This window comes from Pristiophorus japonicus, chromosome 27 (assembly GCF_044704955.1).
Source record: "Pristiophorus japonicus isolate sPriJap1 chromosome 27, sPriJap1.hap1, whole genome shotgun sequence".
Lineage (NCBI taxonomy): Eukaryota > Metazoa > Chordata > Chondrichthyes > Pristiophoridae > Pristiophorus > Pristiophorus japonicus.
This window is the reverse complement of record NC_092003.1, coordinates 4,077,815-4,149,384: the sequence shown is the minus strand read 5'-3', so window position 1 is coordinate 4,149,384 and position 71,570 is coordinate 4,077,815. Positions and strand designations below refer to the sequence as shown.

At 48.6% G+C, this 71,570-nt stretch overlaps 2 protein-coding genes across 2 annotated transcripts in view; one reads left to right on the top strand and one right to left on the bottom strand.

The window, feature by feature from the left end:
- LOC139239429 (ADP-ribose glycohydrolase MACROD1-like) overlaps positions 1–11,529 on the bottom strand; it is a 1,029,639-nt gene extending 1,018,110 nt beyond the window's left edge. Inside the window, exons 1-2 of the mRNA XM_070868158.1 lie at positions 11,146–11,529; positions 5,315–5,416 (exon numbers count right to left, since the gene is read on the bottom strand). Coding sequence (XP_070724259.1) covers positions 5,315–5,416; positions 11,146–11,443 — 400 coding nt within the window. The 5' untranslated portion in view covers positions 11,444–11,529. The remainder of the gene's footprint in view (positions 1–5,314; positions 5,417–11,145) is intronic.
- A 33,476-nt stretch (positions 11,530–45,005) lies between these two features.
- LOC139239427 (stress-induced-phosphoprotein 1-like) lies at positions 45,006–66,612 on the top strand. The gene is made up of 14 exons (XM_070868156.1): positions 45,006–45,083; positions 50,686–50,895; positions 52,045–52,186; positions 55,195–55,336; positions 56,634–56,796; positions 56,896–57,022; positions 57,683–57,785; positions 59,102–59,222; positions 59,574–59,670; positions 60,793–60,917; positions 62,830–62,866; positions 64,317–64,420; positions 65,722–65,894; positions 66,151–66,612. The coding sequence occupies exons 1-14, from the start codon at positions 45,069–45,071 to the stop codon at positions 66,221–66,223; spliced, it is 1,632 nt and encodes a 543-aa protein (XP_070724257.1). The 5' UTR covers positions 45,006–45,068; the 3' UTR covers positions 66,224–66,612.
- Positions 66,613–71,570: the final 4,958 nt, after the last annotated feature.

The following is a 71,570-nucleotide window of genomic DNA, read 5'->3' as shown; positions in this document are numbered from 1 at the left end:
CTCCCCAACATCACTACTACTGTTTGGAGGTCTGTACACAACTCCCACTAACGTTTTTTGCCCTTTGGTGTTCTGCAGCTCTACCCATATAGATTCCACATCATCCAAGCTAATGTCCTTCCTAACTATTGCCTTAATCTCCTCCTTAACCAGCAATGCTACCCCACCTCCTTTTCCTTTTATTCTTTCCTTCCTGAATGTTGAATACCCCTGGATGTTGAGTTCCCAGCCCTGCTCATCCTGGAGCCACGTCTCCGTAATCCCAATCACATCATATTTGTTAACATCTATTTGCACAGTTAATTCATCCACCTTATTGCGGATACTCCTTGCATTAAGACACAAAGCCTTTAGGCTTGTTTTTTTAACACCCTCTGTCCTTTTAGAATTTTGCTGTACAATGGCCCTTTTTGTTCTTTGCCTTGGGTTTCTCTGCCCTCCACTTTTCCTCATCTCCTTTCTGTCTTTTGTTTTTGCCTCCTTTTTGTTTCCCTCTTTTGAAATGCTGACGAGAGATGGCTTTGCTTGCTCCTCATCCTTCTGAACTCCAACATTAATTTTCAACCTTTACTTTTTTTACACAAACCGAAAGATTAATTTTTCTACGTGTAAAATAACGAGATGTGTTTCTTTTTTCTAATTGGAGCAGAAATAAATGGAGTGGCAAACAGAAATTAAAGTAGATTAGCATATAAAGAAATTAAAGTGGATTTAATTTCTAACAGGCCACTTTTAGTTAAGTAAAAGCTCTGAACCACCATTATAATTCCAGAAAATGTGGCTATATATTACGTAGAAATTGTAACAGAAAAGGGCCGTTCGGTTCAACCAGTCCGTTTTGGCGTTTATCCTCCGCACGATTCCATAATGCTGCCAACTTATAAAGTGGACTTAAAATTAACAGATCTCCCAGAGTGAGGTGACCGCATTTGGTAATGGAGCAATGACTGTGGTGACATGGTTTTATTGCTTGTACCAGTTTGAGACAGGATCCTCCCTGCACTGATGAGGAGCAAGCAAAGCCATCTCTCGTCAGCATTTCAAAAGTTTGAAAAGTCAAACCACCTGGAAAGTTTTTTAAACTTTACTTAATTTACATAATAGTGTCAGCCACGGCTCAGTGAGCAGCACTCTCGCCTCTGAGTCAGAAGGTTGTGGGTTCAAGTTCCACTCCAGGGACTTGGGCACAAAAATCTAGGCGGGCACAAAAATCTAGGCTGACACTCCAGTGCGGTGGAGAGGGGCGGTACTGAGGGAGCGCCGCACTGTCGGAGGGGCAGTACTGAGGGAGCGCCGCACTGTCGGAGGGGCAGTACTGAGGGAGCGCCGCACTGTCGGAGGGGCGGTATTGAGGGAGCGCCGCACTGTCGGTGGGGCGGTATTGAGGGAGCAATGCACTGTCGGAGGGGCGGTATTGAGGGAGCAATGCACTGTCGGAGGGGCAGTCTTTCAGATGAGACGTTAAACCGAAGCTCCGTCTGTTCTCTCAGGTGGGCATCCTGGCCAATATTTATCCCTCAAGCATCATAACAAAAATAAATTATCTGGGTCATTATCACATTCCTGCTTGTTGGAGCTTGCTGTTCGCAAATTGGCTGCCGCGTTTCCTACATTACAACAGTGACTACACTCCAAAAGTACTTCATTGGCTGTAAAGCACTTTGCGACGTCCGGTGGTCGTGAAAGGCGCTCCCTTCGCATTGCACTGGAGTGTCAGCCTAGATTTTTGTATTTCTTTCTTAATGCCAATTGCAGTTATACTGTGGCTGGTGTGAAGCCAACGCAATGTGCAACTACCTCCTGGACCACTTTCCCAAATCAGCTTCGGGTGAGTGACTTCACATCTCAATTGCACGACATTTTGAGTCAATGAAAAGCTGAAACAACTTGAAATCAATGCAAGCTGTGTAATATTAGCTCAAGGCAGTCAACGTGTGCCAGGGATTGGTAATTTCCTATGGTCCTATAGGACCTATGGTCTTTATGTATCATTCCCACATGCTGAAAAATACAATCTTTACAAAGTGCCTCGAGCTACTGCACAGTTAACATGAAGTAAGTACAGTGTTTTGGATATTGACGGGCTAGGTTGTTGAGAAAGAATATATAAAGCACTGAATTTTGTCAGTTACTGGCTCGGCAGTTTTCAAGCCCTGGTAGAGTCTTGTCTGATACATTTTGGTGTCAAATATTGCTACCACCTTTGGTATTGATTATTAAATACATTTATTATTCAACGGTTTCTCGTGTCTATAATATGTATGAGAGAGAATTGGCACTCATTTCTGAATCAGCTGCCAGAACTGATATCGTTGATGTTTTTAAATAATTTAATCATATTTCTTCCCTGATACCAAACGCATCGGGCTGGATTTTCGGTTGTCTGATGCCTCAGTTAGCGGCCAGAGGGGGCGTTAATGGGAGTGTTGGAGATTACCGACTGGGAGCTCAGCTTTTAGCGCCCCAACTGAAAATTCATTAGAGGCTCACCGGGGGCACAAACCAATAGTGCCTGGCTGCTGATATTCGCTCCGATCCGGACGTGTTCCTGATGCAACGCCCACACTTGCACACCAGTCGGAAAATTAGGTGCGTGTGTTAGGTACAGTGGGTACAGAGTCGGTAACTGGTGGCTACTTAGAGATGAGGAAGCGCTTCCCTCGGAGGTCACAATCAGTGCAACGTTTACACACAGCACGGTGCGTGAGCCTCTGAGTTTACAGCAGCAGACAGACATAACAGTGCAGGTTGAAAACAAGTGATTTTGACAACTTTATTGGGGGCATTACTATGCCATGCTTTTAAGACTCAGCATTTCCCAGGATCTGATTTGGAGTTCCGTGCATGCACAATGGGCCCACAAAATGTACCGACCAAACTTTCATTATCACGGTCCCCACCAGCTCCAGTGTGTATCGGCTGAGTTATCGCCCCCGTTAGCTCTTGAACCAATTCTGATGAATTTTTGGGCGGGAGGCACAAACTTTTTCAAGGCACTAAAAGTACCACTCCGCCTGGGTTAACGCCGCAACAGAGACTCAACCGAATTTCTCCCCTATTTACTTTTTAGCACTTTCAATGGACTCTGAAATGTTAAGTTCACTGATAAAATTGAGTTTTATTTCACCCACCCTTGCTAACTTTCTTGCATCCTCTCTTGAGGAAGGCATCGGGAAAAGGTTTCAGCACGGCAACGAAATGGCCACTCTATCTGCACACCGAGCAGATGCAAATCATCAGGCTATTTGGAGAACACCACAGCCAAGTCCAATCCTATGGTCACGCAACTTCCACACATTCACATTTCCAGCAAGGGCCACCGGATTATAACCAAGACCGGGAACCTGTGCTGATCGTCTCCTCCACGACCATACCCCCTGCCACCCCCCCCCCCCACTTCTTTCCACAGCTCTGTACTTGCTTATAAACTGTTAACGCTCTAACTTCGTCCAGTGCTGATGAAAAGTCATCGACCTGAAATGTTAACTCTGTTTCTCTCATACAAACATAGAAAATAGGTGAAGGTGTAGGCCATTCGGCCCTTCAAGCCTGCACCACCCTTCAATAAGATCATGAGAGATCATTCCCTCAGTACCCCTTTCCTGCTTTCTCTCTCTCTAACTTCGTCCAGTGCTGATGAAAAGTCATCGACCTGAAATGTTAACTCTGTTTCTCTCATACAAACATAGAAAATAGGTGCAGGAGTAGGCCATTCGGCCCTTCGAGCCTGCACCACCATTCAATAAGATCATGAGTGATCATTCCCTCAGAACCCCTTTCCTGCTTTCTCTCCACAGCCCTTGATCCCTTTCGCCGTAAGGGCCATATCTAACTCCCTCTTGAATATATCCAATGAACTGGCATCAACAACTCTCTGCGGTAGAGAATAACAACTCTGAGTGAAGAAGTTTCTCCTCATCTCAGTCCTAAATGGCTTACCCCTTATCCTTAGACTGTGTCCCCTGGTTCTGGACTTCCCCAACATCGGGAACATTCTTCCTTCATCTAACCTGTCCAGTCCCGTCAGAATCTTTAAGTTTCTATGAGATCCCCTCTCATCCTTCTAAACTCCAGCGAATGAAGGCCCAGTTGATCCAGTCTTTCCTCATACGTCAGTCCCGCCATCCCGGGAATCAGTCTGGTGAACCTTCGCTGCACTCCCTCAATAGCAAGAACGTCCTTCCTCAGATTAGGAGACCAAAACTGAACACAATATTCCAGGTGAGGCCACACAAAGGCCCTGTACAACTGCAGTAAGACCTCCCTGCTCCTATACACAAATCCCCTAGCTATGAAGGCCAACATACCATTTGCCTTCTTCACCACTTGCTGTACCTGCATGCCAACTTTCAATGACTGATGAACCATGACACCCAGGTCTCATTGCACCTCCCCCTTTCCTAATCTGCCGCCATTCAGATAATATTTTACCTTCGTGTTTTTGCCCCCAAAGTGGATAACCTCACATTTATCCACATTATACTGCATCTGCCATGTATTTGCCCACTCGCCTAACCTGTCCAAGTCACCCTGCAGCCTTTTAGCGTTCTCCTCGCAGCTCACACCGCCACCCAGTTTAGTGTCATCTGCAAACTTGGAGATATGACACTCAATTCCTTCATCTAAATCATTAATGTATCACCACCCTGACCTGCTTGTTCCAGTATTTTTGTTTTTATTTCTTACTGTTTCCTTTCCTGATTCAGGGACACGGAGACGAATTGAAGTTGAAACATAGAAGATACTGAGGAGGGGTTGACAGGGTCGATCCTGAGAGGATGTTTCCACGGGCTAGAGAGTCTAGAACTAGGGACCCCTCAGGATAAGGGGTCAGCCATTTTAGACTGAGATGAGGAATTTCTTCACTCATGAGGGTGGTGAATCTTTGGAATTCTCTACCCCAGAGGACTGTGGATGCTCAGTCGTTGGGTATATTCAAGGCTGAGATCGATAGATTTTTGGACTCTAAGGGAATCAATGGTTATGGAGATCGGCGGGAAAGTGGAGTTGAAGTCAAAGATCAGCCATGATCTTATTGAATGGCAGAGCAGGCTCGAGAGGCTGCATGGCCTACTCCTGCTCTTCATTCTTATGTTCATAATTGTAGAGCCCCTCCTCCCACTTCTCTCCAGGCTGATCTCTTAACTCTACAGACTTAATGACCACTAAAAACTAACGAGCTGTAAAATGTGATTTTTTTTAAAAAGAAAGATTTTCAGGATAAAAGGGAACACATTTGAGTACGAACCATTTACAGTGCTAACTTCTTGAGGTATTTTCTCTTTAAAGTTTATTTTCAAAATATATTACTCACCTTCAGCCAAGTCTTTCCATGTTTGAATCTCATCCAGCATAACAAACCTTTCGGCTTTGTAGTACATTCGCCTTTCTGTTCTATCAATTTCCTCCAGATGCTCTTTATGAGAAAAAAGACAAACAAAAAGGGTCTGTATCTCTGGTCCTGTTTTTCCTCAGGAATTTTTCATTCTACTTTAGATCCTCTTGCCACGCCACACCTCCTCCTCCCTCCCTAAATAGCCAGTCCACCTATTCCAAGGCTAGGATAGACTGGCAAATTATATTTAAAGGATTGACGGTAGATAGACAATGGCAGACATTTAAAGATCACATGGATGAACTTCAACAATTGTACATCCCTGTCTGACGTAAAAATAAAACAGAGAAGGTGGCTCAACCGTGGCTAACAAGAGAAATTAAGGACAGTGTCAAATCCAAGGAAGAGGCATATAAATTGGCCAGAAAAAGCAGCAAACCTGAGGAGTGGGAAAAATTTAAAATTCTGCAGAAGACGACAAAGGGTTTAATTAAGGGGGAAAATAGAGTACGAGGAACTTGCAAGGAACATAAAAACTGATTGCAAAAGCTTCTATAGATATGTGAAGAGTAAAAGATTAGTGAAGACAAATGTCAGAATCAGGTGAATTTATAATGGGGAACAAAGAAATGGCAGACCAACTGAACAAATCCTTTGGTTCTGTCTTCAATAAGGAAGACGCAAATAACCTTCCGGAAATACTAGGGGACCGAGGGTCTAGCGAGAAGGAGGAACTGAAGTTATTCGTCAGGAAATTGTGTTAAGGAAATTGATGGGATTGAAGGCCGATAAATCCCCGGGGCCTGATAGCTGCATCCCAGAGTACTGAAGGAAGGTGGCCCTCGAAATAGTGGATGCATTGGTGGTCATTTTCCAACATTCTATAGACTCTGGATCAGTTCCTATGGATTGGAGGGTAGCTAATGTAACCCCACTTTTTAAAAAAGGAGGGAGAGAGAAAACAGGGAATTATAGACCGGTTAGCCTGACATCGGAAGTGGGGAATCAATTATTAAAGATGGAATAGCAGCGCATTTGGAAAGCAGTGATAGTATCGGTCCAAGTCAGCATGGATTTATGACAAATCTTCGAGAATTTTTTTGAGGATATAACGAGTAGAGTGGACAAGGGAGAACCAATGGATGTGGTGTATTTGGACTTTTAAAATGCTTTTGACAAGGTCCCACACAAGAGATTGATGTGCCAAATTAAAGCATAGTATTGGGGGTAATGTATTGACATGGATAGAGAACTGGTTGGTAGACAGGAAGGAAAGACTGGGAATAAACAGGTCCTTTTCAGAATGGCATTTAGTGACTAGTGGGGTACCGCAAAGTTCAGTGCTTGGACCCCAGCTAGTTACAATATACATTAATGATTTAGACGAAGGAATTGAATATAATATCTCCAAGTTTGCAGCTGGGTGGCAGTATGAGCTGTGAGGAAGATGCTAAGAGGCTGCAGGGTGACTTGGAAATGTTAGGTGAGTGGGCAAATGCATGGCAGATGCAGTATAATGTAGATAAATGTGAGGTTATCCACATTGGTGGCAAAAACAGGAAGGCAGAATATTATCTGAATGGTGACAGATTAGGAAAAGGGGAGGTGCAATGAGATCTGGGTGTCATGATATATCAGTCACTGAAAGTTGGCATGCAGGTACAGCAGACTGTGAAGAAGGCAAATGGCATGTTGGCCTTCATAGCTAGGGGATTTGAGTATAGGAGTAGGGAGGTCTTACTGCAGTTGTACAGGGCCTTAGTGAGGCCTCACCTGGAATATTGTGTACAGTTTTGGTCTCCTAATCTGAGGAAGGCCATTCTTGCTACTGAAGGAGTGCAGCGAAGGTTCACCAGACTGATTCCCGGGATGGCAGGATTGACATATGAAGAAATATTGGAGCGACTAGGCTTATATTCACTGGAATTTAGAAGAATGAGAGGGGATCTCATGGAAACATATAAAATTCCGATGGGATTGGACAGGTTAGATGCAGGAAGAATGTTCCCGATGTTGGGGAAGTCCAGAACCAGGGGTCACAGTCTAAGGATAAGGGGTAAGCCATTTAGGATCGAGATGAGGGGAAACTTCTTCACTCAGAGAATTGTGAACCTGTGGAATTCCCTCCCACAAAAAGTTGAGTTCAGTTCGTTAGATATATTCAAAAGGGAGTTAGATGTGGTCCTTACGGCTAAAGGGATCAAGGGGTATGCAGAGAAAGCAGGAATGGGGTACTGAAGTTGCATGATCAGCCATGACCATATTGAATGGTGGTGCAGGCTCGAAGGGCCGAATGGCCTATTCCTGCACCTATTTTCTATCTTTATGTTTCTATGTTCTATGTTAACCACTCACTGCGTTAAAAAAGCTTTTCTTCATGTTGTAAGAACAAAACAGGAGCAGGAGTAGGCCATTTGGCCTTTTGAGCCTGCTCTGCCATTTAATACAATCATGGCCAATTTGATCATGGACTCAGCTCCACTTCCCCACCTGCTCTCCTAACCCTTTACTCCCTTTTCGTTCAAAAATCTGTCTATCGCCACCTTAAATATATTCAATGACTCAGCCTCCACAGCTCTATGGGGCGGAGAATTCCACAGATTCACGATCCTCGGAGAGAAAAAAATCCTCATCTCCATCTTAAATAGGCGACCCCTTATTCTGAGAATGTGCCCCCTCGTTCTTGATTCCCCCACGAGGAGAAACATTCTCTCAGCATCCACCTTGTCGAGCCCCCTCATAATCTTACATGTTTCAATAACATCACCTCTCATTCTTCTAAACTCCAATGAATATAGACCCAACCTTTCATCAAAAGACAATCCTTTCATCGCAGGAATCAACCTAGTGAACCTTCTCTGAACTGCCTCCAATGCAAGTATATCCTTCCTTAAATGAGACCAAAACTGTACGCAGTACTCCAGGTGTGGTCTCACCAACACCCTGTACAGTTGTAGCAGGACTTGTCTGCTTTTATACTCTATCCCCCTTGCAATCCAAAACTTCATACGATTCACCCAGTGCTGTGGATCTTGTAATGATTTGGATATTTTCGTCTGAGCAGGTGCAGTGTGCCTAACTTCCTAGAACGCAGCAGTACCCGACAATTGCACTCGTGGAATATTTTCCTTTGGCTTCAAGCACTATCTATTCAGTAACTTTTCTTCCAATAATTTTAGAGAACAAGATAACCAATTCATCAAGCTTTATTGAGATGAAATGTATAATTTATTTTTCAACGCAGATACCTTGTGTATGGCGATGTGAGGGGGCAGGGGGTGGGAGTGTTCTGTTGTAGATTGTATTGTGACCCATAAGCTTAAAAAAGTCTCTGAGGGAAACAAATAGGAAGGAAGGAGGTTAACAGGTTGAAGGTGAAGGGTTCGGTGTGCACATTTATTTCAAGCCTATTGTTGAATTTAGGGTATATGAGTTCAAGTCAGGTTTTGATATTTTGCAGTAAACTAGCAAATAGTCCATGATGTTGCCCACAGTTAATTGCTGAATACAAGTTTTTTTTTAAATATGCAAGAAAACAATGGGAGACTTCAGAGATTTGTTCTCCAGAACTATCGATTGGCTTCAGCCTGTAACCAGATGGCGATAATTTAAACAGCAAAACTTAAATGTTGATCGAGAATGGTGTCCAATAATCATGACCTCTTGCCCCTTGTGCATCCCTGATTTCCATTACTTAACCACTGCCTTCAGCCGTCTAAGCCCGAAACTCTGAAATTCCTTCCCTAAACCTCTCTTTCCTCCTTTAAGACGCTCCTTAAAACCTACCTCTGGTCAACTGTCCAGGTATTTCTTTTATGTGACTTGGCATCAAATTTTGATGTCCAAAAGATAATTAGACATGTACCTGTACTTGAAGTGGGCTAATTGGCAGGGCTATGGGAGAAAAAGCTGGGGTGCACGACTCAATTAGACAGACCTTTCTAAGAGCCGGCACAGGCACGATGGGCCGAATGGCCTCCTTCTGTGCTGTAAGATTTCTGTGATTTGAATGCTCCTGTCAATCGCCTTGGGACATTTTACTAGATTAAAGGTGCTAGATAAATGCAAGTTAGTGTGACATGGGCAAGTAATATTTGTTGTGAGGAATACTTAATATATTGGAATGCTAGATGCATTTTTTTTATTCTTAATCCCTACATATTAAAAAAGACTGACTACGTATTCAAAAAGGTTATTTTATAATAACTGAAAAATAAATTTGAAAGTTGGGAGGCACTCATTACTTTTCGTAAGGTACTCAGTGATTTTCTTAAGGCAGACCGTGTGTATTATTGGTCCTTTTGCATAATGCATTTGAAATATTCTTGGATTCCCCCCAGTGCAAATATATGTTTATAAACATTAAAAGGAAGATTTATTTCCCCCGCTTTGCGTTGGGGAAGGATGGTGCTTGTGTGAAAGTGTCAGCGCAGCACTGTCGGAGGGGCGGTACTGAGGGAGCGCCGCACTGTCGGAGGGGCAGTACTGAGGGAGCGCCGCACCGTCGGAGGGGCGGAACTGAGGGAGCGCCGCACTGTCGGAGGGGCAGTACTGAGGGAGCGCCGCACCGTCGGAGGGGCGGAACTGAGGGAGCGCCGCACTGTCGGAGGGGCAGTACTGAGGGAGCGCCGCACTGTCGGAGGGGCGGTACTGAGGGAGCCCAATTTTTGTCCCTCAACCAACATCACTACAGACGATGTTGCTGTTTGTGGGAGCTTGCTGTGCGCAAATTGACGACTCTTATGTTCACGGAAAAAAAAACGTACTTCATTGGCCGTGAAGCGCTTTGGGACATCCTGAGGTGGTTGTACAATTGCAAATCTTTCTTGTGTGTGGGGAAGGAGAAAGAAATACTTTTGACTTTTTTTTGTGTTTGGCCACTTTGTGTGTGTGTGTGTGTGTGTGTGTGGGGGGGGGGGGCGGGGGGGGGAGAAATAAATACTTTGGGCTATTTTTGTGTGTGGGTTAATAAAAAAAAACATATTTTTGGCCACTTTTTGCGTGTGGGGGTGAAATAAATACTTACTTGTGGCCATTTTTTTGTGCGGGTTAAAAAATAACTTATTTTGGCCACTTAGTCTGCATGTGGGGGGGGGGGGGGGGAATAAATACTTTTGACCATTTTTTTGTGTGGGGTTAGTAAAAATATATATTTTTGGCCACTTTTTGTGTGAATGGGGAAAGAAATACTTACTTTTGACCATTTTCTGTGTGTGTTTGGCCACTTTGTATGTGTGTGGGGGAAAAATAAATACTTTTGCCCATTTTTGTGTGTGTGGGTTAATAAAAATAACGTATTTTTGGCCACTCTTTGCACGTGGGGTGAAATAAATACTTACTTGTGGTCATTTTTTTGTGAGGGGTTAATAAAAATATGTAATTTTGGCCACTTTTTGTGTGTATGGGGAAATAAATACATACTTTTGTCATTTTTTTTGTGTGGGGTTAATAAAAATATATATTTTTGGCCACTTTTTGTGTGAATGGGGAATTAAATATTTACTTTTGACCAAGTGTGTGTGTGTGTGTGCTTGGTCACTTTTTGTGTGTGGGGGAGGGAAATAAAGAGTTACTTTTGACCATTTTTGTGTGTTTGGCCACTTTTTGTGTGTATGGGAAAATAAATATCTACTTTTGGCCACTTTTTGTGTGTGTGGGGAAAATAAATACTTACTTTTGGCCACTTTTTGTGTGTGGGTGAATTAAAAACGTATTTTTGGCTACATGTGAAAAAACAATAGCTTGCTTTTTTTTTTGTATGTGTGTGGTGGGCTATTTCTGGACACCCATGGGGAGGCAGCAATACTTACTTTTAGCCACTCTCCAGTCGGCGGCGGAGCCCAGCTGGCAGCCGCTCATGGCGGCGGCGGACATGGAGAGGAGGCGACCGACCGCTGCGCTGGCCGGCAGCGAGTGACGAGCGGCGACAGGTGCAGGAGGCGGGAAGCCGGCGGACAGCCGCGGTCGCGCGGCGGGAGGGGCACGTGATGGGCGCGCGTGCAGCGGCGGCGGCGGTTGGGATGCGCCGGCGTTCGAAACGGCCAACTGCCGCCCGCCGCGACACACCAGCTTCGCCTTCGCCGCCGCCCGCTCGATTCGGAACCACATTTTGGTCGATGGTTTCCGTCGTCGAGTCTTGCAATGGTGATATATTTTATATTTCAGCTGCGAGGGCGGCGGAGAGGAGACGAGGGGTGAGGGGGAACCAATTAGAGCAGGGGACATAGGGCGGCCCAATCAATTTAGGGACGGGGAATAGAGGACGAATCAGATTAAAGGAGGCGAGAGGGGCGGCCCAATCAATTTAGAGAAGGTGGGGGGGGGTTTGCTGCAAAACCAATCAAAGGGAGACTCAAATCAGAAATTATAGGCGGCCCAATCAGAGATCAGACGAGTTGACAGCAAGACCAATCAGATTAGAAGAAGCCATTGGGCGGCCCAATCAAATTAGAAAAGGGGGGGGTTTGCAGGACCAATCAAGACAATAAAGGGAGGTTCAATCAGAAATTCGAGGAGGTGACAGGGAAGGGACCAATCAGATTAGAGGAGGCGATAGGCAGACCAATCAGATTAGAGGGTCAATCAGAGCTGAGAGATGGGGATAGGGAGACCAATCAGCTTAGACGAGGAAATGGGGCCAATCAGATTAGACGAGGGGGTAGGGGGACCAATCAAAATTAGACGAGGAAATGGGGGCCAATCAAAATTAGACGAGGAAATGGGGGCCAATCAGCTTAGACGAGGACAATACCCAGCGCACGGGCCCCTGGGACTTGTAGTTCCCCTCCCTCCCGTTGGTTCTCTGCTGTATTTCACTGGGTTCCTTCCCACAGGCACCAAATATCACCAAACAGTAACTGCGTGTTTAAGAGAGCTTGTAGAATCTCAGCGCACAGAAGGTGGCCATCCGACCCATCGTGCCTGTGCCAGCTCTTTGGTACAGTTATCCAATTCGTCCCACTCCCCCGCTCGCTCACAAATTTTCTCCCTTTAAGTTTTTATCCATAAGAACATAAGGAGCGACCTATCAAAAGCCCAGCGGGAGATCGAGAGCCAGCGGCAGTTGGTGAGACGCGGGAGCGACCTATCAAAGGCCCAGCGGGAAATCGAGAGCCAGCGGCAGTGGGTGAGAGGCGGGAGCGACCTATCAAAGGCCCAGCGGGAGATCGAGAGCCAGCGGCAGTGGGTGAGAGGCGGGAGCGACCTATCAAAAGCCCAGCGGGAGATCGAGAGCCAGCGGCAGTGGGTGAGAGGCGGGAGCAGTGTCGGAGCAGCCTATAAAAGGCCCAGCGGGAGATCGAGAGCCAGCGGCAGTGGGTGAGAGGCGGGAGCGACCTATCAAAGGCCCAGCGGGAGATCGAGAGCCAGCGGCAGTTGGTGAGACGCGGGAGCGACCTATCAAAGGCCCAGCGGGAGATCGAGAGCCAGCGGCAGTGGGTGAGAGGCGGGAGCAGTGTCGGAGCAGCCTATAAAAGGCGACCGGTGCAGCTACAGCGGGAGAGAAAGCAAAATAGAAGTAGAAAGTAATCAAAAAGTGACGTCACAGCCAATGGGGTAAGTGATTGGCTGGTGATTGGTGAGTAGCTTTTCTTTTCTTTTTTATATCAGTAAGTGAACTGTAACATTGTTATTACCAATTTAAGGGTATCTAAGGTTAAGACATGGCAGGAGAGCTCGGCCACGTGATATGCTCCTCCTGTACCATGTGGGAACTCGGGGACACTTCCGGTGTCCCTGAGGACTACGTGTGTGAGAAGTGTATCCGCCTCGAGCTCTTGACGGTCCGCGTTGCGGAATTGGAGCTGAGGGTGGATTCACTCTGGAGCATCCACGATGCTGAGAATGACGTGAGTATCACGTGTAGTGAGTTGGTCTTACCGCAGGAGAAGGGTCCACAGCCAGATAGGGAATGGAAGACCAGCAGCAAGAAAGATAGTGCAGGGGTCCCCTGTGGTCATCCCCCTGCAAAACAGATACACTGCTTTGAGTACTGTTGGGGAGGATGACTCATCAGGGGAGGGCAGCAGCAGCCAAGTTCATGGCACCGTAGGTGGCTCTGCTGCAAAGGAGGGCAGGAAAAAGATTGGGAGCGCAATAGTGATAGGGGATTCGATGGTGAGGGGAATAGATAGGCGTTTCTGCGGACGCAACCGAGACTCCAGGATGGTATGTTGCCTCCCTGGTGCAAGGGTCAAGGATGTCTCGGAGCGGGTGCAGGACATTCTGAAATGGGAGGGAGAACAGCCAGTTGTCGTGGTGCACATTGGTACCAACGACATAGGTAAAAAAAGGGATGAGGTCCTACGAAAAGAATTTAAGGAGCTAGGAGCTAAATTAAAAAGTATGACCTCAAAAGTAGTAATCTCGGGATTACTACCAGTGCCACGTGCTAGTCAGAGTAGGAATCGCAGGATAGCGCAGATGAATACATGGCTTGAGCAGTGGTGCAGCAGGGAGGGATTCAAATTCTTGGGGCATTGGAACCGGTTCTGGGGGAGGTGGGACCAGTACAAACCGGACGGTCTGCACCTGGGCAGGACCGGAACCAATGTCCTAGGGGGAGTGTTTGCTAGTGCTGTTGGGGAGGAGTTAAACTAATATTGCAGGGGGATGGGAACCTATGCAGGGAGACAGAGGGAGACAAAAATGAGGCAAAAGCAAAAGACAGAAAGGAGATGAGGAAAAGTGGAGGGCAGAGAAACCCAAGGCAAAGAACAAAAAGGGCCACTGTACAGCAAAATTCTAGAAGGACAAAGGGTGTTAAAAAAGCAAGCCTGAAGGCTTTGTGTCTTAATGCAAGGAGTATCCGCAATAAGGTGGATGAATTAACTGTGCAAATAGATGTTAACAAATATGATGTGATTGGGATTACGGAGACGTGGCTCCAGGATGATCAGGGCTGGGAATTCAACATCCAGGGGTATTCAACATTCAGGAAGGATAGAATAAAAGGAAAAGGAGGTGGGGTAGCATTGCTGGTTAAAGAGGAGATTAATGCAATAGTTAGGAAAGACATTAGCTTGGATGATGTGGAATCTATATGGGTAGAGCTGCAGAACACTAAAGGGCAAAAATCGTTAGTGGGAGTTGTGTACAGACCTCCAAACAGTAGTAGTGATGTTGGGGAGGGCATCAAACAGGAAATTAGGAGTGCATGCAATAAAGGTGCAGCAGTTATAATGGGTGACTTTAATATGCACAAAGATTGGGCTAGCCAAACTGGAAACAATACGGTGGAGGAGGATTTCCTGGAGTGCATAAGGGATAGTTTTCTAGACCAATATGTCGAGGAACCAACTAGGGGGGAGGCCATCTTAGACTGGGTGTTGTGTAATGAGAGAGGATTAATTAGCAATCTCATTGTGCGAGGCCCCTTGGGGAAGAGTGACCATAATATGGTGGAATTCTGCATTAGGATGGAGAATGAAACAGTTAATTCAGAGACCATGGTCCAGAACTTGAAGAAGGGTAACTTTGAAGGTATGAGGCATGAATTGGCTAAGATAGATTGGCTAATGATACTTAAGGGGTTGACTGTGGATGGGCAATGGCAGACATTTAGAGACCGCATGGATGAATTACAACAATTGTACATTCCTGTCTGGCGTAAAAATAAAAAAGGGAAGGTGGCTCAACCGTGGCTATCTAGGGAAATCAGGGATAGTATTAAAGCCAAGGAAATGGCATACAAATTGGCCAGAAATAGCAGCGAACCTGGGGACTGGGAGAAATTTAGAACTCAGCAGAAGAGGACAAAGGGTTTGATTAGGGCAGGGAAAATGGAGTACGAGAAGAAGCTTGCAGGGAACATTAAGGTGGATTGCAAAAATTTCAATAGGTATGTAAAGAGAAAAAGGTTAGTAAAGACAAACGTAGGTCCCCTGCAGTCAGAATCAGGGGAAGTCATAACGGGGAACAAAGAAATGGCAGATCAATTGAACAAGTACTTTGGTTCAGTATTCACTAAGGAGGACACAAACAACCTTCCGGATATAAAAGTGGTCAGAGGGTCTAGTAAGGAGGAGGAACTGAGGGAAATCTTTATTAGTCGGGAAATTGTGTTGGGGAAATTGATGGGATTGAAGGCCGATAAATCCCCAGGGCCTGATGGACTGCATCTCAGAGTACTGAAGGAGGTGGCCTTGGAAATAGCGGATGCATTGACAGTCATTTTCCAACATTTTCCATTGACTCTGGATCAGTTCCTATCGAGTGGAGGGTAGCCAATGTAACCCCACTTTTTAAAAAAGGAGGAAGAGAGAAAGCAGGGAATTATAGACCAGTCAGCCTGACCTCAGTAGTGGGTAAAATGATGGAATCAATTATTAAGGATGTCATAGCAGCGCATTTGGAAAATGGTGACATGATAGGTCCAAGTCAGCATGGATTTGTGAAAGGGAGATCATGCTTGACAAATCTTCTGGAATTTTTTGAGGATGTTTCCAATAAAGTGGACAAAGGAGTACCAGTTGATGTGGTATATTTGGACTTTCAGAAGGCTTTCGACAAGGTCCCACACAGGAGATTAATGTGCAAAGTTAAAGCACATGGGATTGGGGGTAGTGTGCTGACGTGGATTGAGAACTGGTTGTCAGACAGGAAGCAAAGAGTAGGAGTAAATGGGTACTTTTCGGAATGGCAGGCAGTGACTAGTGGGGTACCGTTCTGTGATGGGGCCCCAGTTGTTTACATTGTACATTAATGATTTAGACGAGGGGATTAAATGTAGTATCTCCAAATTTGCGGATGACACTAAGTTGGGTGGCAGTGTGAGCTGCGAGGAGGATGCTATGAGGCTGCAGAGTGACTTGGATAGGTTAGGTGAGTGGGCAAATGCATGGCAGATGAAGTATAATGTGGATAAATGTGAGGTTATCCACTTTGGTGGTAAAAACAGAGAGACAGACTATTATCTGAATGGTGACAGATTAGGAAAAGGGGAGGTACAACGAGACCTGGGTGTCATGGTACATCAGTCATTGAAGGTTGGCATGCAGGTACAGCAGGCGGTTAAGAAAGCAAATGGCATGTTTTCCTTCATCGCGAGGGGATTTGAGTACAGGGGCAGGGAGGTGTTGCTACAGTTGTACAGGGCCTTGGTGAGGCCACACCTGGAGTATTGTGTACAGTTTTGGTCTCCTAACTTGAGGAAGGACATTCTTGCTATTGAGGGAGTGCAGCGAAGATTCACCAGACTGATTCCCGGGATGGTGGGACTGACCTATCAAGAAAGACTGGATCAACTGGGCTTGTATTCACTGGAGTTCAGAAGAGTGAGAGGGGACCTCATAGAAACATTTAAAATTCTGACGGGTTTGGACAGGTTGGATGCAGGAAGAATGTTCCCAATGTTGGGGAAGTCCAGAACCAGGGGTCACAGTCTAAGGATAAGGGGTAAGCCATTTAGGACCGAGATAAGGAGAAACTTCTTCAACCAGAGAGTGGTGAACCTGTGGAATTCTCTACCACAGAAAGTAGTTGAGGCCAATTCACTAAATATATTCAAAAGGGAGTTAGATGAAGTCCTTACTACTCGGGGGATCAAGGGGTATGGCGTGAAAGCAGGAACGGGGTACTGAAGTTTCATGTTCAGCCATGCACTCATTGAATGGCGGTGCAGGCTAGAAGGGCTGAATGGCCTGCTCCTGCACCTATTTTCCATGTTTCTATGTTTCTAATTAGGAGCAGGAGTCGGCCATTGACCTCTCGTGCCTGCTCCGCCATTCAATAAGATCATGGCTGATCATCGACAAAGGCAATGGGGATGGAGTATAAAAGCAGGGAAGTCTTGCTCCAGTTATACAGGGTATTGGTGAGGCCACACCTGGAATACTGCGTGCAGTTTTGGTTTCCATATTTACAAAAGGATATACTTGCTTTGGAGGCAGTTCAGAGAAGGTTCACTCGGTTGATTCCGGGGATGAGGGGGTTGACTTATGAGGAAAGGTTGAGTAGGTTCGGCCTCTACTCATTGGAATTCAGAAAAATGAGAGGTGATTTTATCGAAACGTATAAGATTATAAGGGGGCTTGACAAGGTGGATGCAGAGAGGATGTTTCCACTGATGGGGGATGCTAGAACTCGGGGGCATAATCTTAGAATAAGGGGCCGCCCATTTAAAACTGAGATGAGGAGAAATTTCTTCTCTCAGAGGGTTGTAAATCTGTGGAATTCGCTGTCTCAGAGAGCTGTGGAAGCTGGGTCATTGAATAAATTTAAGACAGAAATAGACAGTTTCTTAAACGATAAGGGGATAAGGTTATAAGAGAGAGTGGAGAACATAAGAACATAAGAATTAGGAACAGGAGTAGGCCATCTAGCCCCTCGTGCCTGCTCCGCCATTCAACAAGATCATGGCTGATTTGGCCGTGGACTCAGCTCCACTTACCCGCCCGCTCCCCATAACCCTTAATTCCCTTATTGGTTAAAAATCTATCCATCTGTAATTTGAATACATTCAATGAGCCAGCCTCAACTGATTCCTTGGGCAGAGAATTCCACAGATTCACAACCCTCTGGGAGAAGAAATTCCTTCTCAACTTGGTTTTAAATTGGCTCCCCCGTATTTTGAGGCTGTGCCCCCGAGTTCTAGTCTACCCAACCAGTGGAAACAACCTCTCTGCCTCTATCTTGTCTGTCCCTTTCATTATTTTAAATGTTTCTATAAGATCCCCCCTCATCCTTCTGAACTCCAACGAGTAAAGACCCAGTCTACTCAATCTATCATCATAAGGTAACCCCCTCATCTCCGGAATCAGCCTGGTGAATCGTCTCTGTACCCCGTCCAAAGCCAGTATATCCTTCCTTAAGTAAGGTGACCAAAACTGCACGCAGTGCTCCAGGTGCGGCCTCACCACTGCCTTATACAGTTGCAGCAGGACCTCCCTGCTTTTGTACTCCATTCCATTCGCCTTCCTGATTACCTGCTGCACCTGCAAACTAACTTATTTGATTTTATGTTTTTAAGTTAATTTGTTTTAATTGCCGGTGCTTTTAGTGTCCCCCTCCCCTTTTATAGGGGGCACTTGGAGAAAAATTTGATTCTGTGCCCCAAAAAAACCCACAAAAAAAATATAAAAAAGGGCCTTCTAAATGTTGGTGTTTCCCCCAGATTGGGGGTAACGGTTTAATGTTTTTTGTTTACTCCTAACAGAGTTTCATGCACAAGGACCCCCAGGTCCCTCTGCAACGCAGCATGTTGTAATTTCTCCCCATTCAAATAATATTCCCTTTTACTGTTTTTTTTCCAAGGTGGATGACCTCACATTTTCCAACATTGTATTCCATCTGCCAAACCTTAGCCCATTCGTTTAACCTATCTAAATCTCTTTGCAGCCTCTCTGTGTCCTCTACACAACCCGCTTTCCCACTAATCTTTGTGTCATCTGCAAATTTTGTTACACTACACTCTGTCCCCTCTTCCAGTTCATCTATGTATATTGTAAACAGTTGTGGTCCCAGCACCGATCCCTGTGGCACACCACTAACCACCGATTTCCAACCCAAAAAAGACCCATTTATCCCGACTCTCTGCTTTCTGTTCGCCAGCTAATTCTCTATCCATGCTAATACATTTCCTCTCACTCCGCGTACCTCTATCTTCTGCAGTAATCTTTTGTGTGGCACCTTATCGAATGCCTTTTGGAAATCTAAATACATCACATCCATCGGTACACCTCTATCCACCATGCTCGTTATATCCTCAAAGAATTCTAGTAAATTAGTTAAACATGATTTCCCTTTCATGAATCCATGTTGAGTCTGCTTGATTGCACTATTCCTATCTAGATGTCCCAATATTTCTTCCTTAATGATAGCTTCAAGCATTTTCCCCACTACAGATGTTAAACTAACCGGACTATAGTTACCTGCCTTTTGTCTGCCCCCTTTTTTAAACAGAGGCGTTACATGAGCAGCTTCCAATCCGTTGGTACCTCCCCAGAGTCCAGAGAATTTTGGTAGATTATAACGAATGCATCTGCTATAACTTCCGCCATCTCTTTTAATACCCTGGGATGCATTTCATCAGGACCAGGGGACTTGTCTACCTTCAGTCCCATTAGTCTGTCCAGCACTACCCCACGAGAGATAGTGATTGTCTCAAGGTCCTCCCTTCCCACATTCCTGTGACCAGCAATTTTTGGCATGGTTTTTGTGTCTTCCACTGTGAAGACCGAAGCAAAATAATTGTTTAAGGTCGCAGCCATTTCCACATTTCCCATTATTAAATCCCCCTTCTCATCTTCTAAGGGACCAACATTTACTTTAGTCACTCTTTTCCGTTTTATATATCGGTAAAAGCTTTTAATATCCGAGAGAACCAGTTCAAACTGCCACAGGAGAGAGAGTGGAGAGCACCAGTTCCCACTGTCACAGGACGGGAGAGCAGAGAGCACCAGTTCCCACTGTCACAGGACGGTAGAGTGGAGAGCACCAGTTCAAACTGCCACAGGAGAGAGAGTGGAGAGCACCAGTTCCCACTGTCACAGGACGGGAGAGTAGAGAGCACCAGTTCCCACTGTCACAGGACAGAGAGTGGAGAGCACCAGTTCAAATTGTCACAGGACAGAGAGTGGAGAGCACCAGTTCCCACTGTCACAGGACAGAGAGTGGAGAGCACCAGTTCAAACTGTCACAGGAGAGAGAGTGGAGAGCACCAGTTCCCACTGTCACAGGACAGAGAGTGGAGAGCACCAGTTCCCACTGTCACAGGATGGGAGAGTGGAGAGCACCAGTTCCCACTGTCACAGGACAGAGAGTGGAGAGCACCAGTTCCCACTGTCGCAGGACGGGAGAGTGGAGAGCACCAGTTCCCACTGTCACAGGACGGGAGAGTGGAGAGCACCAGTTCCAACTGTCACAGGACAGAGAGTGGAGACCACCAGTTCCCACTGTCACAGGATGGGAGAGTGGAGAGCACCAGTTCCCACTGTCACAGGACAGAGAGTGGAGAGCACCAGTTCAAACTGTCACAGGAGAGAGAGTGGAGAGCACCAGTTCCCACTGTCACAGGACAGAGAGTGGAGAGCACCAGTTCCCACTGTCACAGGACGGGAGAGTGGAGAGCACCAGTTCCCACTGTCACAGGACAGAGAGTGGAGAGCACCAGTTCCCACTGTCACAGGATGGGAGAGTGGAGAGCACCAGTTCCCACTGTCACAGGACGGGAGATTGGAGAGCACCAGTTCCAACTGTCACAGGACAGAGAGTGGAGAGCACCAGTTCCCACTGTCACAGGATGGGAGAGTGGAGAGCACCAGTTCCCACTGTCACAGGACAGAGAGTGGAGAGCACCAGTTCCCACTGTCGCAGGATGGGAGAGTGGAGAGCACCAGTTCCCACTGTCACAGGATGGGAGAGTGGAGAGCACCAGTTCAAACTGTCACAGGACAGAGAGTGGAGAGCATCAGTTTACACTGTCACAGGACGGGAGAGTGGAGAGCACCAGTTCCCACTGTCACAGGACGGGAGAGTGGAGAGCACCAGTTCCCACTGTCACAGGACGGGAGAGTGGAGAGCACCAGTTCCAACTGTCACAGGACAGAGAGTGGAGAGCACCAGTTCCCACTGTCACAGGATGGGAGAGTGGAGAGCACCAGTTCCCACTGTCACAGGACAGAGAGTGGAGAGCACCAGTTCCCACTGTCGCAGGATGGGAGAGTGGAGAGCACCAGTTCCCACTGTCACAGGATGGGAGAGTGGAGAGCACCAGTTCAAACTGTCACAGGACAGAGAGTGGAGAGCACCAGTTCCCACTGTCGCAGGACGGGAGAGTGGAGAGCACCAGTTCCCACTGTCACAGGAGAGAGAGTGGAGAGCACCAGTTCCCACTGTCACAGGACGGGAGAGTGGAGAGCACCAATTCCCACTGTCGCAGGACAGAGAGTGGACAGCACCAGTTCCCATTGTCACAGGATGGGAGAGTGGAGAGCACCAGTTCCCACTGTCACAGATAAGAGAGTGGACAGCACCAGTTCCCACTGTCGCAGGATGGGAGAGTGGAGAGCACCAGTTCCCACTGTCACAGGACAGAGAGTGGAGAGCACCAGTTCCAACTGTCACAGGACGGAAGAATGGAGAGCACCAGTTCCCACTGTCACAGGACAGACAGTGGAGAGCACCAGTTCCCACTGTCACAGGACGGGAGAATGGAGAGCACATGTTCCCACTGTCACAGGAGAGAGAGTGGAGAGCACCAGTTCCCACTGTCACAGGAGAGAGAGTGGAGAGCACCAGTTCCAACTGTCACAGGAAAGAGAGTGGAGAGCACGAGTTCCCACTGTCACAGGACAGAGAGTGGAGAGCACCAGTTCCCACTGTCACAGGACAGAGAGTGGAGAGCACCAGTTCCCACTGTCACAGGACGGGAGACTGGAGAGCACCAGTTCAAACTGTCACAGCACGGGAGAGTGGAGAGCACCAGTTCAAACTGTCACAGGACGGGAGAGTGGAGAGCACCAGTTCAAACTGTCACAGGACGGGAGAATGGAGAGCACCAGTTCCCACTGTCACAGGAGAGAGAGTGGAGAGCATAAGTTCAGACTGTCGCAGGACAGAGAGTGGAGAGCACCAGTTCAAACTGTCACAGGACGGGAGAGTGGAGAGCACCAGTTCTAACTGTCACAGGACAGAGAGTGGAGAGCACCAGTTCCCACTGTCACAGGACAGAGAGTGGAGAGCACCAGTTCCCACTGTCACAGGACAGAGAGTGGAGAGCACAAGTACAGCTGGCACAGGAGAGAGACTGGAGAGCACCAGTTCCCACTGTCACAGGACGGGAGAGTGGAGAGCACCAGTTCAAACTGTCACAGGACGGGAGAGTGGAGAGCACCAGTTCAAACTGTCACAGGACAGGTGAATGGAGAGCACCAGTTCCCACTGTCACAGGAGAGAGAGTGGAGAGCATCAGTTCAGACTGTCGCAGGACAGAGAGTGGAGAGCACCAGTTCCCACTGTCACAGGACAGAGAGTGGAGAGCATCAGTTCAAACTGTCACAGGACAGGAGAGTGGAGAGCATCAGTTCCCACTGTCAGAGGACAGCGAGTGGAGAGCACCAGTTCCCACTGTCACAGGACAGAGAGTGGAGAGCACCAGTTCCCACTGTCACAGGACAGAGAGTGGAGAGCACCAGTTACAATTGTCACAGGACAGAGAGTGGAGAGCACCAGTTCCAACTGTCACAGGACAGAGAGTGGAGAGCACCAGTTCAAACTGTCACAGGACAGAGAGTGGAGAGCACCAGTTCCCACTGTCACAGGACGGGAGAGTGGAGAGCACCAGTTCAAACTGTCACAGCACGGGAGAGTGGAGCGCACCAGTTCAAACTGTCACAGGAGAGAGAGTAGAGAGCACCAGTTCAAACTGTCACAGGACAGAGAGTGGAGAGCACCAGTTTCAACTGTCACAGGACGGGAGAGTGGAGAGCACCAGTTCAAACTGTCACAGGAGAGAAAGTGGAGAGCACCAGTTCCCACTGTCACAGGAGAGAGAGTGGAGAGCACCAGTTCCCACTGTCACAGGACGGGAGAGTAGAGAGCACCAGTTCCCACTGTCACAGGACGGGAAAGTGGAGAGCACCAGTTCAAACTGCCACAGGAGAGAGAGTGGAGAGCACCAGTTCCCACTGTCACAGGACGGGAGAGTAGAGAGCACCAGTTCCCACTGTCACAGGACAGAGAGTGGAGAGCACCAGTTCAAACTGTCACAGGACAGAGAGTGGAGAGCACCAGTTCCCACTGTCACAGGACAGAGAGTGGAGAGCACCAGTTCCCACTGTCGCAGGACGGGAGAGTGGAGAGCACCAGTTTCAACTGTCACAGGACGGGAGAGTGGAGAGCACCAGTTCCCACTGTCACAGGATGGGAGAGTGGAGAGCACCAGTTTCAACTGTCACAGGACGGGAGAATGGAGAGCACCAATTCCCACTGTCACAAGAGAGAGAGTGGAGAGCACCAGTTCCCACTGTCACAGGAGAGAGAGTGGAGAGCACCAGTTCCCACTGTCACAGGACGGGAGAGTAGAGAGCACCAGTTCCCACTGTCACAGGACGGGAAAGTGGAGAGCACCAGTTCAAACTGCCACAGGAGAGAGAGTGGAGAGCACCAGTTCCCACTGTCACAGGACGGGAGAGTAGAGAGCACCAGTTCCCACTGTCACAGGACAGAGAGTGGAGAGCACCAGTTCAAACTGTCACAGGACAGAGAGTGGAGAGCACCAGTTCCCACTGTCACAGGACAGAGAGTGGAGAGCACCAGTTCCCACTGTCACAGGACGGGAGAGTGGAGAGCACGAGTTCCTACTGTCACAGGAGACAGAGTGGAGAGCACCAGTTCCCACTGTCACAGGACAGAGAGTGGAGAGCACCAGTTCCCACTGTCGCAGGACGGGAGGGTGGAGAGCACCAGTTCCCACTGTCACAGGAGAGAGAGTGGAGAGTACCAGTTCAAACTGTCACAGGAGAGAGAGTGGAGAGCACCAGTTCCCACTGTCACAGGACAGAGAGTGGAGAGCACCAGTTCCCACTGTCACAGGACGGGAGAGTGGAGAGCACCAGTTCAAACTGTCACAGCACGGGAGAGTGGAGAGCACCAGTTCAAACTGTCACAGGACGGGAGAGTGGAGAGCACCAGTTCAAACTGTCACAGGACGGGAGAATGGAGAGCACCAGTTCCCACTGTCACAGGAGAGAGAGTGGAGAGCACCAGTTCAAACTGTCACAGGACGGGAGAGTGGAGAGCACCAGTTCTAACTGTCACAGGACAGAGAGTGGAGAGCACCAGTTCCCACTGTCACAGGACAGAGAGTGGAGAGCACCAGTTCCCACTGTCACAGGACAGAGAGTGGAGAGCACAAGTACAGCTGTCACAGGAGAGAGACTGGAGAGCACCAGTTCCCACTGTCACAGGACGGGAGAGTGGAGAGCACCAGTTCAAACTGTCACAGGACGGGAGAGTGGAGAGCACCAGTTCAAACTGTCACAGGACAGGTGAATGGAGAGCACCAGTTCCCACTGTCACAGGAGAGAGAGTGGAGAGCATCAGTTCAGACTGTCGCAGGACAGAGAGTGGAGAGCACCAGTTCCCACTGTCACAGGACAGAGAGTGGAGAGCATCAGTTCAAACTGTCACAGGACAGGAGAGTGGAGAGCATCAGTTCCCACTGTCAGAGGACAGCGAGTGGAGAGCACCAGTTCCCACTGTCACAGGACAGAGAGTGGAGAGCACCAGTTCCCACTGTCACAGGACAGAGAGTGGAGAGCACCAGTTACAATTGTCACAGGACAGAGAGTGGAGAGCACCAGTTCCAACTGTCACAGGACAGAGAGTGGAGAGCACCAGTTCAAACTGTCACAGGACAGAGAGTGGAGAGCACCAGTTCCCACTGTCACAGGACGGGAGAGTGGAGAGCACCAGTTCAAACTGTCACAGCACGGGAGAGTGGAGCGCACCAGTTCAAACTGTCACAGGAGAGAGAGTAGAGAGCACCAGTTCAAACTGTCACAGGACAGAGAGTGGAGAGCACCAGTTCCCACTGTCACAGGACGGGAGAGTGGAGAGCACCAGTTTCAACTGTCACAGGACGGGAGAGTGGAGAGCACCAGTTCAAACTGTCACAGGAGAGAAAGTGGAGAGCACCAGTTCCCACTGTCACAGGAGAGAGAGTGGAGAGCACCAGTTCCCACTGTCACAGGACGGGAGAGTAGAGAGCACCAGTTCCCACTGTCACAGGACGGGAAAGTGGAGAGCACCAGTTCAAACTGCCACAGGAGAGAGAGTGGAGAGCACCAGTTCCCACTGTCACAGGACGGGAGAGTAGAGAGCACCAGTTCCCACTGTCACAGGACAGAGAGTGGAGAGCACCAGTTCAAACTGTCACAGGACAGAGAGTGGAGAGCACCAGTTCCCACTGTCACAGGACAGAGAGTGGAGAGCACCAGTTCCCACTGTCACAGGACGGGAGAGTGGAGAGCACGAGTTCCTACTGTCACAGGAGACAGAGTGGAGAGCACCAGTTCCCACTGTCACAGGACAGAGAGTGGAGAGCACCAGTTCCCACTGTCGCAGGACGGGAGAGTGGAGAGCACCAGTTTCAACTGTCACAGGACGGGAGAGTGGAGAGCACCAGTTCCCACTGTCACAGGATGGGAGAGTGGAGAGCACCAGTTTCAACTGTCACAGGACGGGAGAGTGGAGAGCACCAATTCCCACTGTCACAAGAGAGAGAGTGGAGAGCACCAGTTCCCACTGTCACAGGAGAGAGAGTGGAGAGCACCAGTTCCCACTATCACAGGACGGGAGAGTAGAGAGCACCAGTTCCCACTGTCACAGGACGGGAAAGTGGAGAGCACCAGTTCAAACTGCCACAGGAGAGAGAGTGGAGAGCACCAGTTCCCACTGTCACAGGACGGGAGAGTAGAGAGCACCAGTTCCCACTGTCACAGGACGGGAGAGTGGAGAGCACGAGTTCCTACTGTCACAGGAGACAGAGTGGAGAGCACCAGTTCCCACTGTCACAGGACAGAGAGTGGAGAGCACCAGTTCAAACTGTCACAGGACAGAGAGTGGAGAGCACCAGTTCCCACTGTCACAGGACAGAGAGTGGAGAGCACCAGTTCCCACTGTCACAGGACGGGAGAGTGGAGAGCACGAGTTCCTACTGTCACAGGAGACAGAGTGGAGAGCACCAGTTCCCACTGTCACAGGACAGAGAGTGGAGAGCACCAGTTCCCACTGTCGCAGGACGGGAGAGTGGAGAGCACCAGTTCCCACTGTCACAGGAGAGAGAGTGGAGAGTACCAGTTCAAACTGTCACAGGAGAGAGAGTGGAGAGCACCAGTTCCCACTGTCACAGGACAGAGAGTGGAGAGCACCAGTTCCCACTGTCACAGGACGGGAGAGTGGAGAGCACCAGTTCCCACTGTCACAGGACAGAGAGTGGAGAGCACCAGTTCCCACTGTCGCAGGACGGGAGAGTGGAGAGCACCAGTTCCAACTGTCACAGGACAGAGAGTGGAGAGCACCAGTTCCCACTGTCACAGGACAGAGAGTGGAGAGCACCAGTTCCCACTGTCACAGGACAGAGAGTGGAGAGCACAAGTACAGCTGTCACAGGAGAGAGACTGGAGAGCACCAGTACCCACTGTCACAGGACGGGAGAGTGGAGAGCACCAGTTCAAACTGTCACAGGACGGGAGAGTGGAGAGCACCAGTTCAAACTGTCACAGGACAAGTGAATGGAGAGCACCAGTTCCCACTGTCACAGGAGAGAGAGTGGAGAGCATCAGTTCAGACTGTCGCAGGACAGAGAGTGGAGAGCACCAGTTCCCACTGTCACAGGACAGAGAGTGGAGAGCATCAGTTCAAACTGTCACAGGACAGGAGAGTGGAGAGCAACAGTTCCCACTGTCACAGGACAGCGAGTGGAGAGCACCAGTTCCCACTGTCACAGGACAGAGAGTGGAGAGCACCAGTTCCCACTGTCACAGGACAGAGAGTGGAGAGCACCAGTTACAATTGTCACAGGACAGAGAGTGGAGAGCACCAGTTCCAACTGTCACAGGACAGAGAGTGGAGAGCACCAGTTCAAACTGTCACAGGACAGAGAGTGGAGAGCACCAGTTCCCACTGTCACAGGACGGGAGAGTGGAGAGCACCAGTTCAAACTGTCACAGCACGGGAGAGTGGAGCGCACCAGTTCAAACTGTCACAGGACAGTGAGTGGAGAGCACCAGTTTCAACTGTCACAGGACGGGAGAGTGGAGAGCACCAGTTCAAACTGTCACAGGAGAGAAAGTGGAGAGCACCAGTTCCCACTGTCACAGGAGAGAGAGTGGAGAGCACCAGTTCCCACTGTCACAGGACGGGAGAGTGGAGAGCACCAGTTCAAACTGTCACAGCACGGGAGAGTGGAGCGCACCAGTTCAAACTGTCACAGGACAGAGAGTGGAGAGCACCAGTTTCAACTGTCACAGGACGGGAGAGTGGAGAGCACCAGTTCAAACTGTCACAGGAGAGAAAGTGGAGAGCACCAGTTCCCACTGTCACAGGAGAGAGAGTGGAGAGCACCAGTTCCCACTGTCACAGGACGGGAGAGTGGAGAGCACCAGTTCAAACTGTCACAGGAGAGAGAGTGGAGAGCACCAGTTCCCACTGTCACAGGACGGGAGAGTGGAGAGCACCAGTTTCAACTGTCACAGGACGGGAGAGTGGAGAGCACCAGTTCCCACTGTCACAGGATGGGAGAGTGGAGAGCACCAGTTTCAACTGTCACAGGACGGGAGAGTGGAGAGCACCAATTCCCACTGTCACAAGAGAGAGAGTGGAGAGCACCAGTTCCCACTGTCACAGGAGAGAGAGTGGAGAGCACCAGTTCCCACTGTCACAGGACGGGAGAGTAGAGAGCACCAGTTCCCACTGTCACAGGACGGGAAAGTGGAGAGCACCAGTTCAAACTGCCACAGGAGAGAGAGTGGAGAGCACCAGTTCCCACTGTCACAGGACGGGAGAGTAGAGAGCACCAGTTCCCACTGTCACAGGACAGAGAGTGGAGAGCACCAGTTCAAACTGTCACAGGACAGAGAGTGGAGAGCACCAGTTCCCACTGTCACAGGACAGAGAGTGGAGAGCACCAGTTCCCACTGTCACAGGACGGGAGAGTGGAGAGCACGAGTTCCTACTGTCACAGGAGACAGAGTGGAGAGCACCAGTTCCCACTGTCACAGGACAGAGAGTGGAGAGCACCAGTTCCCACTGTCGCAGGACGGGAGAGTGGAGAGCACCAGTTTCAACTGTCACAGGACGGGAGAGTGGAGAGCACCAGTTCCCACTGTCACAGGATGGGAGAGTGGAGAGCACCAGTTTCAACTGTCACAGGACGGGAGAGTGGAGAGCACCAATTCCCACTGTCACAAGAGAGAGAGTGGAGAGCACCAGTTCCCACTGTCACAGGAGAGAGAGTGCAGAGCACCAGTTCCCACTGTCACAGGACGGGAGAGTAGAGAGCACCAGTTCCCACTGTCACAGGACGGGAAAGTGGAGAGCACCAGTTCAAACTGCCACAGGAGAGAGAGTGGAGAGCACCAGTTCCCACTGTCACAGGACGGGAGAGTGGAGAGCACCAGTTCCCACTGTCACAGGAGAGAGAGTGGAGAGTACCAGTTCAAACTGTCACAGGAGAGAGAGTGGAGAGCACCAGTTCCCACTGTCACAGGACAGAGAGTGGAGAGCACCAGTTCCCACTGTCACAGGACGGGAGAGTGGAGAGCACCAGTTCCCACTGTCACAGGACAGAGAGTGGAGAGCACCAGTTCCCACTGTCGCAGGACGGGAGAGTGGAGAGCACCAGTTCCCAATGTCACAGGACGGGAGAGTGGAGAGCACCAGTTCCAACTGTCTCAGGACAGAGAGTGGAGAGCACCAATTCCCACTGTCACAGGATGGGAGAGTGGAGAGCACCAGTTCCCACTGTCACAGGACAAAGAGTGGAGAGCACCAGTTCCCACTGTCACAGGATGGGAGAGTGGAGAGCACCAGTTCAAACTGTCACAGGACAGAGAGTGGAGAGCACCAGTTTCCACTGTCACAGGACGGGAGAGTGGAGAGCACCAGTTTCAACTGTCACAGGATGGGAGAGTGGAGAGCACCAGTTCAAACTGTCACAGGAGAGAGAGTGGAGAGCACCAGTTCCCATTGTCACAGGACAGAGAGTGGAGAGCATCAGTTCAAACTGTCACAGGACAGGAGAGTGGAGAGCATCAGTTCAGACTGTCGCAGGACAGAGAGTGGAGAGCACCAGTTCAAACTGTCACAAGACGGGAGAGTGGAGAGCACCAGTTCCCACTGTCACAGGACAGAGAGTGGAGAGCATCAGTTCAAACTGTCACAGGACAGGAGAGTGGAGAGCATCAGTTCCCACTGTCACAGGACAGAGAGTGGAGAGCACCAGTTCCCACTGTCACAGGACAGAGAGTGGAGAGCACCAGTTCCAACTGTCACAGGACAGAGAGTGGAGAGCACCAGTTCCCACTGTCACAGGATGGGAGAGTGGAGAGCACCAGTTCCCACTGTCACAGGACAGAGAGTGGAGAGCACCAGTTCCCACTGTCACAGGATGGGAGAGTGGAGAGCACCAGTTCAAACTGTCACAGGACAGAGAGTGGAGAGCACCAGTTCCCACTGTCACAGGACAGAGAGTGGAGAGCACCAGTTACAACTGTCACAGGACAGGAGAGTGGAGGGCACCAGTTCCAACTGTCACAGGACAGAGAGTGGAGAGCACCAGTTCCCACTGTCACAGGACAGAGAGTGGAGAGCACCAGTTCCCATTGTCACAGGACGGGAGAGTGGAGAGCACCAGTTCAAACTGTCACAGCACGGGAGAGTGGAGAGCACCAGTTCAAACTGTCACAGGAGAGAGAGTGGAGAGTACCAGTTCCAACTGTCACAGGACAGAGAGTGGAGAGCACCAGTTCCCACTGTCACAGGAGAGAGAGTGGAGAGCACCAGTTCCCACTGTCACAGGACAGAGAATGGAGAGCACCAGTTCAAACTGTCACAGGAGAGAGAGTGGAGAGCACCAGTTCAAACTGTCACAGGACAGAGAGTGGAGAGCACCAGTTCCCACTGTTACAGGACGGGAGAGTGGAGAGCACCAGTTTCAACTGTCACAGGACGGGAGAGTGGAGAGCACCAGTTCAAACTGTCACAGGAGAGAGAGTGGAGAGCACCAGTTCCCACTGTCACAGGAGAGAGAGTGGAGAGCACCAGTTCCCACTGTCACAGAACGGGAGAGTGGAGAGCACCAGTTCAAACTGTCACAGGAGAGAGAGTGGAGAGCACCAGTTCCCACTGTCACAGGACGGGAGAGTGGAGAGCACCAGTTTCAACTGTCACAGGACGGGAGAGTGGAGAGCACCAGTTCCCACTGTCACAGGATGGGAGAGTGGAGAGCACCAGTTTCAACTGTCACAGGACGGGAGAGTGGAGAGCACCAATTCCCACTGTCACAAGAGAGAGAGTGGAGAGCACCAGTTCCCACTGTCACAGGAGAGAGAGTGGAGAGCACCAGTTCCCACTGTCACAGGACGGGAGAGTAGAGACCACCAGTTCTCACTGTCACAGGACGGGAAAGTGGAGAGCACCAGTTCAAACTGCCACAGGAGAGAGAGTGGAGAGCACCAGTTCCCACTGTCACAGGACGGGAGAGTAGAGAACACCAGTTCCCACTGTCACAGGACAGAGAGTGGAGAGCACCAGTTCAAACTGTCACAGGACAGAGAGTGGAGAGCACCAGTTCCCACTGTCACAGGACAGAGAGTGGAGAGCACCAGTTCCCACTGTCGCAGGAGAGAGAGTGGAGAGCACCAGTTCCCACTGTCACAGGACGGGAGAGTGGAGAGCACCAATTCCCACTGTCGCAGGACAGAGAGTGGACAGCACCAGTTCCCACTGTCACAGGATGGGAGAGTGGAGAGCACCAGTTCCCACTGTCACAGATAAGAGAGTGGACAGCACCAGTTCCCACTGTCGCATGATGGGAGAGTGGAGAGCACCAGTTCCCACTGTCACAGGACAGAGAGTGGAGAGCACCAGTTCCAACTGTCACAGGACGGAAGAATGGAGAGCACCAGTTCCCACTGTCACAGGACGGGAGAGTGGAGAGCACCAGTTCCCACTGTCACAGGACAGAGAGTGGAGAGCACCAGTTACCACTGTCGCCGGACGGGAGAGTGGAGCGCACCAGTTCCCACTGTCACAGGAGAGAGAGTGGAGAGCACCAGTTCCCACTGTCACAGGAGAGAGAGTGGAGAGCACCAGTTCCAACTGTCACAGGAAAGAGAGTGGAGAGCACGAGTTCCCACTGTCACAGGACAGAGAGTGGAGAGCACCAGTTCCCACTGTCACAGGACAGAGAGTGGAGAGCACCAGTTCCCACTGTCACAGGACGGGAGAGTGGAGAGCACCAGTTCAAACTGTCACAGGACGGGAGAATGGAGAGCACCAGTTCCCACTGTCACAGGAGAGAGAGTGGAGAGCATAAGTTCAGACTGTCGCAGGACAGAGAGTGGAGAGCACCAGTTCAAACTGTCACAGGACGGGAGAGTGGAGAGCACCAGTTCAAACTGTCACAGGACGGGAGAGTGGAGAGCACCAGTTCCCACTGTCACAGGACAGAGAGTCGAGAGCACCAGTTCCCACTGTCGCAGGACGGGAGAGTGGAGAGCACCAGTTCCCACTGTCACAGGACGGGAGAGTGGAGAGCACCAGTTCCAACTGTCACAGGACAGAGAGTGGAGAGCACCAGTTCCCACTGTCACAGGACAGAGAGTGGAGAGCACCAGTTCCCACTGTCACAGGACAGAGAGTGGAGAGCACAAGTACAGCTGTCACAGGAGAGAGACTGGAGAGCACCAGTTCCCACTGTCACAGGACGGGAGAGTGGAGAGCACCAGTTCAAACTGTCACAGGACGGGAGAGTGGAGAGCACCAGTTCAAACTGTCACAGGACAGGTGAATGGAGAGCACCAGTTCCCACTGTCACAGGAGAGAGAGTGGAGAGCACCAGTTCAAACTGTTACAGGACGGAGAGTGGAGAGCACCAGTTCAAACTGTCACAGGAGAGAGAGTGGAGAGCACCAGTTCCCACTGTCACAGGAGAGAGAGTGGAGAGCACCAGTTCCCACTGTCACAGGACGGGAGAGTGGAGAGCACCAGTTTCAACTGTCACAGGATGGGAGAGTGGAGAGCACCAGTTCTCACTGTCACAGGATGGGAGAGTGGAGAGCACCAGTTTCAACTGTCACAGGACGGGAGAGTGGAGAGCACCAATTCCCACTGTCACAAGAGAGAGAGTGGAGAGCACCAGTTCCCACTGTCACAGGAGAGAGAGTGGAGAGCACCAGTTCCCACTGTCACAGGACGGGAGAGTAGAGAGCACCAGTTCCCACTGTCACAGGACGGGAAAGTGGAGAGCACCAGTTCAAACTGCCACAGGAGAGAGAGTGGAGAGCACCAGTTCCCACTGTCACAGGACGGGAGAGTAGAGAGCACCAGTTCCCACTGTCACAGGATAGAGAGTGGAGAGCACCAGTTCCCACTGTCACAGGACGGAGAGTGGAGAGCACCAGTTCCCACTGTCACAGGAGAGAGAGTGGAGAGCACCAGTTCAAACTGTCACAGGAGAGAGAGTGGAGAGCACCAGTTCCCACTGTCACAGGACAGAGAGTGGAGAGCACCAGTTCCCACTGTCACAGGACGGGAGAGTGGAGAGCACCAGTTCCCACTGTCACAGGACAGAGAGTGGAGAGCACCAGTTCCCACTGTCGCAGGACGGGAGAGTGGAGAGCACCAGTTCCCAATGTCACAGGACGGGAGAGTGGAGAGCACCAGTTCCAACTGTCACAGGACAGAGAGTGGAGAGCACCAGTTCCAACTGTCACAGGACAGAGAGTGGAGAGCACCAGTTCCCACTGTCACAGGATGGGAGAGTGGAGAGCACCAGTTCCCACTGTCACAGGACAGAGAGTGGAGAGCACCAGTTCCCACTGTCACAGGATGGGAGAGTGGAGAGCACCAGTTCCCACTGTCACAGGATGGGAGAGTGGAGAGCACCAGTTCAAACTGTCACAGGACAGAGAGTGGAGAGCACCAGTTTCCACTGTCACAGGACGGGAGAGTGGAGAGCACCAGTTTCCACTGTCACAGGATGGGAGAGTGGAGAGCACCAGTTCAAACTGTCACAGGACGGGTGAATGGAGAGCACCAGTTCCCACTGTCACAGGAGAGAGAGTGGAGAGCACCAGTTCCCATTGTCACAGGATGGGAGAGTGGAGAGCACCAGTTCCCACTGTCACAGGACAGAGAGTGGAGAGCACCAGTTCCCACTGTCACAGGATGGGAGAGTGGAGAGCACCAGTTCCCACTGTCACAGGATGGGAGAGTGGAGAGCACCAGTTCAAACTGTCACAGGACAGAGAGTGGAGAGCACCAGTTTCCACTGTCACAGGACGGGAGAGTGGAGAGCACCAGTTTCCACTGTCACAGGATGGGAGAGTGGAGAGCACCAGTTCAAACTGTCACAGGACGGGTGAATGGAGAGCACCAGTTCCCACTGTCACAGGAGAGAGAGTGGAGAGCACCAGTTCCCATTGTCACAGGACAGAGAGTGGAGAGCATCAGTTCAAACTGTCACAGGACAGGAGAGTGGAGAGCATAAGTTCAGACTGTCGCAGGACAGAGAGTGGAGCGCACCAGTTCAAACTGTCACAGGACGGGAGAGTGGAGAGCACCAGTTCCCACTGTCACAGGACAGAGAGTGGAGAGCATCAGTTCAAACTGTCACAGGACAGGAGAGTGGAGAGCATCAGTTCCCACTGTCACAGGACAGAGAGTGGAGAGCACCAGTTCCCACTGTCACAGGACAGAGAGTGGAGAGCACCAGTTCCAACTGTCACAGGACAGAGAGTGGAGAGCACAAGTTCCCACTGTCACAGGATGGGAGAGTGGAGAGCACCAGTTCCCACTGTCACAGGACAGAGAGTGGAGAGCACCAGTTCCCACTGTCACAGGATGGGAGAGTGGAGAGCACCAGTTCCCACTGTCACAGGATGGGAGAGTGGACAGCACCAGTTCAAACTGTCACAGGACAGAGAGTGGAGAGCACCAGTTCCCACTGTCACAGGATGGGAGAGTGGAGAGCACCAGTTACAACTGTCACAGGACAGGAGAGTGGAGAGCACCAGTTCCAACTGTCACAGGACAGAGTGGAGAGCACCAGTTCCCACTGTCACAGGACAGAGAGTGGAGAGCACCAGTTCCCATTGTCACAGGACAGAGAGTGGAGAGCACCAGTTCCCACTGTCACAGCACGGGAGAGTGGAGAGCACCAGTTCAAACTGTCACAGCACGGGAGAGTGGAGAGCACCAGTTCAAACTGTCACAGGAGAGAGAGTGGAGAGCACCAGTTCAACTGTCACAGGACAGAGAGTGGAGAGCACCAGTTCCCACTGTCACAGGACAGAGAATGGAGAGCACCAGTTCAAACTGTCACAGGAGAGAGAGTGGAGAGCACCAGTTCAAACTGTCACAGGACAGAGAGTGGAGAGCACCAGTTCCCACTGTTACAGGACGGGAGAGTGGAGAGCACCAGTTTCAACTGTCACAGGACGGGAGAGTGGAGAGCACCAGTTCAAACTGTCACAGGAGAGAGAGTGGAGAGCACCAGTTCCCACTGTCACAGGACGGAAGAATGGAGAGCACCAGTTCCCACTGTCACAGGACAGACAGTGGAGAGCACCAGTTCCCACTGTCACAGGACGGGAGAGTGGAGAGCACCAGTTCCCACTGTCACAGGACAGAGAGTGGAGAGCACCAGTTCCCACTGTCGCCGGACGGGAGAGTGGAGCGCACCAGTTCCCACTGTCACAGGAGAGAGAGTGGAGAGCACCACTTCCCACTGTCACAGGAGAGAGAGTGGAGAGCACCAGTTCCAACTGTCACAGGACAGAGAGTGGAGAGCACGAGTTCCCACTGTCACAGGACAGAGAGTGGAGAGCACCAGTTCCCACTGTCACAGGACAGAGAGTGGAGAGCACCAGTTCCCACTGTCACAGGACGGGAGACTGGAGAGCACCAGTTCAAACTGTCACAGCACGGGAGAGTGGAGAGCACCAGTTCAAACTGTCACAGGACGGGAGAGTGGAGAGCACCAGTTCAAACTGTCACAGGACGGGAGAATGGAGAGCACCAGTTCCCACTGTCACAGGAGAGAGAGTGGAGAGCATAAGTTCAGACTGTCGCAGGACAGAGAGTGGAGAGCACAGTTCAAACTGTCACAGGACGGGAGAGTGGAGAGCACCAGTTCAAACTGTCACAGGACGGGAGAGTGGAGAGCACCAGTTCCCACTGTCACAGGACAGAGAGTCGAGAGCACCAGTTCCCACTGTCGCAGGACGGGAGAGTGGAGAGCACAAGTTCCCACTGTCACAGGACGGGAGAGTGGAGAGCACCAGTTCCAACTGTCACAGGACAGAGAGTGGAGAGCACCAGTTCCCACTGTCACAGGACAGAGAGTGGAGAGCACCAGTTCCCACTGTCACAGGACAGAGAGTGGAGAGCACAAGTACAGCTGTCACAGGAGAGAGACTGGAGAGCACCAGTTCCCACTGTCACAGGACGGGAGAGTGGAGAGCACCAGTTCAAACTGTCACAGGACGGGAGAGTGGAGAGCACCAGTTCAAACTGTCACAGGACAGGTGAATGGAGAGCACCAGTTCCCACTGTCACAGGAGAGAGAGTGGAGAGCATCAGTTCAGACTGTCGCAGGACAGAGAGTGGAGAGCACCAGTTCCCACTGTCACAGGACAGAGAGTGGAGAGCATCAGTTCAAACTGTCACAGGACAGGAGAGTGGAGAGCATCAGTTCCCACTGTCACAGGACAGCGAGTGGAGAGCACCAGTTCCCACTGTCACAGGACAGAGAGTGGAGAGCACCAGTTCCCACTGTCACAGGACAGAGAGTGGAGAGCACCAGTTCCCACTGTTACAGGACGGGAGAGTGGAGAGCACCAGTTTCAACTGTCACAGGACGGGAGAGTGGAGAGCACCAGTTCAAACTGTCACAGGACGGGAGAGTGGAGAGCACCAATTCCCACTGTCACAAGAGAGAGAGTGGAGAGCACCAGTTCCCACTGTCACAGGAGAGAGAGTGGAGAGCACCAGTTCCCACTGTCACAGGACAGAGAGTGGAGAGCATCAGTTCAAACTGTCACAGGACAGGAGAGTGGAGAGCATCAGTTCCCACTGTCACAGGACAGCGAGTGGAGAGCACCAGTTCCCACTGTCACAGGACAGAGAGTGGAGAGCACCAGTTCCCACTGTCACAGGACAGAGAGTGGAGAGCACCAGTTCCCACTGTTACAGGACGGGAGAGTGGAGAGCACCAGTTTCAACTGTCACAGGACGGGAGAGTGGAGAGCACCAGTTCAAACTGTCACAGGAGAGAGAGTGGAGAGCACCAGTTCCCACTGTCACAGGAGAGAGAGTGGAGAGCACCAGTTCCCACTGTCACAGGACGGGAGAGTGGAGAGCACCAGTTTCAACTGTCACAGGATGGGAGAGTGGAGAGCACCAGTTCCCACTGTCACAGGATGGGAGAGTGGAGAGCACCAGTTTCAACTGTCACAGGACGGGAGAGTGGAGAGCACCAATTCCCACTGTCGCAAGAGAGAGAGTGGAGAGCACCAGTTCCCACTGTCACAGGAGAGAGAGTGGAGAGCACCAGTTCCCACTGTCACAGGACGGGAGAGTAGAGAGCACCAGTTCCCACTGTCACAGGACGGGAAAGTGGAGAGCACCAGTTCAAACTGCCACAGGAGAGAGAGTGGAGAGCACCAGTTCCCACTGTCACAGGACGGGAGAGTAGAGAGCACCAGTTCCCACTGTCACAGGACAGAGATTGGAGAGCACCAGTTCCCACTGTCACAGGACAGAGAGTGGAGAGCACCAGTTCCCACTGTCGCAGGACGGGAGAGTGGAGAGCACCAGTTCCCACTGTCGCAGGAGAGAGAGTGGAGAGCACCAGTTCAAACTGTCACAGGAGAGAGAGTGGAGAGCACCAGTTCCCACTGTCACAGGACAGAGAGTGGAGAGCACCAGTTCCCACTGTCACAGGACGGGAGAGTGGAGAGCACCAGTTCCCACTGTCACAGGACAGAGAGTGGAGAGCACCAGTTCCCACTGTCGCAGGACGGGAGAGTGGAGAGCACCAGTTCCCAATGTCACAGGACGGGAGAGTGGAGAGCACCAGTTCCAACTGTCACAGGACAGAGAGTGGAGAGCACCAGTTCCCACTGTCACAGGATGGGAGAGTGGAGAGCACCAGTTCCCACTGTCACAGGACAGAGAGTGGAGAGCACCAGTTCCCACTGTCACAGGATGGGAGAGTGGAGAGCACCAGTTCCCACTGTCACAGGATGGGAGAGTGGAGAGCACCAGTTCAAACTGTCACAGGACAGAGAGTGGAGAGCACCAGTTTCCACTGTCACAGGACGGGAGAGTGGAGAGCACCAGTTTCCACTGTCACAGGATGGGAGAGTGGAGAGCACCAGTTCAAACTGTCACAGGACGGGTGAATGGAGAGCACCAGTTCCCACTGTCACAGGAGAGAGAGTGGAGAGCACCAGTTCCCATTGTCACAGGACAGAGAGTGGAGAGTATCAGTTCAAACTGTCACAGGACAGGAGAGTGGAGAGCATAAGTTCAGACTGTCGCAGGACAGAGAGTGGAGAGCACCAGTTCAAACTGTCACAGGACGGGAGAGTGGAGAGCACCAGTTCCCACTGTCACAGGACAGAGAGTGGAGAGCATCAGTTCAAACTGTCACAGGACAGGAGAGTGGAGAGCATCAGTTCCCACTGTCACAGGACAGAGAGTGGAGAGCACCAGTTCCCACTGTCACAGGACAGAGAGTGGAGAGCACCAGTTCCAACTGTCACCGGACAGAGAGTGGAGAGCACCAGTTCCCACTGTCACAGGATGGGAGAGTGGAGAGCACCAGTTCCCACTGTCACAGGACAGAGAGTGGAGAGCACCAGTTCCCACTGTCACAGGATGGGAGAGTGGAGAGCACCAGTTCCCACTGTCACAGGATGGGAGAGTGGAGAGCACCAGTTCAAACTGTCACAGGACAGAGAGTGGAGAGCACCAGTTCCCACTGTCACAGGACAGAGAGTGGAGAGCACCAGTTACAACTGTCACAGGACAGGAGAGTGGAGAGCACCAGTTCCCACTGTCACAGGACAGAGAGTGGAGAGCACCAGTTCCCATTGGCACAGGACAGAGAGTGGAGAGCACCAGTTCCCACTGTCACAGGACAGAGAGTGGAGAGCACCAGTTCCCACTGTCACAGGACAGAGAGTGGAGAGCACCAGTTCAAACTGTCACAGCACGGGAGAGTGGAGAGCACCAGTTCAAACTGTCACAGGACAGAGAGTGGAGAGCACCAGTTCCCACTGTCACAGGAGAGAGACTGGAGAGCACCAGTTCCCATTGTCACAGGACGGGAGAGTGGAGAGCACCAGTTCAAACTGTCACAGGAGAGAGAGTGGAGAGCACCAGTTCCCACTGTTACAGGACGGGAGAGTGGAGAGCACCAGTTCCAACTGTCACAGGAGAGAGAGTGGAGAGCACCAGTTCAAACTGTCACAGGACAGAGAGTGGAGAGCACCAGTTCCCACTGTTACAGGACGGGAGAGTGGAGAGCACCAGTTTCAACTGTCACAGGACGGGAGAGTGGAGAGCACCAGTTCCCACTGTCACAGGAGAGAGAGTGGAGAGCACCAGTTCCCACTGTTACAGGACGGGAGAGTGGAGAGCACCAGTTTCAACTGTCACAGGACGGGAGAGTGGAGAGCACCAGTTTCAACTGTCACAGGACGGGAGAGTGGAGAGCACCAGTTCCCACTGTCACAGGAGAGAGAGTGGAGAGCACCAGTTCCCACTGTCACAGGAGAGAGAGTGGAGAGCACCAGTTCCCACTGTCACAGGACGGGAGAGTGGAGAGCACCAGTTCAAACTGTCACAGGAGAGAGAGTGGAGAGCACCAGTTCCCACTGTCACAGGACGGGAGAGTGGAGAGCACCAGTTTCAACTGTCACAGGATGGGAGAGTGGAGAGCACCAGTTCCCACTGTCACAGGATGGGAGAGTGGAGAGCACCAGTTTCAACTGTCACAGGACGGGAGAGTGGAGAGCACCAATTCCCACTGTCACAAGAGAGAGAGTGGCGAGCACCAGTTCCCACTGTCACAGAACGGGAGAGTAGAGAGCACCAGTTCCCACTGTCACAGGACGGGAAAGTGGAGAGCACCAGTTCAAACTGCCACAGGAGAGAGAGTGGAGAGCACCAGGTCCCACTGTCACAGGACGGGAGAGTAGAGAACACCAGTTCCCACTGTCACAGGACAGAGAGTGGAGAGCACCAGTTCAAACTGTCACAGGACAGAGAGTGGAGAGCACCAGTTCCCACTGTCACAGGACAGAGAGTGGAGAGCACCAGTTCCCACTGTCACAGGACGGGAGAGTGGAGAGCACGAGTTCCCACTGTCACAGGAGACAGAGTGGAGAACACCAGTTCCCACTGTCACAGGACAGAGAGTGGAGAGCACCAGTTCCCACTGTCGCAGGACGGGAGAGTGGAGAGCACCAGTTCAAACTGTCACAGGACAGAGAGTGGAGAGCACCAGTTCCCACTGTCACAGGACAGAGAGTGGAGAGCACCAGTTCCCACTGTCACAGGACAGAGAGTGGAGAGCACCAGTTCCCGCTGTCACAGGATAGAGAGTGGAGAGCACCAGTTCCCACTGTCACAGGACAGAGAGTGGAGAGCACCAGTTCAAACTGTCACAGGACAGAGAGTGGAGAGCACCAGTTCCAACTGTCACAGGACAGAGAGTGGAGAGCACCAGTTCCCACTGTCACAGGATAGAGAGTGGAGAGCACCAGTTCCCACTGTCACGGGAGAGAGAGTGGAGAGCACCAATTCCCACTGTCGCAGGACAGGGAGAGTGGAGAGCACCAGTTCCAACTGTTACGGGAGAGAGAGTGGAGAGCACCAATTCCCACTGTCACAGGATAGAGAGTGGAGAGCACCAGTTCCAACTGTCACAGGAGAGAGAGTGGAGAGCACCAGTTCCCACTGTCACAGGACAGAGAGTGGAGAGCACAAGTACAGCTGTCACAGGAGAGAGACTGGAGAGCACCAGTTCAAACTGTCACAGGACGGGAGAGTGGAGAGCACCAGTTCAATCTGTCACAGGACGGGAGAGTGGAGAGCACCAGTTCAAACTGTCACAGGACGGGAGAATGGAGAGCACCAGTTCCCACTGTCACAGGAGAGAGAGTGGATAGCATCAGTTCAGACTGTCGCAGGACAGAGAGTGGAGAGCACCAGTTCAAACTGTCACAGGAGAGAGAGTGGAGAGCACCAGTTCCCACTGTCACAGGACAGAGAGTGGAGAGCATCAGTTCAAACTGTCACAGGACAGGAGAGTGGAGAGCACCAATTCCCACTGTCACAGGACAGAGAGTGGAGAGCACAAGTACAGCTGTCACAGGAAAGAGACTGGAGAGCACCAGTTCCCACTGTCACAGGACGGGAAAGTGGAGAGCACCAGTTCAAACTGTCACAGGACGGGAGAGTGGAGAGCACCAGTTCAATCTGTCACAGGACGGGAGAGTGGAGAGCACCAGTTCAAACTGTCACAGGACGGGAGAATGAAGAGCACCAGTTCCCACTGTCACAGGAGAGAGAGTGGAGAGCATCAGTTCAGACTGTCGCAGGACAGAGAGTGGAGAGCACCAGTTCAAACTGTCAGAGGAGAGAGAGTGGAGAGCACCAGTTCCCACTGTCACAGGACAGAGAGTGGAGAGCACCAGTTCCCACTGTAACAGGACGGGAGAGTGGAGAGCACCAGTTCCCACTGTCGCAGGACAGAGAGTGGAGAGCACCAGTTCCCACTGTCGCAGGACGGGAGAGTGGAGAGCACCAGTTCCCACTGTCACAGGACGGGAGAGTGGAGAGCACCAGTTCCAACTGTCACAGGACAGAGAGTGGAGAGCACCAGTTCCCACTGTCACAGGATGGGAGAGTGGAGAGCACCAGTTCCCACTGTCACAGGACAGAGAGTGGAGAGCAACAGTTCCCACTGTCACAGGATGGGAGAGTGGAGAGAGGTCGGGAGGCCTACACTGCGTTCTGTGAAACCCCGGGAGAGAGGACCTGTGGGAAGGAGGGAGGGGGACAGCAGGAATAGAATCAAAGAAATTTACAGCACGGAAGGAGGCCATTTCGGCCCATCGTGTCCATGCCGGCCAACAAGAGGCTATCCAACCTAATCTCACTTTCCAGCTCTCGGTCCGTAGCCCTGTAAGTTACGGCACTTCACGTGCATATCCAAGTACTTGTTAAATGTGATGAGAGTTTCTGCCTCTACCACCTTTTCAGGCAGTGAGTTCCAGATCCCCACCACCCTCTGTGTGAAGAAATTTCCCCTCAAATCCCCTCTCAACCTTCTACCAATTACTTTAAATCTATACCCCCTGGTTGTTGACCCCGCTGCTAAGGGAAATAGGTCCCATCCATTCTATCTAGGCCCCTGATAATTTCATACACCTCAATAAGGTCATCCCTCAGTCTCCTCTGTTCCAAGGACAACAATGTATCCAATCTGTCCTCATAGCTAAAATTCTCTACTCCCGGCAACATCCTAATAAATCTCCTCTGCACCCTCTCCAGTGCAATCACACATTTCCTGCACGCAGTACTCTAGCTGTGGCCTAACCAGTGTTTTATACAGTTCAAGCATCACCTCCATGCATTTATATTCTATACCTCGGCTAAATGCCTTCTAAATCACCTTATCTACCTGGCCTGCTACCTTCAGAGATCTGTGGACCTGCACTCCAAGGTCTCTCCCGGAGGCTAAACAGGCATAAAACACATTAGCACATTGATCATGCTTTTAAGGGTGATTTTACTTTTAAAGGGTTTCTCCGTAACGTGTAACTTTTCCATGGGTTGATAAAAACCTTCAATGTAATGGAGCTTTGTGCTTGCTACTTTCCACCTCATCCAGTCTCCCAGGATTTGCCATGGTGTCAGCTGAAATTGAAAATGCAGTCAAGCGCTCAGCCAAATAAAGCTTGGGAAAAGTAAAGGGATGTGGCCAACGGTCCCCCAATTTGTTTTTCGGGTGCGTGGCCCATTCACAATTTCGCACATGTGCAAAATTCAACATTGGAAAAGCTGGTCCAAGGTTGTACAGGAGCGGCAGAGAGCTGCACGGCCACGAGGCTTCGAGGGAACGTTGGATGTGGCCACTTAAAGGTAAATGTTAACTTTGTATTGCAAATTGAGCCAATGGACATTAAAAGATCTACAGGCACGCTGCATGCCATGGTTTTCCCATACCCACTTGCATCCCTGATCGACAGCTTACTGTTGGGTAAAGAGTATGGAACAAAGGAGTTGAGGTAGAGATCAGCCGTGACCTCAACGAATGGCGGAGCAGACTTGAGGGGCTGAATGGCCTGCACCCTTTCCTATGACACAGAAGATGCGCATTATTGTCTCAACTCAATAACAGAATTAAAAGATGAACTCTGTCAACAGCTAATGGAATCTAGTACAAATCAAAAGAGTTCTGGCGGAGGGGACACACAGATGATGGCACTGACTGCTGAGCTTTCTGTCTTTATGACAGAAAAAGTCCTCTCGTCCAAATCATTCTGATCGATTGGCACTTCTTCATTGCAGCAGCTGGGTCAGCCTGTTGAAATCTCCGTCACACTGTCGCAGCAGGTTTTAAGGACTGTCACTTCATAGTCAGGGAAGCAGCTTTGCAGCTTCATCATGTCCCACTGGGAACAGGGATCTTCAGGAGAGAATATGTGTGTGTGTGCTATGCCTATGCAGCAGAGCCTGGTCTCCGATTGTCTTGGATCCCTTTGCCATTGGGCCAAGGCGTTGCTCTGTTAAGCCCGTGTGGTGGCTGGTGTGCAACGGCCACCCCACGTTAAAAGAATCCACGCACAGGCATCTTCCACCCCTTTAAAATGAAGTTCAGGACCTGGAACGTCAGGAGATCCTGCATTGGTCTCATCAGTCACCTGAGTACTCATATTAGTGTGGAAGCAAAATAAAAACAGAGAATGCTGGAAATCTCAGCGGGTCAGGCAGCATCTGTGGAGAGAGAAGCAGAGTTAACGTTTTGAGTCGACGACCCTTCGTCAGTGTGGGAGCAAGTCATCCTCGGCTCCGAGGGACTGCCTCAGAGGAGACAGCAACTGCACTCCAGAAGTACTCCATTGGCTGTAAGGATTTGAAAGGCCCCATGCAATGTGCAACATTATTTATTCAACGTGACAGCAATCTGAAAACTAATTGCAAATGGAGCCTGAGGTTCATTGAAAGCTAAAAAAAGTTCTGATTCTTGCATGCATTTTCAAATTTGCAAAGGTGCACACTTAGTCATAGAAACATAGAAAGTAGGCGCAGGAGTAAACCACTCGGCCGTTCGAGCCTGCACCACCATTCATTATGATCATGCAACTTCAATACCCCATTCCTGCTTTCTCTCCGTACCCCTTGATCCCTTTAGCCGTAAGGGCCACATCTAACTCCCTTTTGAATATATCTAACGAACTGGCCTCAACAACTTTTTGTGGTATAGAATTCCACAGGTTCACAATTCTCTGAGTGAAGAAGTTTCTCCTCATCTCGGTCCTAAATGGCTTACCCCTTATCCTTAGACTGTGACCCCTGGTTCTGGACTTCCCCAACATCGGGGACATTCTTCCTACATCTAACCTGTCGAATCCTATCAGAATTTTATATGTTTCTATGAGATCCCCTCTCATTCTTCTAAATTCCAGTGAATGTAAGCCTAGTCGATCCAGTCTCTCCTCATATGTCAATCCAACCATCCCGGGAATCAGTCTGGTGAACCTTCGCTGCACTCCCTCAATAGCAAGAATGTCCTTCCTCAGATTGTGAGACCAAAACGGTACACAATATTCCAGGTGAGGCCTCACTAAGGCCCTGTACAACTGCAGTAAGACCTCCCTGCTCCTATACTCAAATTCCCTCGCTATGAAGGCCAATATGCCATTTGCTTTCTTTACTGCCTGCTGTACCTGCATGCCTACTTTCAATGACTGATGTACCCAGGTCTCGTGGCACCACCCCTTTTACTAATCTGACAACATTCAGATAATAATCTGCCTTCCTGTTTTTGCCATCAAAATGGATAACCTCACACTTATCCACATTATACTGCATCTGCCATGCATTTGCCCACTCACTTAACCTGTCCAAGTCACCCTGCAGCCTCCTAGCATCCTCCTCACAGCTCACACCGCCACCCAGCTTAGTGTCATCTGCAAACTTGGATATATTACACTCAATTCCTTCATCAAAATCATTAATGTATATTGTAAAGAGCTGGGGTCCCAGCACTGAGCCCTGCGGCACCCCACTAGTCACTGCCTGCCATTCTGAAAAGGACCCGTTTATCCCGACTCTCTGCTTCCTGTCTGCCAACCAGTTCTCTATCCACGTCAGTACATTAACCCCAAAACCATGTGCTTCAATTTTGCAAACTAATCTCTTGTGTGGGACCTTGTCAAAAGCCTTTTGAAAGTCCAAATACACCACATCCACTGGTTCTCCCTTGTCCACTCTGCTAGTTACATCCTCAAAAAATGCCAGAAGATTTGTCAAGCCTGATTTCCCTTTGATGAGGACAATTGTTGTGATTTTCCACTGTAAAACTGTAAATCTGAGCTGGTCCTTGCCACAACTGCAGAAAGTCTGATTTACAAACTCAAGTTGTCAATCTTTGACCCTGCAATGTGATCGACAGCCCGGCGGGACCAATCAGCAGGGGGCGGGGGGCGGGTGTTTGCGTGCCGGTGCGGGCGGACGGCCGGCCACCAATCAGCAGGGCATGCCGACAAAGACGTCACAACGCCTTTTGATTGACGGGCGTCTAAACGAATGAGCGGCTGCGGCCGGCGGGGTGGGCGGAGGGAAGGTGCCGCCTTGCAGATGCTGATAGACAATTGCGTGGACCAACGGGCGGGGAGGGGGGAAGTGGCGCGGCGAATGAGGGGGCGGGAGTTCCGGGGAGAGTTGTGGTAAGTTCGAGAAGGCGCATGGTAAGGCGGCTGGAGTGCTGATGGATCAAGTGAAGGTGAGAGGCCACCCCGCGGCATCTCGACATCTTACAGCGATTTAATGTGTAATAATGTGGTGTGGGTGGGAGGAGGAGGGGACCCTGTGGCTGGGGTCCTGGGCCCGGCTGATGGCGGGTTATCCATGGGCCGGCCGCAGCCTCCAATAATCTGCTCCATCCCAACACCCAGAATGGGCAGCACCTTCCATTTCCCCAGTCCCGCTCATCCCCTTCACTCAATCCTCCAGCTCACAGGCCAAACTCGTGTCTTTCTTTAAAATGTACATTTCTCTCTTTTTTAAAAATCACAATTTTGAGTCTGGTAAAGTCTTAATTTTGAATCTTTTATAACATTAATTTTGCTTTTACACTTCTTTTAATTTTGAATATTTTTTAAATTATGAGTTTTTAAATTTGCTTTTTTGTATGAGTTAATTTTGAATCTTTTTATAATTTTTAATTTTGAATCCTAATGTTGAATCTTAATTCTTAATTCTGTATCTTGGTTCTGAGTTTTTAGATTAATTTTGTTTTTTTTCCAAGAGTCTTAATTTTGATTCTTTTTACATAATTTTGAGTTAAATTCTAACATTAATGTTTCTTTAACAGTCTTTGATTTTGTATTTTTCAACAGGCTTTTAAAAATTCTTTGTGTTTTTAATAAATATCGGCAGTGGGTTTTTTCATTATTTTTTTAATGATCGCCCAGCTGCCACCTTCATGAATGAGGCTGTGATCTCTCGGCTTTGTGACCTCCATTAGGTTTTGCGCACTTTCATGCATTTCACATTAAAAAGAAAACCTTCCCCTCCATTATGGTTTTAGATCTTGACCACTTTATCCAAATGGTTGGATTTTCTTTGTATTGAATCTAGTAAGTGTAGTTCCAAAGAAATAGAAAATGATTGAAAGACCGAAAGGTAGGTTGGTGTTTTGGGTGGTAATCCTGCAGTAGCCCCAACAATCCTCACTAATGGTCTATTGATAGTCTGTGTCAGTGTTGCTGGCTTCAAAGAGAAAGGAAAATCTCGAGGGACAGTATTTTTGGTTCAAATTGCTTTACTTGCCTTTTGCAACCTCTTTTGCAAAGTTGTAACTACATCATTTTTGACATCAGAGACTCACCAAACGGAGGTTTCTTGTTGCAAGGGGATCTCCAGTGACGTCACCACTGGAAAGCAGCCCCACGCATTCCAGAATTGCTCTATTAAAAGTAGCAGAGGCTGAAACCTGGACTCTTCCGTTATCTATCCAGCGGAGTGAGATTGCCCCCGGTTGGTCAGTCCCACTCTTGCCGACTGTAATCATAACCAGAAAATCTCCAGAAGATCTTTCCCCCCCTCCCCCCCCCAAGTTGTAGTTTCTATTCATTTCCTCTAGAATGCTGCACCACTGTATATTCAACAATTTGTATTTATATAGCGCCTTCATCGTAAAACGTCCCAAGGCGCTTTACAGGAGTGTTTTAAGACAAAACAAATAAATTTGACACCAAGCCTCATAAAAAGTTACAGCACATGACCCAAAGCTTTGGTCAAAGAGGTACGTTTTAAGGAGCATCTTAAAGGAGGAGAGGGGTGGGAGTTCCAGAGTTTGGAGCCCAGGCAACAGAAGGCACAGTCACCAGTGGTTGAGCGATTTTATAATCAGGGATGCTCAAGAGGGCAAAATTAGAGAGGAGGGAGGTGGGGGGCTTGTGGGGCTGGAGGAGATTACATAGATAGGGAGGGGCGAGGACCATGAAGGGATTTGAAAATGAGAATTTTGAAATCCAGGCGTTGCTTAACTGGGAGCCATTGTAGGCCAGTGAGCACAGGGGATGATGGGTGAGCGGGACTGGGTGCGAGTTAGGACATGGGGGCAGCGAGCACAGGGGGTGATGGGTGAGCGGGACTGGGTGCGAGTTAGGACATGGGAGCAGCGAGCACAGGGGTGATGGGTGAGCGGGACTTGGTGCGAGTTAGGACACGGGGCAGCGAGCCTTGGGGGTGATGGATGAGCGGGACTGGGTGCGAGTTAGGACATGGGGGCAGCGAGCACAGGGGGGTGATGGGTGAGCGGGACTGGGTGCGAGTGAGGACATGGGGGCAGTGAACACCAACGCACCTTCACAGCCAAAGGACATGTGTTATGGAAGAGGGAAGTTCATCCATTGCATGCACTCAACCATACAACGGATTTTTACTGTGCGCCTGCTTACTTCAATTAGAGGATGATTTAACTAGATACAGCCCCAATTACTGTTTTTCCCACTCCTGTTCCACAGAGAGGTTTTCGAGCTGTCAAGTCTCCAGTCTGCTGTGTCTGTACACCAGGATTTCCTCCAAGACTTGCTGTAGAACAGAACACACGTGTTCACTGGCCCTTCGCACCACTTCAGCTGTTTCTTGCTGAATGTGTATCTCTAAAATGCAGACAGTTCATTTTGAACATTGCTACAGCTTTTCATGATCCAGGGATCACAGTTGCTGTTGAACATCAAATGGATTATCAAATTGACAAGTTGTGCAGATGTCTCTGATGCTGTTACTTATTGATGTAATTATGGTCATTCATCTGGTGTGATAGCTGAGGGTCAGAGTAAAATACTCTGTACCTGTCAGTGAATACAGAATAGGGCCACAAAGTGCCATTGTGTTACAAAGCAGTTGTTTGTTGACATCACAAATGGCAAGCGGAAACCTCCAGCTTTGTTCAGTACAGGTGTTGTCTTTAGCATGCTGCGATATGGTAGGGCCTTGTATCACTGTTGGTGCTGAATGTAATAATGGATATCAGACCACTCTGCTTGCACTCGATAACCAGATGGATTTAACTGGACACCAGGCAAACACTCACTTTTAGAGAGAGACTAGTTTTTTCCCTGCAGTATAGACTGACCCGAAATAGCGATATATTTAAAGGAAAGCTGGTGGTCTTGTCTTTAGAGTTGGTGTCTTAGCTATAAATCCGTTTTCCTATTTCTATTTTCTTTCGATCAATGTTGGTTAAACAATTTGTGTATAAATTTGAGTAGTTAATCTTTTTTCTATTTTGAATGTGAATCTCAATCCTCTGGCTTGTTGAACCGTTGCTGGTCATTACTTTACAGGTGATTAGATTGTTGACTTTGGAGTCGAAGTTTGGTCCCCATCCAAATTTAGCTCCACTACTGATTTAAAATCTCTTTCTGGTTGGATGTCTCTGACCACAAGAGAAACTCCAGTTCGAATTGCTGTTAGTGTTGCGCTGTAGAATTATTAGCTGCTCATGGCAAGTATGACAAAAATAATGTCTGTCCGTCCCACCATCACTTCACACAGAAATCTTGCAGTCAGTAGACAGACGTGACTTTGTGGTGTGGATTTGAAACTGTGTTCTGGAGGTGACTGCTCTGTATCTTACCAGCTGAACTGCCTCGTTCCCTCCTGTTTAGATCTGTACGAACCATGTTTGATGTCCTCATGGTTTTTTTGGAAACGTGGAATAGTCAATATTTTCTTTTGAATTACTCTGCCACTGTTACATTATTCAGAGCGTGAGTGAGTGGCTCTCTGTTTACACTGCAAAGACCATCTTTCTTACCTTGACTAAAATTGTAGACACTTGAGAAACCAAATATACAATTTTGCTGCCAGGGCAAGGGTGCTAGTTTTAGCAGTGAAAATGTGCGAGTGGGCATACGGAGAACAACTCCTCTAACCTAAACAAATGGCAAATCTGTCTGTGTATCCAGTCTGTTACACATTTGCAGATTTAATTGTTCATTTGAAAGCACTACACAACCAAATTGACTTACCACACAGGATCAGCAGGAAATGCTCTTTAGGAAAAGTGCAAAAGCTTTTCAACTTGTTTGCTGGAGCCACATATCCAGGGGCCTGTCCTAACCCAATATCCATGAGCAATGATGAGTTGCCTGCTGAGTCTGTTTAATTAGGTGAATGTATCTACTGGATTCATATTATGTTCTGTTTGTGCCAGGGATGTAACCAGTATATTTAGTTTACAAGTTTAGAATAAAGCTATGCAGTGGATTAAGGTAATGTAACAAATTTGGTGTCTTCAAGCAGCTAAAGTTTGGTTTTGTTGTCATGGTTCTGAGTACAGAAACTATTTTAACGGCCTGGTTTAGATCTCCTGTTCACTGGTAGCAGCGTAGTTGCTAAGGAAACTTGTTTGCTCTTGGGCTGAAGAGGAGTCGGCTTTGAAACAGCACTTCTATAATGGAAAAGGTTGGGTAACCATTATCTCGGCCTGAGAACAAGGTTCCTATGGTTTTAGAAAGAGGGACATGTTTGAGTTTGAAACTTGTTGGTTTTAATAAATTTGGGCATGAAATTCAAGTGACTTCTAAATTTCATCCCATTCGAGCGATACAAGTACAGTAGCCTAGTGTTCTGGTACTGGGCCAGTAACCTTGAGCTGGAGTGTGAAACTGGATTCCGAAATTAACATGAAAGTTGCTGGATTATTGTAATAACCTAACTAGTTCACTAATGTCCTTCAGAGAAGAGAACTGCCCAGCCTGGCCTACATAATTGTTCTCGTCCCACGGTATGTGGTTAACACTCAATATCCTCAGGTCAACTAGGTATTGACAATAGATACTGACATTCCAAGAATAAATAATCTTCGTCAATCCTGACGATCGGCAACATTTATAATGTATGTTTAGAATTTATAGTTGTCTTTTTCTGTGCTCGTAGGTTTTGGTACATGAAGCAAGTCTTGACACTGGAGCAATAGTTAAATTTCCTATAGCGTTTATCGGAATATGGTGCTTTTCATTGATAGTGTTTCTGGTTGATGTGGAGAAGTTTTGCTCTGTCTATACTGGATTAATGGTGTAATCTAGTGGGCCAGCAGCTTAAGACTTCTGTTGAGCTTCAGCCAATAATGAATGAATGACATTGTTTCAATCCTGTTCCAATTCATTGTCGACCAAATAGCTTATGAAAGTTTTTTTTAAATCCTGCACATGTTGATGTCGAGGCCTTTCTGGAATCTTTATAACAGCTGCAGTTTGGTGTAAGCGGCCGGCATGCCTCTTTACCTCCGTGTGTAAAAATGGCATCCTGTACAAGTCCAGCATCCACATTCATCACATGGACACGATGGGCCGAATGGCCGCCTCCTGTGCTGTAAATGTCTATGATCTGCTTGTCCCAGAGGAACCAAAGTTCGATGTTTCACCAATAGGGTGAGGACATGCATCTGCCATGGTGTGTATGTGTCCAGGACTCTCTGGTGAATTCCCAGACTGGGGTTGGGGAATTGTTGGATAGAGGACTTGCTGTGATGCTGGTTGATTTGGTGTTGTCAACAGGTTCAGAAGCTGCCATTGGGCGACATTGTTTACTGCTATTCAGCTGCAGTTCATTGATGGAAGGCCCACAACCAGGTTTTATTAAACTGGGCTTGAATATTCCCTAACCCTAACCCTAAAATAGGCATAGATTATCTTTTATGAAAGGAAGAAATGTTGAGAATACAAAAAGTAATGTTAAAACAGCTGTGTGCAGTTTCCGGTCTAAAGCTGCCAATATGGTTGAATAGTAATGGATGGTCGACTCGTGCAGCAACACAAGATGAGACCAGGATCTTGTTCGAATACAGTAACTCTTTCTTTTTCTCTTAGGTGAATGAACTGAAGGAGAAGGGCAATCAAGCCCTGAGTGCCAGGAAGATAGATGATGCCATCATCTGTTACAGTGAAGCCATTAAGCTGGACCCCAAGAACCATGTACTGTACAGCAACCGGTCTGCTGCCTATGCCAAAAAGTCAGAGTATCAGAAAGCCTATGAGGATGGCTGCAAAACTGTTGAAATTAAACCAGACTGGGGCAAGGTAGGCTACCCCTCGGGAAAAGCGTTTAACCTCTGCACAAAATGGTTGTCGCGGTTGCCTACATAAGTCCGTGCACCTCCCGGGTAATTTGTTGTACCTGTCGCACTTTGGAAAATGTTTGAGAGATCTGATCAGGTGCTCCATGAATGCAAGCCGATTCTGTTTTTGATGCCTTTGGTTGGTTGAGGGAGGATTGCCAGCTGGACACTGGAACTCCAAGATCCTCTTAAATAATGCCGTCGGGTCTTTGAAATTTTCCTGGCCCACCAGATCAGGCAAACCGTTAACGTCTCGATCGAAGGAGATGTTCTCTGATAGTGCAGCACTTGGTTAGCGCTTCACTGATGCGTTTAACCTAAATTGGGGCTTGAACCCACAACTTCTAACTCTGGTGAACATGCTACTAACTGAGCAAAGTTCACAATGGACAGTTGACAATAAAGATATCAGCTTGGCTGGTGGTAGTCTCGCTCCAGGATTGAGCACCACTGCCATGGAATATCAGCCGAGGTTACTGAAGGAACGGTACATTGTTGGAGCTGCTGTATTTCAGATGAGATGATGAGCCCTAGCTGCCTTTCCAGATGAATGTAAAATATTCTGTGGCACTTTTTGGTAGAAAATCAGGCCGTTCTTCCATTGTCCTGGCCAACATTCATCCACCAACCAACACTTGCATTTATCTCATTGCTACTTATGAAACCTTGCTCTGTGAAAAGAAAATGGTTGCTGTGTATGCTTTTTATTTAAAGTGACTTTGTTTCAAAAGCAGTTCATTGTGTGTTGCTTCTTTAGGGCTGTACTGAGGGCATAAATGCCTTGTATAACGAAAAATTCTTTCCTACCCCACCCCCAATTTTTAAACTTGTTTTTAAAAAACAATCTTTCTATTTGTGCTCCTTTTCACTTTTAGCTTCTACCTGAGTATTGTGTTGGGTGTTTGTAAATCACCACGTTGTGCCACTGGGTTCCTGATTCTCCAGTCTTCATTTTGAAACCATGAACGACAAAAGTGGATGGAGCAGTTGAAAGATCAACAAGCTCTTCTGCAAAGACCCAAATTACCTTGAACTTGTACACTAACTTTATAGCTTGCATTCTAGTCCTTCTGCCTGAAACTATTTGTTTTAATAATTGTGCCACCTTTAGGGTTACTCCAGGAAGGCTGCAGCCTTGGAGTTCCTAAATCGCTTTGAGGAGGCAAAGAAAACGTACGAGGAGGGACTAAAACACGAACCCGGAAACCAGCAGCTGAAGGATGGAATGCAGAACGTGGATGCTAGGCTCGCAGGTAAGAAGCCAGCTTTCGAAGCTTCTCGGTGTCTGTCTGGTGGAGTTGGCAGTTTGTCTTTCTATTGGATTCCTTCCGGTTCAGAGTAAAATATTGTAACAACCGAGCAAGTGGGGTGAAGGGCTGCTGCACTGCCCAGCAGGACAAGATTTGCATGTGCAATTTCTGCAGTGCTAGTCTTGGCTTGGCGAGCAAAGAAAATCCAAGTTGCTCTCGAGTGCCTGGGAGTCGGCCGACCATCTCAAAAGGGGATTTGCAACAGACTGGAGCATTTCGTTATATGAAGAGCTTTTTAAGGTGTTTAGACCGAACTGGGGAGATTTTTTTTGCCTTCAATGTTTGGGTAGTACCCTGGCAGGGAAGACTTTTTACAGAAGCACCTGATTTTCATTCCATCGTAATAAATGGAATGAAAAGCAGGCGAGCGATCCACTCCAGCTCATTGCTGCCTCGACGGCGAAGAGAGAAACCTGCTATGTTGCGAGTTACAATCCATTCCTGATGATGCAGTCTCTCGATTTATAATTCATCATAGGAAGTCCCTTGAAATCGAAGAAAACATAGAAAATAGGTGCGGGTGTAGGCCATTCGGCCCTTCGAGCCTGCACCGCCATTCACTGAGTTCATGGCTGAACATCTAACTTCAGTTCCCCATTCCTGCTTTCTCGCCATACCCCTTGATCCCCCTAGTAGTAAGGTCTACATCTAACTCCTTTTTGAATATATTTCGTGAATTGGCCTCAACTTTCTGTGGTAGAGAATTCCACAGGTTCACCACTCTCTGGGTAAAGAAGTTTCTCCTCATCTCGGTCCTAAATGGCTTACCCCTTATCCTTAGACTGTGACCCCTGGTTCTGGGCTTCCCCAATATTGGGAACATTCTTCCTGCATCTAACCTGTCTAAATCTGTCAGAATTTTAAATGTTTCTATGAGATCCCCTCTCATTCTTCTGAACTCCAGTGAATACAAGCCCAGTTGATCCAGTCTTTCTTGATATGTCAGTCCTGCCATCCCGGGAATCAGTCTGGTGAACCTTCGCTGCACTCTCTCAATAGCAAGAATGTCCTTCCTCAAATTAGGAGACCAAAACTGTACGCAATACTCCAGGTGTGGCCTCATCAAGGCCTTGTACAACTGTAGTAACACCTCCCTGTCCCTGTACTCAAATCCCCTCGCTATGAAGGCCAACATGCCATTTGCTTTCTTAATCGCCTGCTGTACCTGCATGCCAACCTTCAATGACTGATGTACCATGACACCCAGGTCTCGTTGTACCTCCCCTTTTCCTAATCTGTCACCATTCAGATAATAATCTGTCTCTGTTTTTACCACCAAAGTGGAGAACCTCGCATTCATCCACATTATACTTCATCTGCCATGCATTTGCCGACTCATCTAACCTATCCAAGTCACTCTGCAGCCTCATAGCATCCTCCGCGCAGCTCACACTGCCACCCAACTTAGTGTCATCCGCAAATTTGGAGATACTACATTTAATCCCCTCGTCTAAATCATTAATGTACAATGTAAACAGCTGGGGCCCCAGCACAGAACCTTGCGATGCCCCACTAGTCACTGCCTGCCATTCTGAAAAGTCCCCATTTACTCCTACTCTTTGCTTCCTGTCTGCCAACCAGTTCTCAATCCACGTCAGCTCACTACCCCCAATTCCATGTGCTTTAACTTTGCACATTAATCTCTTGTGTGGGACCTTGTCGAAAGCCTTCTGAAAGTCCAAATATACCACATCAACTGGTTCTCCCTTGTCCACTCTACTGGAAACATCCTCAAAAAATTCCAGAAGATTTGTCAAGCATGATTTTCCTTTCACAAATCCATGCTGACTTGGACCTATCATGTCACCTCTGTCCAAATGCGCTGCTATGACATCCTTAATAATTGATTCCATCATTTTACCCACTACCGATGTCAGGCTGACCGGTCTATAATTCCCTGCTTTCTCTCTCCCTCCTTTTTTAAAAAGTGGGGTTACATTGGCTACCCTCCACTCCATAGGAACTGATCCAGAGTCTATGGAATGTTGGAAAATGACTGTCAATGCATTTCCGCTATTTCCAAGGCCACCTCCTTAAGTCCTCTGGGATGCAGTCCATCAGGCCCTGGGGATTTATCGGCCTTCAATCCCATCAATTTCCCCAACACAATTTCCCGACTAACAAAGATTTCTCTCAGTTCCTCCTTCTTACTAGACCCTCTGACCCCTTTTATATCCGGAAGGTTGTTTGTGTCCTCCTTAGTGAATACCGAACCAAAGTACTTGTTCAATTGGTCTGCCATTTCTTTGTTCCCCGTTATGACTTCCCCTGATTCTGACTGTAGGGAACCTACAGAGGACCTAGACTTGTTTCCACTCTAAAAATGAGTTCTTAGGTGACGGAACATTCCAATACAGGTACCACAGTCCCTGTCACAGGTGGGACAGATAGTCATTGAGGGAAGGGGAGGGTGGGAGAGGTTTACCGCACGCTTCTTCCGCTGCCTGCACTTGATTTCTGCATGCTCTTGGCGACAAGTGTAGAGGTGCTCAGCACCCTCCCGGATGCACTTCCTCCACTGAGGTGGACTGGTCTTTGGCCATGGACTCCCAGGTGTCGGTGAGGATGTTGCACTCTATCAGGGAGGCTTTGAGGGTGTCCCTGTAACGTTTCCTCTGCCCACCTTTGGCTTGCTTGCCATGCAGGAGTTCCGAGTAGAGCGCTTGCTTTGAGAGTCTTGTGTCAGACGTGCGAACAATGTGGCCCACCCAGTGGAGCTGGTCGAGTGTGGTCAGTGCTTCGATGCTGGGGATGTTGGTCTGATGGAGGACGCTAACGTTGGTGCGTCTGTAGACTATTCAAAGTTTGTTTTTGTACTCTTCAAAAGTGCTGTTTTGCTTAATTCACACTACTGAATGGTTCCTATTTTCACTGCAAAAATATGCTGTAAATGCCAAATAGTTCTATTATTGGACATGGTAATAATATGATTTGATTTGCTTTCCTTGCAGAAAAGAAATTCATGAACCCGTTCGCTTCTCCCAACCTGTACCAGAAGCTGGAGAGCGACTCCAGGACAAGGGCACTGCTGAGTGATCCGAGCTACAAAGAAATGATTGAACAGTTAAAAAACAAACCAGCTGACCTAGCCACGTACGTGCAGTCCCTTCCACTTCGGGGTATTCCATTATCATTCGGGAGAATGTTTAGTTAGTTCGGTCGAAGATTGATCTCCGTCATCCAGAATACTGGCTAATGTCTAATTCCAACTCTAGATATAAATCCATAGCTTTGGGATATCAATCCAAGATCTGGTGGTGAGTTCAATTCAGTGGATTTTGAATGAAATGATCCCCAGCTTATGCCTTTTCACCAATGTGGCAAGTTTCAATTTCTTTACCAATCCTCTATCCTCTGTTGCCCCTCTCCTGAAGATGCTGACTTTCAACAGTACAATTCCACATGTTAGTTGTACTCTGGTAGTGCTTCATGTGTCACCAAGGAGTCATGTTGGCAAGCCATTGATTTACAGGGGAGGGTTCATCGATTCGCATGCACTGCCATCAGGGATCGTTCATTAGCAATTGGGAAGGGAAACTCTTCTTTGTTTTCCTAACCCATCCATATCACTGCCCAGGCTGAATTGGGTAACACTGCACAGACTATGGATTATATATGGCTGAACCATTGGGGAAGTAACATTCTTTCAGGGTAGATGCAGGGAGGATGTTTACTCTGGCTGTGGAGTCGAGAACCAGAGGTCACCGTCTCAGAATAAGGGGTCGGCCATTTAGGACGGAGATGGAGAAATTTCTTCTCTTGGAGGGTGGTGAATCTTTGGAATTCTCGAACCCAGAGGGCTGTGGAGGCTCAGTCTTCAAGACAGAGAGTGATAGATTTTTGAATATTAAGGGAATCGAGGGATATGGGGATCGTGGGATTGAGGTAGAAGATCAGCCGCGATCTTATTGAGTGGCGGAGCAGGCTCGAGGGGCCGAATGGCCTACTCCTGCTCCTTTGTTATGTTCTTAAGTCCCAATTTTTAACTGGTGTTTGAGGGAGGTATGTGTCTTGTCTCTTTTCTAAGCGGAATGGAAAATGTAAGTTCAATGCGGTCCATTTAAAAAAAAAAAACCTGTAATCGTAATGCGAGGCTTGTTGTTTAAAAACTGAAGACCTGACCTATAATATTGAATCCTATTTATATTAACATTTTTCTAACTAAAACGTGCATTTGACCAATCTTCCAAATAAATGGGTACTGTTTAAGTGAGCGTAGTTTGAATGGTATCAAAGTTATGACTGGAATAGCCTGAAGAATTTCAGATGTTTAATACCCTGCGGAATACATGACGGTAGACAGTCGTTCTGTGGCTGCCTCTTCCAGTGAGGAGCCAAGTGCGCGTTTGTTAACTGTGCAGTTAGCAGCTGGTGTCCTTCGCTTTCTCAGGAGACTACAAGATCCCAGAGTTATGACCACTCTAAGTGTTTTGCTTGGAATTGATCTGCAAGGCACTGAGGATGAGGACATTCCGTCTCCACCCCCACCTCGAAGCAAAACGGAAAGTAAACCAGAGCCAATGGAGGAGGACCTCCCTGAAAATAAAAAGAAGGTACCGTACCATCTAAAGGGGCCCTCGGGCTATCCTGATTCATTTACCTCACTCATTCCCACTATTGTCCTAAATATGTAATTTTAAATTAATCCTCAGGCATTGAAAGAGAAAGAATTGGGTAATGATGCCTACAAAAAAAAGGACTTTGAAACTGCATTGAAGCATTATGATCTGGCAGCAGAATTTGACCCCACAACTATGACCTATTTAACCAACAAAGCAGGTGAGGATTGCAGTAAATTATATTTAGCTGTTTTTGTTGAATGCGGCTAGACCACACGAGTGGTGGGACATTGTAGCAATGCTTTATTTTCTTATCCTTAATGCATTCTTGTCCTCTGGGTCATCAGAAGGCCCCATCGGGGGTCATGACCCATCTGGCACCAGTCTGTGTTGTGGCCCTGGAGAAGGTCACTTGTCTGCACTCTTGGGAATTGTGCTTGATGGGGCTTTGAAAGAGAAGGGGGGAGAAAGTGTCATACCTGTTATGAAGGGCTTGAATTATTTTGACTGTTAAATTTTCATTGCACTGTACCTCGGAAAAGTGGCCTGCATAATCGTTCATACACTGAATTTTTGCTCTCCTCCCTGTCTCAACCCTCCTGTCCCTTTCTGTGTTGAATGGGAGCCAGACACTTCACTCAGGAGGAAAATTCAATGGATTTTCATTTTGGCTGTTCAGGTACAGCTCTCTCCCTTTCAGCTGGTTTTGAGATCCCAATCCCAAATAGCTGGGAGCTGATTGTCCCTCTCGGTGCGTGATGTGAAAAAGATCCAAACACACGGAGAAAATGATTTCCCTCCTTTTGGTTTTTAAAGGAGAACTTGTCTTTAATGAGAATTAGCTTGCTATGTCTCTTGTAATATTGTTCTGTCCTTGCAGCTGTGTACTTTGAACAAAATGAATTTGACAAATGCCGTGAAATCTGTGACAAAGCCATTGAAGTAGGACGGGAAAACCATGAAGATTATCAGCAAATTGCAAAGTAAGTGATCCATGTGCAGTCTAATCATAAGATATTGTAGAATTTACTGAACCTAGTATATATGGATATGCTGCACTAAGATTCTGAAGCTTAGCAGCATCTTCCCCTTAGACCATTCATTTATTGGCTCAGGTCTGGTTTTATGCCCAGTTATATATAAAATTTATTTGTGGGGGGTGATTTCAGCACTGGTACAGTAGATTGAATACTACATGAGTTGGGTACTATAACTGACCCTTCTAATTCTAAACAGTACAACTGCAAACGTTTTGTAAGCAACCTTTGTATAATATACAAATCAAGATTTTAAAGTTTTGCATGGAGATGTTTACCAAGTGCATCTAATGTGAACTTGCATCTCTCCATTCCTTGATAGGAAGGATCTATTTCCCTGAGCAGAGGGGTCAACAACCAGGGGACATGGATTTAAAGTAATTGGTAGATGGTTTACGGGGGATTTGAGGAGAATATCTTCACCCAGGGGTGGTGGGGGTCTGGGGCGGAACTCACTGCCTGAAAGGGTGGTAGAGGAAGAAACCCTCACCACATTTGAAGTGCCGTAACCTACAGAGCTATGGACCGAGAGCTGGAAAGTGGGATTAGGATGAGTAGCTCATGGCCGGTCAGCGCGGACACGATGGGCCGAATGGCCTCCTTCCGTTCCGTAAATTTCTATGATTCAATTGAGATTTAAATTACCTTTTGATTGCTGCTTCCCTAGCTGTAGTATTATTCATAGCTCGCATTTACATAACAGAAAAATGTCCCAAAGCATTTCAGAGGCTTAATCAAAAATCATACGTCCAGCCAAAGGAGGAGATATTGGAAGGGGTGACAAAAACCTGGTTAAAAGTGGTGGGTGTTAAGGAACGTGTTCAAGGCAGAGAGATTCAGGGAAGGAATTACTGAGCCTCAGCGGCTGAAGGCACAGCCACCACTTGTGGTGCAGGAGTCGGAGGAGTGGAGAGGTTGCGGAATGGGATTGGAGATCGTATGGGGGTAAGGCCATGGGGTGATTTAAACATGGGGATGAGAATTTTAAATAACTGCAAGGTGAAGAAGGGTGACGGAATAATGGGACTTGGTGCCGATAGGATACAGGCAGCAGACTTTTGGAAGAGCTGACGTTTCCAGAGGGTAATGGGTGGGAGACAAACCAGGGGACTATTGGCATATTTAAGTCTGGAAGTGATCGTGGTGTGGGTGAAGGTTTTGGGAGAATATGGATTGAGATATGGGTAAAAGTGGACAGTCTTACTTCTCAATTGCCCACTTAATTACATTTAGTTGACAACTTAACTCCATTGTCTTTTCAGGGCATATGCACGAATTGGAAACGCCTACTTCAAGGAAAACCAGTACAAAGAAGCGGTTCAGTTCTTCAACAAATCCATCGCTGAGCATAGGACTCCCGAGGTCATAAAGAAATGTCAGCAAGTGAGATTTCTTTGTTGTTCTCCAGACTTTTATTGTGCCTGGGAGGGATTACAAAATGCTGCTAAATTGATACTCGAGCAGGCAGGTGGTTTTAGTACCTCGTGACCCAGGCCAGAGAATGCAATCACATTTCTTTTAGCTGGAAATTGGGGGTGGGAGCGACTCAAAATGGCCGTTTTAAAACTCTTCTCCTTCGCTATGATGGAGGTGATTTGCTTCTGTTGCACTCGGTTGCTGCTATATATGGGAATTCCCATTGTGAAAGACAGACCTCAATGCCTGCGTTCACATATTTTGCCTCGGTTTCCTCGGGGCTTATTTTCCAAAATAACTCTACTCCTGTTTGTATAGGCCGACAAGATCCTGAAGGATGCGGAGCGGGCAGCGTACGTTAATCCTGAGCTCGCCCTTGAGGAGAAGAACAAAGGCAATGAGTTCTTCCAGAAAGGTAATGTGACACTAAGATTGGGTTCTGCAGGGGGAAGGGAGTGTAACTAGCGCCAGAATATGATTGCTGCATCTTTGTTCAAAGCTTTAGTAAATTGAAGTGGCAGTGGTCTGGCACTCACTCGAGGGCACTGCTACCGAAGCTGACACTGCCGTCAGTATCGAGAAAACACGTTCGTGGGCAACAATTTGTTTAAACATTTATTTGTATTTTAAAATGGATCCCAGAAAGTTTGTGCACCCATCATGCTTCAGGGATGCTTTGCTTTGTACTCGTGGCGATACACAGTGATGTTATCTGTACTTTTGTTTCAACTTTTTCCCCCAGTTCTTTACGGCACTTTATTGACTGCATCAAAGCTTCTGGCTTTCCACTCTAAGTGTGTTCACCTCTCCTCAGAATGCTTTTATTTAAAAAAAAAACTGTTTCAACTTGTCATTTTAAGTTTGGATGTGTTCACCAGGCTTCAACCAAACTGCAGTGGTTTGATTCTGGTGCTGCTCCGAGCACAGACGCTGAAATCCCAATCCCACAGCGATACAGGGTTAAGGCCATCTAAATTTTATTTGGCAGGCTCCTGGTGGTATTAACACAGCCACCAGGTCATGCACAAGAACATAAGGGATAGAAGTCGGCCATTCGGCCCTTCACGCCTGCTCTGCCATTCAATAAGATCATGGCTAATCTTCCATCTCAACTCCACTTTCCCGCACTATCCCCATATCCCTCTCAGTTCCCCAAAATCTATCATAGAAAATAGGTGCAGGAGCAGGCCATTCGGCCCTTCGAGCCTGCACCACCATTCTATCGATCGCAACCTCGACTATACTCAACGACCGAGCATCCACGGCTCTCTGGGGTAGAGAATCCCAAAGAATCTTGCAGTTCTTTCATTGATATATTCGTGTAGAGTTGAGTACTTCCAACACTGATTGACTGTGATGGACGGTGAGAAAGAAGGGGATTGTGTTGATATTCAATATTGAAACAATCACGTCTTCCATAATTGGAAGACTATGCATTGTAACGTGTCTGCACAGATCCTAGGTGATGCGCACTTGCCTCTGAATTAAACTGTGTATGCTATCTAATTTATGGATGGCCCTCTCACTTCAATCACAGGTGATTACCCACAGGCTATGAAACATTACTCAGAAGCTCTTAAACGCAATCCTGCCGATGCTAAACTCTACAGTAACAGAGCTGCCTGCTATACCAAGCTCTTAGAATTCCAGCTAGCTCTGAAGGTAATACTTTTAAATGATAAAAACTTAATAGAACTGTTACACTTGCATTTCCCCCAGCTGCACAGTTGCTGAATTTGTTGCACAATATGGAGCGGACTAATGCAGTCCAGGAAGATCTCTGGTTTGATCCCCGGTCTGTGCTCAATTCATTATGAAGGGGTTCGATGGGGTGGACCTGGACAACCTGTTTCCACTTGTGGGTGGGTTTAGAAGAAGGACAGAAATACAAGATAACAGAACAAAAAGAATGGAGGGCAGAACTTGTCACATGGAGTGGTTGTAGTAGATAGTATTGATGCATTTATGGGAGAAGGAACCAGAGGGATACAGGGGCAGGTTGCAAGAGGCAATTAGAATGGGAGGGGGCTCATGAGTAGAAACACCAGTTGGACCAAATGGCTTGTTTCTGTGCTGCAGATCCTATGCAATTGTACATAGTGAACTGATGTTGGCTGGAGAGGAGGAGGGATGGCGCTCAGTGGGTACCTTGGGCTGTGGGTGGAGAGGGGGAACATCAGTTAGAGTTTGAGATTTTGTGTGACAGAATCTGGCTCGACTCTGGCCTTTCCTACTTCTAACCAAACTCTGATAGCTTGTGGGCACATTCTGCATCACGGCTTGCTCTAGGGTCCTGACTGGGGTGCAGTAAGCAGCGGCACTTTTAGGGGAGGTGAGGAGGAAATTGTTTTCTGGAGGTCGCTGACTCTTGCTGGGTTCTGGTTCCAGTGTCCACTTTTCATGTGGGCCTTAGCTGTGTTGACAAGCTATTCAACTATTGGGGGGTAGGACGGCTGAATCCAGTTGTATCTTCAACCAACACCAACGTGCACCGTTTCCAGCAGTGATCACTGGATATCAGCAGGAGTTCTGGTTGGGGTTTGCTTTTTCCCTTCCGAGCCCAGGACCAGTAGTGCCCCAAGTGCAAATAGAGTCCAGCGATGCTCAGTCTGGTGAGTGGCTGACTGGTTGAGAAGCCACTGCACCCAACATGCCAGCTGAAACTTGCCTGGTTTAGAAGACAGAATGCAAATTTCAGTTTGGCGATCTTCCATTCTAGCCACTGGATAAGCTTCATGTAAGTGTCTTTGACACCTTTCTAGCTGCTGAATGCTTTGTGAATAGCTGATTATTATTCATCTGTATCCAATGAGAATCCACAGCCTCCACTAAACTACTGGGTGGGATTGAAAAATTGTCCTACTGACCACAATAATCCAGACATGATTACTGCTGTGATTGTTGTAGTTAGTAGGATGGGAATGAAAATGCATTTTCTAACTTGCTCGCAGTAGCAGTGTCTAACAGTCTGCTGATTTATTTTTTCCCCCACTGTTGAACACACTCATATAGTGGGTGCTCGGGGATCAGAGTTTTGACATCACTATTCACACGGATCTGGACCTTCAGTCTGAAATGTAGGCACACTCAGTGCTGCTATTTTTAATACTTTTTTTGAAGTATCTTCAGTCATGGGGCAATTTCCCTGGCACCATTATAAAGCCCGAGGCTGTAACTGCCCTGGTTGTACAGTGCATTTATAGGTTTTGAAGAGCAAGTGTAGAATATCCACTCATAATTTTTAGCATAAACCAATGTGATCATAAAACAAATTTCCAATATTTCGAGTCGGCTCTTTTTTTCTCTCTCTCCAGTTTAAAATAATAGGTTAGAGAATTTTTATTCTCGTTTGCCCCCCCCCCCAAAAAAAAGCATGTAATTTAATCACTGAATTTTTTTATCATCCAGCCAATATTTGAAAATCAATGTCTCCAGTTAGAATTATACATTGTGTTTGCATCAAACTATGGCATTTTAATCCCCCGTATGTCTTGATTTATGAAACATACATAAAAAGCTACTTGAACTTGTAACTGGCAATTTAAGATGCTTTTTCTCTTCCCTTTGCTTCCAGGACTGTGAAGATTGTATCCGCCTTGATCCCACATTCCGTGAGTAGCTCTGATTTTGTGCGATTATAAAGTCTGTTTTGTGTTGATTTTGAACCTCTGCCTACGTAAATGTCATCCCAAATTCGTACTAGTTTTTGTTGCTTGGGAGCTGGTAGAGATTGTATTCGTGGATTGGCATTTATTTTAAATGCTAAAGTCTAACCTGTTGTGTTACAATTTATGATTGCAACAAAATGTGCCTCTTTAAAAACTCGGAAAATGCAGGAAGTGCTCAGCAGGTCAGGCAGCATCTGTGCACGTCAAAAAAATTATTGAAAATAGCAACACAGATGCTGCCCGACCTGCTGAGTATTTCCTGCATTTTCCGAGTTTTTAAAGAGGCACATTTTGTTACAATCATAAGTTTCTTGTTGACTTCCGATTTCCAGCATTCCACAGTATTTTGAAAAAATATTTCAGAATGAAAGGCTTGTGCATTTCCATATGGATATTTCTCTTAGCCAATTTCTTCCTCCATTGGAATATGGTTTCATTAGCATTGTTAACTCTCTGGTACCTCACCAGGGTTCTGAAAAGCTGAATTCACTCCTGCCTTCACACACGGCCACCTGTAGCAGCGTTTGCCAGTTAGTGTTCTTGCCATTTGTTCCTCCTACCCTGTACTGAAGTCAATTGTAAATTCCTCAATAGCTGAAGCAGCCTTTTATCGTTCAATCTTCTCGACATCAGGTACTTCTTAATATACCCGAGTCATAATCAGTGTTCCTGTTCAGGTGTCTGGAGGTCCCACGCAGGCTGCTTGCCAGCTTCACCATGGAAAAACGCGTATGTGCGGAAATTTGAATGCGCACCCAAAAAAAGAGGAAACATTGGTCATAATCCCCCGCGCCACCCACACTACTAGGTTAGAGACTAGTTGTGCGCATCAGTGTTGAATCCTCTCCTAATATCCCTACTGCAGCATTGATGTCAAAAGTTAAACCTCCCATCAGTGGGGAGGTGCTGAATGGCAGCATTATGATCCTCGCAGGTAAAACGATATGTGATTGATCCAGAGCTGAACGCACACCAGTTAGCGGCTGGATTGGACACCTCTCGGTGAGGGCTTTCCTTTGATCGCTGGGGATGGGGTGATGCTGAATATTCAGTATATTTGAGACGGGTTGAGTGACTGGATTGCCATAGAAGTGAGATTAGTAAGATCATAACCTAGCTGCTATTTATCATATAGTATTACCTGTACAACAGGTGTGCTGAGCACAATGGAGAATTGGCCTGGCAGTCGGTGCATCAAAATATGGCTCCCAAAAGCCTTTGATTTCCAGACCGGCACAGACACGATGGGTCGAATGGCTTCCTTCTCTCGTAATTTTTCTATGATTTTATGCAGAAATAAAAATAGTTTAAATTTTTTTGTCTGATCCGGAGGCTGTCTACTGCTTAACAGATGTTGCAAATAATCTCATTCAAATGCTCTGCCTTATTATAGTTAAAGGTTACACAAGAAAAGGAGCAGCCCTCGAGGCCTTGAAGGATTTCACCAAAGCCATGGATGTTTATCAGAAAGCACTTGACCTGGATACCAACTCCAAGGTATTACTGGATCATCTTTCACTTCCGCTCTTGTCCTGTTCATGTTGGCGATGTTGTCAACCTGAGGGAGAGCATTATAAACTGGAGTTTCTCCGGTTGTGTAGTTTTAGGTGACACAGCATGTTTGGTATTGTGCAGTGCAGCAATGATGTAAGCTGACTTTCTGTCCATGGGAGATATATTGTGAGCCGTTGGCTTTTAGATAGAGCCCCAGTCGACTGGAGGTGGGCTCATAAAGTCCCAATATTGAAAAAGGGGAAGGAATCCAACCCAGGTATCATCGGCTTGTTAGTTTGATGTCAGTTGCTGGAAGCAGTTCTAAAGAATGTGACTTAAGATCCACTTCAAAGGCAACAAAGACACAGTGCATATTTATAGTAAATATAAGTTTGCCTGAGTTATACTTTGCAACTCCTTTTTGAAGTGCAACCAAGAGCAAAGAAAATGGAATATATATATAATATAAAAGGAAAATACCAAAAGGCTGAGCTTCCGAGCTGTATTGGATATCTACAACAGGCACATCTGTTCCTGGGCAGTTGTGTAGCAGCCTGACTGGGTTCTTTTCTTTAAACATATTTTTTTTTAGCCCTGAGAGAATCCTCAAAATACACGCTGGACGAACCTAGCACCTGGCTAGACTGGAGAGTGTTTGCTTTCCTGCAAGGTTTTTCTCCTGAAGGATGCCTTTCTTTGTCTTGGTGAACAGGTTATCTCTTGGATTGCCTGCTTGTGGCGATGGTGTAGGAGGTAGAGGAAGGGAGGTGTGGGTATGGAGAAGGGGTAGCTTTAATCTCCTGTCCAATCCAGGACACTCTGGTTATTTCAGAGTCTAGAGTGAAAAGTGAAGTTTGTGAGGATCTGCTGTTTTCTGGATTGATGGTTGAGAGCTGATTCCAGGCCAGGTCTGAGTAAACACTCTGTGTGACATAGACACAACAGCGGAAAAACAGATTCAGACTCTTCCCTTCCAAAATGGCCATTAAAACATCCTGGATACAGCAAGCTCTCCACCAAGCTAGTGCATTAGTTTAAGTGCCTGTTTTGGAAGAAGGTGATGTTGGTGGGGCTTCAGTACTCGAGCAAGGCAACAGTTTTAGTCACTGGACTTTTCTCATAACTTGCGGGGTGTGACAGTTTCGAAAGGTGGGCAGTGTTGGCATTTTCAATGTGGAGCACAGTCTTTATGGACTGTTTTAATGGCTTCAACGTGCAGACATTCCTGGGGCTACATCCAGTAACTCTTGAGGTCCTGTGGTCAGAGCAACCCTACAGATAACCTTTTTCTCAAACTTCCTCAGGAAGCTTCTGAAGGTTACCAGCGCTGCCTTGTGATGCAATATAACCGAAATGATACTCCAGAGGAGGTGAAACGCCGTGCCATGGGTGACCCAGAGGTGCAGCAGATCATGAGTGACCCTGCGATGAGGCTGATCTTGGAGCAGATGCAGAAGGACCCGCAGGCACTAAGCGAGTGAGTACATTCATTAACCTATTAAAAATTGGTCGCATCTTATTCATGACTGTCCTGAATGAAGTTTGGAGCCTCTTTATGTAGCGTGCCCTGTATAATTGCTGGCGGGATGTTCTGAAATAGTTCATTTAGTTGTGTATTGCAGTGTGGCATTGTGCTAGCCCACCATTGTAGTGGTAAACGATTTGCACGCTGTTTCATTGCTGACCTGTCTTATACTGCTACTAATGCTCACTCTCCCCTCGTTTCTCCTCAGCCACTTGAAGAATCCTGTTATAGCTCAGAAGATTCAAAAACTCATTGATGTTGGTCTCATTGCAATCCGGTGATGACCACAACCAGACTTCAGCAGCGATGAGACTAGGACAGCCCTTCAGGAACATGCCCGCAGGGGATTTAGGGGGTGATGGGGAGGGGGGGGGGTGGAAGAACAAGGGGGGGAAAATGAAAACAGCCAAAATAGACACTGTCTACAGCATCTCATCTTAGTTTGTATTTGTAACATCTGATTATTTAGCAAGATCTGACGACATCTAGCACAATGTTGGTGCAAACCTGTAGCCTGTGCATTTTCTGTAATTTTAATTTTTTTCATTTTAAGACGATGTGAAATCTCTACCGACGTCACCTTGGAGTAACCAGAGATGTCGAGGTTTTCCAATATTTTGCAGTTTATCGCATGCAGAAAGTTGCAATAAAACATTGTATCTGATACGTCCTTACTACACAGTATAAATGCACACGAGGCCCATGCTTGAGAGAAGGTCAGTCTGTGACCTGTCCTTTATTCCTTTGCACTCAAGTGATGAAGGTGGGTAGAGCTTCCCCTTTTATACCTGACGGGCCAGGTTCGGAGTGTCTCCCACCTAGTGGTCAGTGTTCTCACGGTGTACCACTTAGGTCAGTTTATACATGGGTTACAATGCTGGTTGAATACATGACATCTCCCCCCCCCCCCCCCCCCCAAAGTCTTATTGGGATCACAGGTTGAGTTTCTCTGGTGGTTTACGCTCCCTTGTAGAGCACCTGAGTTGGGGCTCCGGTTGTTGGGCGCTTCCCTGATTGTCTGCTGTTTGCGGTGCCTCAGGCCTGTCTGGACTGTCCACCGTGACTGGGCTCTCCTCCACTTGGTTCCGGTGTTCGGTCACCTGTGGTGGAGTGAACTCTACATCGTGTTCTTCCTCTGCTTCTTCTGTGGGGTTGCTGATCTTCCTCTTTGTTTGATCCACATGTTTGCGGCAGATTTGTCCATTGGTAAGTTTAACTACCAGAATCCTATTTCCCTCCTTGGCAACCACAGTGCCTGCGAGCCATTTGGGCCCTGCAGCGTAGTTGAGGACAAAAACAGGGTCATTTACATAAATACATCGCGCCCTCGCATTCCTGTCATGGTAGTGATATTGTGACTGGCGCCTGCTCTCGACAATTTCTTTCATGGTGGAGTGTAGAAGGGATAATCGGGTTTTGAGCGTCCTTTTCATTAGTAGCTCTGCGGGTGGGACCCCTGTGTGGTCGGGATCTATAGGCCAACAGGAGGCGTGATAAGTGGGTTTGTAGGGAACCCCCTTGGAATCTGCGCATCCCCTGTTTGATTATCTGCACTGCTCGTTCTCCCTGGCCGTTTGAGGCCGGCTTGAACAGTACCGTTCTAACATGGTTAATTCCATTGCCTGCCATGAAGTCCTGCGCCATTGTCGCTGACCAAGATGTCCGGTAGACCGTGGGCGGCGAACATTGCCCGTAGACTTTCTACCGTGGCAGAGGATGTGCTTGAATTTAAAATGTCACACTCGATCCATTTGGAGTAGGCGTCTACTACAACCAAAAACATTTTCCCCATGAAAGGACCTGCGTAGTCCACATGGATGTGTGACTAAGGATTGGCGGGCCAGGACCAGGGGCTAAGGGGGGCTTCCCTGAGCGCATGGCCCAGCTGGGCACACGTGTTGCACCTGCGAACACAAAGTTCCAGATCTGCGTCTATCCCTGGCCACCAAACATGTGACCTGGCAATTGCCTTCATCGTGACAATGTCCGGGTGCCCATTGTGGAGTTCTCTGATGAACACCTCTCTGCCCATCTGGGGCATGACTACGCGGTTTCCCCACAGTAGGCAATCGGCCTGAATCGAGAGTTCATCCTTGCGCCTGTGAAATGGTTTAAATTTCTCAGGGCATGCCCTGTACGTGGCTGCCCATTCCCCATTCAGAGCACATTTCTTGACTAGAGACAATAGCGGGTCTCTATTTGTGCAGACTTTAATCTGACGGGCTGTAATGGGTGGGCCTTCCCTTCCGAAAGCTTCAACAGCCATGACCATCTCAGCACCATGCTCGGTAGCCCCCTCAGTGGTGGCTAGTGGGAGCCTGCTGAGTGCATCGGCGCAGTTTCCGGTGCCCGGTCTGTGCCGAATTGTGTAGTCATAGGCGGCTAACGTGAGTGCCCACCTCTATGCGGGCCGATGTGTTTGCATTTATGGCCTTGTTGTTGGCCAAAAGGGACGTTAGGGGTTTGTGATCTGTCTCCAGCTCAAATTTCCTGCCAAACAGGTACTGGTGCATTTTCTTTACCGCATATACACATGCGAGCGCCTCCTTTTCTACCATCCCGTAACCCCTTTCTGCCTGGGACAGACTCCTGGAGGCATAAGCGACCGGCTGTAACTGACCCTTGGCATTGACATGCTGCAACACACACCCGACACCACAGGACGACGCATCGCACATTAACACAAGTTTCTTACATGGGTCATATAACGTTAACAGTTTGTTGGAACATAACAAATTGCGTGCTCTATTAAAAGCCCTTTCCTGGCTGTCCCCTCAGACCCATTCGCGACCTTAGCGTAAGAGCACCTGTAGCGGCTCTAGCAGCGTGTTCAATTTGGGAAGAAAGTGACCAAAATAGTTCAGGAGCCCCAGGAACGAACGCAGCTCCGTCGTGTTATGGGGTCTGGATGCTCTCTGTTTCGCTTCCGTCTTGGATGCAGTAGGGCTGATCCCATCTGCTGCGATCCTCATCCCCAGGAATTTGACCTCTGGAGCTAGGAAGACGCACTTCGCCTTTTTCAGTCGCAGACCTACCCGGTCCAGTCTGCGTAGCACCTCCTCCAGGTTGTGGAGGTGTTCTTCAGTATCGTAACCCGTAATGAGGATGTTGTCCTGAAAAACCACCGTCCCTGGAATCGATTTGAGGAAGCTTTCCATATTTCGTTGGAAGATCGCGGTGGCCGAGCGAATCCCGAACGGACATCTGTTGTACTCAAACAACCCCTCGTGTGTCGTGATGGTGGTCAGCTTCTTCGACTCACTCGCCAGCTCCTGGGTCATGTAAGCTGAGGTCAGGTCCAATTTTGAAAAAAGTTTGCCACCGGATAGCGTCGCAAAGAGGTCCTCCGCTCTCGGTAGCGGGTACTGGTCTTGGAGTGACACCCGATTGATGGTGGCCTTGTAATCGCCACATATCCTGACCAACCCATCCGCCTTGAGCACCGGCACAATCGGGCTCGTCCAGTCACTGAATTCGACTGGCGAGATGCCTTCCCTCAACAGGCGGTCCAATTCGCCTTCTATCTTTTCCCACATCATGTACGGCACCGCTCTGGCCTTGTGGTGTACTAGTCTGCCATCCGGATTTATGTGAATCACTACCTTGGCCCCCATGAAAGTGCCAATGCCGGGTTGAAATAATGATTCAAATTTGTCCAGAACCTGTGAGCATGATACTCGCTCCACAGAGGAAATTGCATTGAAATCGCCCCATTTCCAGTTCATGACAGCAAGCCAACTCCTCCCCAGTAGTGCGGTACCGTCCCTTGGGACAATCCAGAGTGGCAATCCTGTTCTCTGAATCTTTGTGGGTAAGTCCGTAGCTGTGCATCAATCGGCGATAATTTTGGCCTCCTGGCCTTGGATGCCCACAACTTTTCAAACTGTTTGATACCCATCAGGGACTGGCTGGCACCCATGTCTAACTCCATTGATACTGGGATGCCATTGAGGAGCACTTTCATCATTATCGGTGGTGTCCTGGTGTATGAACTGTATACGTGCTCCACATGAACTCGCTGAACTTCAGCTTCCAGCAATTTCCCCCAGTGTCCATTTCTGCAGGTATTTTGCTCATCTCTGCAAATTCCGGCTGAATGTATGCCTCCACGCCTCCAGCATGAGTTGCGGTTTGAAACAAAAGGTCCCTTGCCAGTCGATCGTCCCTGACTGCCCCTGTTATTGTCCTTGAGTGCACCATTAACAGGTGTTGATGGCCCCATTACTGGCCGCATTGTCCCTTGCAATGGCGTGAATCGCTGTTCAGCTTGCCATTGTCTCTGTCGAACTCCCCCTCTGGGTTCGACTACATGTTGGGGCATGCCTGACTGCCCTTGTCTGCCTGGAGAACTGTGTGCTGCTTTAACAATGTTGAATCTCTGTCCCAACCATTCCTTAACACAGTACCTCTCGTCTGTTCTGCTAGTGGCCATGCTCGCGTGGTTTAAATCCCAGTTTCTTGTCGCCATTGATACGTCCTTGCTACACAGTATAAATGCACACGAGGCCCATGCTTGAGAGAAGGTCAGTCTGTGACCTGTCCCTTATTCCTCAGCACTCAAGTGATGAAGGTGGGTGGAGCTTCCCCTTTTATACCTGAAGGTCCAGATTAGGAGTGTCTCCCACCTTGTAGTCAGTGTTCTCACGGTGTACAACTTAAGTCAGTTTATACATGGTTTACAATGCTGGTTGAATACATGACAGTATCCAACCATCTGTTCATTTCTGCTGCTATAAAGGTTGCAAAGTGCGGATAATATAGCAACACTGCACTGTTGTGTAAGATTCCCATTAAGAACATAAGAAGTAGGAGTAGGCCATGAACCTGCTTCGCCATTTAATACAATCATGTTCTGGAATGGGGCTCTTGAAGCCAAAAAATGTGTGCAGGTAGCTGCGAACTCTACCGCTGCTTTAGAGGTGCCCGCTGGGCTACCAGGGAGGGTGTCAGCCAGGCCAGTGGCCCATCGCCCAGGAGGTGGTGCCGGGCTGCATGTTGGTGGCTCGGCCACACAAAGCGACCGTCAATGTTGGGCAGACAGAAAAATCAGCCGACTCAGAAAAGATGGCGGCCACGGCACTACCACCTCCTTTAAGGGCGGCCGGGGAGCCCCAGCCACCACGGCTTCTAGTCCCCGTGAAGCTCTGTGGCATCGCCCCACGCCAGCCTTTGTGTCCCGCGGCAAATTCTTCCCCACCCCCCCACGGGGCGCAAAGGAGTCGGTGCAGGGCGCTGACATCATCGGCCTTTGCTGTGCTAATTGTGTGGCGCAAAGCACTTTTTCTGCTCCGAGCCCCGGGGCAATTCCGTGGAGAAAAGCCTTTAGCGCCCTGTTAACACCCCTCAGAGGGGCAATTTTGGCCCCACTGTCATTTGGCTCTTTTGCCTTCTCCATCAACAATCCAGATGGAGGAATTTCTGCAATTTAATAAAACCTCTCCGGTCAATAGCCTGTCTGCATATCGAGCAAGTACGTTTTGTATGCAACCTTATGTAACCTGTATCATACCACCACCAGAGAGCATACCTGTTGAGAGTCCCAAGGGATCCCAGAATCCTTTGGGAGCACTGTATATAAGCAGGCCTCCCATTTTGTAATTTCTCCCCATTCAAATAATATTCGCTTTT

Excerpts from the sequence above, each read along its gene's own strand:
- LOC139239427 (XM_070868156.1), top strand. Across the intron at positions 50,896-52,044 it reads TTAAACCAGACTGGGGCAAG|GGTTACTCCAGGAAGGCTGC; the intron begins GTAGGCTACCCC and ends TGCCACCTTTAG. Across the intron at positions 57,786-59,101 it reads GATTATCAGCAAATTGCAAA|GGCATATGCACGAATTGGAA; the intron begins GTAAGTGATCCA and ends TTGTCTTTTCAG.